This window comes from Choloepus didactylus, chromosome X (assembly GCF_015220235.1).
Source record: "Choloepus didactylus isolate mChoDid1 chromosome X, mChoDid1.pri, whole genome shotgun sequence".
Lineage (NCBI taxonomy): Eukaryota > Metazoa > Chordata > Mammalia > Pilosa > Megalonychidae > Choloepus > Choloepus didactylus.
The window spans coordinates 142941220-143013308 of NC_051334.1; the positions used below are offsets into that span (position 1 = coordinate 142941220).

General features: G+C 39.7%; 2 protein-coding genes across 3 annotated transcripts; one reads left to right on the forward strand and one right to left on the reverse strand.

Annotated features, from left to right (window-relative positions):
* The first annotated feature begins 7958 nt into the window (after positions 1–7958).
* Positions 7959–15996, forward strand: PGRMC1 (progesterone receptor membrane component 1). Its single transcript, XM_037822429.1, has 3 exons — positions 7959–8398; positions 11784–11939; positions 14684–15996. The coding sequence occupies exons 1-3, from the start codon at positions 8071–8073 to the stop codon at positions 14785–14787; spliced, it is 588 nt and encodes a 195-aa protein (XP_037678357.1). The 5' UTR covers positions 7959–8070; the 3' UTR covers positions 14788–15996.
* Positions 15997–17754: 1758 nt separating this feature from the next.
* LOC119523592 (A-kinase anchor protein 17B) lies at positions 17755–53595 on the reverse strand. Of its 2 annotated transcripts, none has more exons than XM_037822407.1 (8): positions 53239–53595; positions 52419–52493; positions 50247–50319; positions 48470–48573; positions 29496–30264; positions 25526–25656; positions 23976–24096; positions 17755–22217 (listed from the first exon to the last, which is right to left on the reverse strand). In XM_037822407.1, exons 5-8 carry the CDS (start codon positions 30246–30248, stop codon positions 20568–20570), a joined length of 2655 nt encoding a protein of 884 aa, XP_037678335.1. In that variant the 5' UTR covers positions 30249–30264; positions 48470–48573; positions 50247–50319; positions 52419–52493; positions 53239–53595; the 3' UTR covers positions 17755–20567. The 2 variants fall into 2 exon arrangements, with proteins under 2 accessions (XP_037678335.1, XP_037678334.1); XM_037822406.1 differs by having other exon boundaries at positions 23865–24096.
* Positions 53596–72089: the final 18494 nt, after the last annotated feature.

A 72089-nucleotide genomic window follows, 5' to 3' on the forward strand; every position in this document is an offset into this window, starting at 1 on the left:
TGCCTTTGAGCCAACTCTAGTTACCCAGGCCAACAATTTTCAACATTAGATTAGTACATTGTGCAATAAACCTTGGAGAAACCTCTGCCCTATATTCTCCCTGGTAATCTAATTCAACACCAGTGATTTCAACCCCTGTTATTCTCATCTTTATCTCTCCAGTCCAAACCTCTATTCTGAGCCCTAAGCCCAAATCATTACTGGAAATCTCTAGCAAATGTTCCTTATGGCAATGCTTCTTAAATATTAATGTGCACGTGAGTCATCTGGGGGTCTTGTTAAAATGACAACTTTGATTTAGTAGGTCTGGGATACTGACCAAGATTGTGCATTTCTAACAAGCTCCTAGCTGATGCCAATGCTGCTTGTCCATGAACCACACTTTGAGGTGCAACCCCCATCTGAATACAAGGTCCTTCCTACAAGTTTAGTCTTTCCCCTGAATACCTCATTTCAGTGAATGATAACACAATCCGCCCAGTCACCACAGCAAACATTCAGAGCATAAATTGGATGTAGAAGGAATGAGAGAAGTTAAAGGAGCCTGAGCCCTGTCCCACCCACCTCCTTAACATATATCCATTCCTACATCAGTGTCCTTACTATCACAACTTTGGTTTAAGCCCTCATTTTCTCCCTCCTCCAGTATCCACCCCCACCCCCCGCCCCCAGTTCATCCTCAATGCACCTACCAGCATAATACTTCTAAAAAGGCAAAGCGATCTCATGTAAAGCATGGGCTCTAGAGCCAGGCTGCCTGGGTTCAAACCCAGCTCTGCCTCTTACTAACTGTGTGACTTTGAGCAAGTTACTTAGCCTCTCTGTGTATCAGTCTCCTCATCTATAAAAAGAAGATGATAATAGAACTTAATTCATTGTGAGGAATAAATGAGGCAGCACATGTAGTTTGTTTAAGAACAGTGCTTAGTATATAGCACACAATAAATAAACGTGCTAGCTGTGATGTTAGTCATGTCATTCCTAGTTTCAGTATGGTTGGAGTATTGAGGTAAGGAGGAAGTAGAACAAGATAAAGTTGACGGTCAGGCTGAGGCCAGATCATGGAAGGTTAGTCTTAGGCTGTTTTCCCTAGGAAACAGACTCTGCAATGGAGGTTAGCATTTTGGAAGTTTATTGGGGGGTGCTCTTGGGATCTACACCTGAAAGGTAAGGCAAGAAAGCAGGATTAGGCAGAGGAAGAAGTTGGGCTGTGGTGCCTCAGCAATTCCATGGCAACTCTGAGGCTGGGATGGCCCCTCAGAGTTGTCTCCAGTTGAGGCAAGGGGGACAGGTTTTATACCCCTGTATTGACCATTCATTACATGCAGACTACCCCAAGAAGGAGGTGTGACTTTGGGCTAGGAAGCTCTCTTTAGCCCCGAAGAGCTGAAAACATGAGTGCTTTGGTCCTGAAGTGGAGGTAGGAGGTGAAATCTGGAAAGCACACCACAGCATCCAACACAGTTAAATCTTGCTAAGGACTTTTGACTTGATTTTATTGACAATGGGGAGTCTTCCCAGAATGGAGCATGCTGTTTTGTGCCTTTGTGCCTTTGCTCAGAGTGATTCCTCTAGTTCAGTGTTTCTTACCTGTATTAGAATCACCTGAGATGCTTGTTCACTTGTTGGAAGGGTAGATAACTTAATAGTGAACAGCAGAGCTCTGGAGCCAAACTGACTGTATATGAGTTCTAACATTGCCACTTACTAGCTGTGTGACAGTGGGCAAGGTCATCAACATCTCTGTGCCTAAGATTCCTCAGCTATGAAATGAGGATAATGTAACCACCTGCCTCATAGTGTTTTGTGAAGAGTACCCGAGTTAATCCACACCAAGGGTTTAGAACATTGCCTGGCATTAAATAAGTGCTCAACATGCAGATTCTCAGGCTTTACCTTAGAAGTAATGGATCAGAATCTTTAGGAGCTGATCCTAGAAAAAGACATTTTTATAAGTACACTTCCCATTCCAGATTATTCTGATGCTCACTAAAATCCAAGAACTCCTGGTTTCCCTAGAAAGATAATTTCCTTCCTTAACCACCTGGTGGACAATTTTTAAGATTCAGCTCAAATGTCACCTCTTGTAGGAAACCTCCCATCCCTCCTTTGCCCATCTCTCCCTTACCATGTACAGTCCTCGACCACAGCATCTATAACCTTGCAACTGTCTCCCCTTGATAGACAGAGAGCTCCTTCCTTGAGGAGCAGAGACTTTGCTTTGCCAGCACCCAATCCAGAGCCTAGCATGGAGCAGGAGCTCACAAAAGGTTTGTCAAATGGATGTAGATGGGCAGGCCCCTTTTGGGTCTCTTTAAAATCTCAGCACTAAGTGCTGCCTACTCTGGTCCCTGAAATTGAAAATGTGGAATCCATCTATCTCCATTACTCAAGTCATCATTGGTAGCTTTGGAATATTGTTTTTTATTCTTTAAATTTCTTAACATGTTATTGCTTCTTACAATAATAAAAGTAATTTATGTTCACTGTAAAAGAAGCAAACAAAAATCACCCATACTCTCACAATCCAGAGATAACCACTATTAACTTTTCAGTGCATTTCCTTCAGATTTTTTTCTGTGCATGTGCATTTAATAGAATGGGTGGCCATATCCAATTCAGTTCAATCCATGAATATTTATTGAGCACTTACTACATGCCAGGCACTATCTTAAGTGCAGGGGACACAGCAGTAAGGAAATTAGACAAAATGTCTGTTCTCATGTAATTTATATTAGAGTTGGAGGAGATAAACAATTTTTTTAAATGAGTAAATGATATTGTATATTAGGAAGCAGCAAATGTGATGGAGAAAAATAAAGCAGAGAAGTGGAATGGAGAGTGGGGGGTGGGGGTTATTGCAAATTTGAAAGAGGTGAGAGAATGATCCATGAGGATATCTGGGGAAGAGCATTACCAAGGCAAAGGGAATCACAAGTACAGAGGCCCTGAGTTGTAAACATGCGTGCTTGTTAGAGGGACAGCAAGGAGGCCACTGTGGCCAGAGTAGAGTGACTGGGGGAAGAATAGGTAAATGAGGTCCTAACGTCCCAAAGGGAAGGAAAGGGTGGGGTGGAGTGCGGTGGGGTAGATCCTTTTAGGGCCTTGCAGACCACTGTAAGGACTTTGGCTGTTACTTTGAGTTAGATGTGGAGCATCTTTGGATGCTTAGGTTGTTTCAGGTTTCTTGCTATCATATACCATGGTTTGCGATTTTTCTTTACCAACCTCTGTTCACATCTCTGAACGCTTCCCTAGGAAAAATTTCTAGAAGTTAAATGCCTTGTTCAGAGGCTATGAATAATTCAAGGTTTTTGTTGCATATTGCCAAGAGCTTTCTAGAAAGCCTGTACCCAATTACAATATAATTTAATTCAGCAAATACATGTTGAGGGCCTAATATGTGCCAGACACCATCCAGGGGCTTGAAACACATCAGTGAACAAAACAAAGATCCCTTGCATTCTATCAATTTCACTCTTGCCAACATTGTGTCAGAGTGTTTGTTTTGCTATACGCTTGCCAATAAATATTACCATTCTTAAAAACTCTGATTAACAAAAGAGAAAAAGAAGGTGCCAGTAATTTGAATGATGAAAAATGTCACTTCATTATTATGTTCCTTTGGATTTATTTGATTACTAGCGAGGTTGCATTATTTCCCACACATCTTCTAGCTAATCAGCCAATTGTCATATTTTTCTTTAAAAGCTCTTTAAAACATTTGAAAATAATTTAAAGGAGGGAACATTAAAAAGACTTGACATATATCATAGGAAATGAGTAGTCCTTGGGTCAAGTACATAGACTTTATGAGTTGATTTGAAGCCCATGACTACATATAATAAAGCTCTCTTGTTCTGGGGGAAGGCTTTTTAGTCAGGAGCACCCTTGTTTAGAACTGTCACACAAGATGAGGTCTTTCCACTACATATTATTTCAGACATGAGCCAGAATGGTGTGATGCTTTCCTTTATCAAACTCAAGGACCCAATGTTATCTAACCACCCAGTTTATTTAACATCAAATCTGATTTGAAAGCATTTATATTTTCAAAGAGCATCACACTTCTGATGTTTCATATTGCACAAATTGTCTACCCTCCGTGTGAAGCAGGACTCCCTTTAATCCACTACCCTTCTAAGGGGACACAGAGGTGTAGCAGTAAGGACACCGGACTGTGCTACATAAAAATTATAAATCGCCCCCAGCCCTCCACAAAAATGTTTTCCCCACTGTTAATAGTGGGCTTTAATTTGCCTTCTGTATCTTTCCATAGTTAGAAATTTCCAGCCTTAAACATACATAACTTTTTTAAAATGTCAAAGGGGTTATGTGGGTGTGGAGCTAATGGCCTGATTTTATTTTTTATTTTGTATCTCTCTGTATTAGGAAAAAGCTAATAAATCGTGTATTATTTAAAAATTTTCCCAGTTTTGTAAAACAAAATCTGTGGGGGGGGGTTGCATATGTCTTCAAGAAAATATAAACCAAATTGTACACAGTGGTTATCCCCAGGGAGCTGGACTGGTAAGAAGGAAAAAATGAGTTTCATTTTTTTACTTTATACACTTATGTATTGTTTAAGTTTGTTACAGAAAATGTGTATTACTGTTCTACATTTTTCAGAAAAGAAATAATAATCCATTTTTTTCCTGAGGCTAATAGTGACATGTGCCCATTGTGGAAAATGTAGAAAAGTACAAAGAAGAAACCAACAATCACAACAATTAACATTTTAGCATGTTTCCTTTCAAGCTTCCTTTTATGCTTTTTTTTTTTTTGATACAGTTGACTTCATACTGTATATAGGTTTGTATCCTGTTTTTCTCTCTTAGGATAAAAACATAAGCATTTTCCCATATCATGATGATATTTGTATGGCTGCACCATATGCCATTTTATGGTTTTATAACAATTCAAGTGGATTAATTAATCAGCCATTTCAGTAAAGTGGAACAGTTAGGTTGTTTCCAGGTTTTTCATATTAAAAACGATTCTCTGATGAGCAGCATAGTAATGAAATCTTTGTCTGCATTTCTAAGTATTTTCTCAGGATGGATTCCTAGAAGCATAATTACTGGGTCGAAGGGTAGATTACTGGAAGTGGGATTAATGGATATAAAATTTTTTTATGGCTAGCAAAGGGTTATACCAATTTCTCCTTCCCCGAAAACAGTGATGAAGTACTCATTACTCTCTTGCCAGCTTTGTATGTTATACTTTTTTTCTTTCATCTTTTCTACTCTGATAAGTGAAAGTGGTATCTTGATTTTTTTTTCCTTTAATTACTAGCGAGACTGAACATTTTTCATATGCTTATTCCCCATTGGCATCACCTCTTTTGTGAACTACTTGTTCCTAATTTTCCCATTTAGTGACTAGAATCTTACGGATTTTCTCATCAATTAAAATCAACTCTTAAAGAATATTAACCTGTTGTCTGTCATGTTAGCTGCAAATGAAGATATTTTTCACAGGTTTGTTGGTTTTTAAAATGTTTTGGCCATACCTGTTTTTAAGAAAAGATATATGGATTCTAACTACCGCCGAGCACCCTCAGTTTGAGCCTCAGTTTCCCCATGATTAAGATGAAGAGGTTTGACAAAAGATCTGGAAATGTCCCGGCCCGCGGGACGATCAACGGAGGCTCTGATACCTGTAAGGGAGGAATGGTATGGGACAAGAGACACGAGGAATGACAGCAAGACAGGTTTCTGATCAAGCTGCAAAATTTTATTGAAGAGGCAGGGTATATATACTCTAAGGGTGGAGGGAGTGGCTAGTAAGGACGGGTGGCGATCTAGGATTGGCTGCTGCTGTTGCTAGGGTGGAAGGCAGGTGTAGGGGGATTGGCGGTTGCTGTTGCTGGAGGTCTGGGATTGGTGGTAACTGTTGCTGGGGTGGATGGCCAATGGGCGGCTACTGTTTAGGCGCGAACTAGCTACTGCTTAGGCGGGAACTACTGTTACTTCCTTGAAGAAGGCTAATTATAGCTTAGGCTGTTCTTGCATCAGCCCTGGGGGCCATGTTGCATGTTACCGGTATCGCTGAAGGTGAATATTATATATGCTACCTTAATTGTCCCCAACATCTCCTCCCTTTGTTTTTCAAAAGGATGGAGGAAGAATGCTGATTGAGCATTCCTTTGGCATTAACCTGCTGGGGGAAATAGAGGCCTCATTCCCCAAGTTGTTTGTGGCTCTGTTTTTCTGGGGAGGGGATGTTTTGCAGAGCAAACCCCTATGCGAATGAGGCATACTTCTCAAGGAGCTCAAAACTGCCTTTGATTGTTTTGGCCCTCCTTTGAAGTGCTTTGCCTCGCACCCAGCGGTACCAATCATAGCATAAGCTAGAAGCATACTTTTGAGTTATATGCTGCTCCCGTAGGAGGGGGATTCTTACCCGTCAGGGTTGGTAGCATTCAAGCAGTCTGGATTTACACCTTGGTCAGCGAGGTGAAGCCGGTGATAATGCACTTGAATAGGCCTGCCTAGGGCAGAATCAAGTTGATCCTTACTAGCCGTTTCAGCTAATTCTAAATTTAGCTCTTTGAGAAAAAAAATGTGTGAGCAAGATTTAAAGTTTGTTTTTTGTTTTTTGTTTTTTTTTTTTGCTCATATGCCTTTAAAATGATTTAAGAAGATGACAGGGAGAGCAGGGAGAGCAGGGAGAGCAGCAGTTTGTGCCAGAAATGTTTGGCCCAGTCAGGTTTCAGAATTCTGACTTAAAACTTAAGCCAATTCTCTCCTCCAGTCTCCTGCGTGTTGGGAGGGAGAGTAAATTATGTGCCATCGAACAGAAACCTTGATGGAAAAGTACTGCTCTGGGCTGCAGATGTGTGCATGGCTTGGTTTTAATTATTTTTCCCCTCTCTCTATCCTTTCTTCCACTCCCCTCCCCCTTCCTCCCTCCCCACGCCACAATAAAGGGGATGGCCAGATTAGGACTCTGGATGGTAGAGTCAATCCTTCCTCCTTAGCGACTTCTGTGCAGCCTGTTAGCAAATCAAAGGCCGGAAGAAATATCTAGGAAGGGAAGGGGAAGAAAGCTAGGATCCTTCCAAACTCCTGCTTTCGTCTGGGCTCCAGCTCAGGGTTATTGTGACTGCCAAGGGTAGCTCGGCAGACTGCAAACAGAAAAACGTTGCCAAACAAAGAAACTTTGGCCATTACTCTGAAATGAGCAACAAGAGAACATTGCTCGCTGATGCTTTACGCAAATCAGAGTTTACAAAAGGATTTAGTTTTCCTGAGAACAGACCCAAAGTAAATCGGGCGATCTGATTCTTTCTCCCAGATATGGGGAGAGTTGTCAGACGGGCCTGTGCACCGAATTTAGCTATCCCAGGGGTGTCGCCCCACAACATCTCGGGGGAGGGTCGTCAAGGAGAACAAACTGTGGTTCCCAAGGTGAAAATTGGTAGCCTGGGTCTCTAAAGTGGAAAAAGGAGCTCGAGAAATGAGTTTCTTGTCTCCTAAAGGAGAGGTTTGCTGTCCCCCGGAGGTGGCCGGGGCATGATGAGGGGCTTCGGAATGGGAGCCGGCAGAAGCCCTTAGCAAGAGAAATGGCGTCAGTGTTTGGCTCGCATCAGGTGGGGGAGGAGGCCTCAGACAGAGCGCTGCCAAGCCAAGGCTCCCGCAGCGGGAGGGTCTGCAAGGAGCAATGAGTGGGGGAGGGGTGCCGAGGAATGATGGGTGCTGCGTGGCGGTTATAGAAGCGGGCTGAGGCTGACGTGAGGCCGACGCAGGGGCCTCGCAGGTAGAACTGAGGGGCGGGCTGCGATACGCGAAGGAGGAGCCAGGATCCGGCATGGGGAGGGGCGGGGAACAGGACCCACAGGCAACGTGGGGGGCTGAGCCGGTTGGGCGGGACTGAGCGGGGTAGGGCACCAGGGTGGCCACGCTAGAGGCGGGGCTTGGAGGCTCCGCCCCCTCCCGGCCCCGCCTCCGCCCCGGCTGGTCGTCTTTCGCCGCCTGGTGCCGCGCGCCGCTCGCTAGCTGAGAGGGAGAAGGAAGCAGCTAGATCCAGAGCCCTACCTAGCCCAGCCCAACCTTTGCTCCAGAGATCATGGCTGCCGAGGATGTGGCGGCGACGGGCGCCGACCCAAGCGAGCTGGAGAGCGGCGGGCTGCTGCACGAGATCTTCACGTCGCCGCTCAACCTGCTGCTGCTCGGCCTCTGCATCTTCCTGCTCTATAAGATCGTGCGCGGAGACCAGCCGGCGGCCGGCGGCGACAACGACGACGACGAGCCGCCCCCGCTGCCCCGCCTCAAGCGGCGCGACTTCACCCCTGCAGAGCTGCGGCGCTTCGACGGCGTCCAGGATCCGCGCATACTCATGGCGATCAACGGCAAGGTGTTCGACGTGACCAAAGGCCGCAAGTTCTACGGGCCCGGTACGGCAGCCGGCAGGGGGGACGCGAAAACAAAAGAAGGGGTCCCTGGCATGGGCCTGAGCCCAGGGGAGGAGAAGGGGAGGGCGAGCATGAGGGGAGCCGGGCGGCACCCCCGGCAGGCGAGGGAGGCTAGAGAAGCTAGGCAGGCGAGAAGCTAGGCAGGCGAGGGAGGCTAGAGAAGCTAGAGAAGTTCGGGAAAGGCCAGTGGAGGGCGCATATCCCCGAGCCGCGCCGCCTGAGCTGGGATGGGGGATGGAGGAAGACTGAGGGGCTTTAGCGGGGAGTGGGTGGGATGCGCGGTGTTGAGGGAGTTTTCAAAGGTAATGGTTTGGGAATTTTGGGAAGTGAGGGGGTGGTGTCGGGCTCGAGAAAGAAAATGAGGGTGTCTTGGGAGAGAAATGGAAGGGGGAGGGCTGAAGAGGGAAGTCCAGGCTTGGAGAAGACGCGAAGGCCGATGACGCCAGGAGTAGCCATGGTGGAATGTGGGGGTTTGAGAGAAGGAAAGTGGAGATGGGATTAGCAGCAGGTAGGAAGAAGCATTGTGCATGGTGGAGAGTGTTGTGTGTGCGCGCGGTGTGTGCGTATTTACTGTATGTGGCTTGTCGGGTATGTGTGTGCGCGTGCAGACTGTGGCATGTGTCAGGTGTGTGGCATGTGTTTGGTATGTGTGTGCGTGTGCTGTGTGTGGCAGACGGGGAAGGGCTGGATAGCGAACAGGGAGGCTCCATTGAGGAAAGTGAGCTGATTTGAGGGAGGAATAAAGGCTGGATGTGGTAGACAGTGGTAATGTAGCAAGATGATAAGGTAATGCAGTATTTAGTCTGAAGCAGGAGAGAAAGGACTAGAAGCCAAAAAAAATTGTTTTTAATGGAGGCCGGGAGAAGTGGGAGGATCCTGAGAAACAAAAGGGGTAGGGCTAGGAAGGCTGTTAAGTGTGTGGGGGGGGGGGGGTTCAGAAGCCAACCAAAAGGGAAATGAGGAAAAGATGACTGCTATGTCATTGGAGGGGGCAGGCTTGAAGGGTTCCTTAGAGATGAAGCTTTTCTGAACCCAGTTGCGCATCAGTCACCTGATGCACTTGAGGAAAAATACAGATTCCTGGCCTAACCATCATAACTGTAGAAGAGGAGTCTCTGGGTGAGGTCCAGGAATCTGCATTGTGACAATCTCTCCCAGCTGAATTTAAGAAGCAGCCAGGTTTGGAAAGTCTTGCTTTACAGACTATTTGTAGAAGAGGAAGATTTTAGCTCCTCCAACATGGACTCCTCTAAAAACAGGCAACTCGGGGTGAGTCCACATGGACAGCGTTCTCTTCCACAGTAGTCTGCAAAGAGGGAGGAGTATAGAAGGCAGCAATCCCATCATACCCCCTTCTGCCTTCTTACTTTCCAAATCCAACTAATCAAAATCAGATGTGTTAAGGTCCCCACTTAGTTTTTCCTGGTGGACAATTTAGAAATACGTAATTTCCATAGGCATGTAATTGTCAAAATAAGATGAAAACCACATCTATATTATTTGTCACCTTTAGTGGTACACCTAGAGGCATTATCAATAAACATGATCACATCAATACCCTGTTATTACTGAGCTACACGAGAAAGTAGTCAAAGTGTGGGTATCATCGTATTAGAGTTTGCAAAGTCATTGAGAGGAGTGTAGGTCTGAGCACAGAGCACAAAACGGAGTCAGGCAACAGCGGTTCTCATCCTGGTTGAGTCACTGACCGGCTGTGTGACATGGTACAAAGCTTTGTTCTCTCTGGGCCTTAGTTTTTCCTCTGACAAATTATGGGGATGCCCATTCTGAGGTCTCCCATGTCTCCATCCTGCACTATCATCCACTGACTCCATGAATATATGACAACACTGTGTGGAAATGATACTTCATGTTGTAAAGGATTCCTAAAAATTCTTCATTTGAGTGCCTACCGCCCTACACCAGGCACTGTCATAGGTGCTGGGAATATAGCAGTGAACAAAACAGACACAAACCTGTGCTCTAGTGAATATACACCGTGGCGGAGATTATGTATTCTCCACAGGCTTATACTCTTATACCTTGTTTAAATATTCTGTGAGGTTTGCAAGGTAAAGACCCATACACCCCCAATCCAGTGACCATACTTTCTGAAATGGCAAGGTCCAAACCAGTACAATTTCCCTATTTTCAAGCACTAGGTGCTACCATTTCCACTAGAGGGGTACATTTGTGGAAAATCTGTGGAATTTTTTTTAACTTCTCTAGTGGAAATGGCAGCACCTAATGATGATTAAAAACAACCATTTTTCTTTGGAATCTTAATTGCCTTTAAAAGTTTGGTCATAAAATTCATCTAATTGGTAAAAAAACGTCCTGGCGGATTCAGGTTTGAGGTTTCAGATGCCCAGGCCATATTGAAATTTGAGGCATTCTCACACTTCTCATAGTGGTTACCTACAAAGTTTTTAATGTCAAGGTTGCTACTCAATCTGCCTTTGGGGAAAACAACACATCGTTTAAAGTACACTGGATTCTTTTCACTTACTTGTGCAATATTTAAGTAAGTCTAAACATCCACTTTAAGAACCTACAGAATGATTTATTGCTGCCTTAGGCAAATGTTCAGTACAATGTCACATAGAGTAGCATTATATTGTTCAATAGAACTAATTTGGGGTATTGATTCAGATTTTTTCTCCATGAAAGTTTTAGTATTTTCACAATCTTTTCCTCAAGCCCACCAAAAACACTGAAGGAACTATCTCCTAGGTGTTATCTCTTTATTTATTGACAGTGAAGGTTAGGTAACATGTGGATAGACTTCTGAATCACTGATACTCTTATAAAGCAGTTTTCTTTTATGCCAGATGTTAATGTTTAATTGAGTCTTGCAACCAACTATCTCTATAATATGACTCATTAAAAGATACCAGAATACATTTATAAGGGAGTGTTTTCATTTACTCATGAGTACTCGTTCTCTTAAGAAACCATAGATCTCACTAGTGTAGTCCACATGCCTAGAACAGAGCCAGGCTCGAGGTTCAATGTCCTAAAGTTGACTTCTGACCCATGAACTCAGTGTTATCTTGGATTGTTCTCTGCCACCCCCACAAGATAATCATTTATGACTTTTTTATTAGCTATTTGAAAATCACAGATTGATGAAAATGTATAGCATTTTTACTTTTAGTACTGTAGAAGTTTAGTGACAACAGGTCTTTCAATGTCCACTACATAATGATGAAAGTATCAACATCAGTTAGGGTTTCAGAACTGAATTTGATATTCAGAAAGGGGGCTTTCTATGTTGATAGGTATGAAAGCCATTTTCTGTATATGAACTGCAGAAAAAGTACTGTCTAATAAATAATCGGTTTTTGGTTTGGTTTTGTTTTTAAAGAGGGACCATACGGGGTCTTTGCTGGAAGAGATGCATCGAGGGGCCTTGCCACATTTTGCCTGGATAAGGAAGCACTGAAGGACGAGTATGATGACCTGTCTGACCTCACTCCTGCCCAGCAGGAGACCCTGAGTGACTGGGACTCTCAGTTCACTTGTAAGCATTTTTTCACTTGTGCCTGGATCAAATTTCTACCGGTAATGGGGATTCACAGCAGTACAATAGTTATTATTAAGCAGTCTGAAACTTGGGAGCATTTTGATAGGCTCTTGAATCTTGGACGGATCAAGTTCATGGTTTGAAGTAATTGCAGCAGTGCTGAGTCACTTGCTATGATTGTATACCAATTTTTCACTAGTTTTCTAGGGAAACTTGGGTCTCTGCCTTTGGTTTATAAAATTTGAGAGATTTGCATAGATTCCACATTAGTATTTTGTGTTTGGTGTATAGGGGAAAGGACAGGGGCCATCTTTGCTATAGAAAGAGGGATTTTCATAAGCCCTCTCTTGAGAACTTGCTGTTTAAAAGCAGCCCACATCTCTTAAAGAATGGGAGACTTGTATTCTACAAAACAGCTTCTCTTTGAATCTACTTGAGCCTAAATATAGGCCTCATCTACAAATGATGCTTATAATCTGCCCAGCAACAATGGTGTCTGCATTTTTAAAAAAAAAGAAAAAAGGAGACACTTGTTTCATGGCTTATGCTGTGGGATGAGGTCTCTTGGGGGACGTAAGGATGGGGAGTTAAGTTCAACTTTTGCGAACTCAGGAATTGACTTCTGTCAAACCTAAGTGTATACTTATCACTTTAGCAATTTGTTTACTGCCAAGAATTAGAATAATAATTTCCCAGCCTTTATGAAACAGTATATAAACACTATGATGATTTTTTAAGGAAGACTTTTCTTTTAAAATGCATAGTTTTCTGTTTGCTATTCTTTATAATCAGTTAAAGTATTACTGGCCTTTTTGGCAAAATGCAACTATTTTCTTTTTAAATAATGCTGACTTCAGAGAGCGTTCTGGGTTGATAATTAGCCAGATGTGGCTCTACCTTTAGAGTTCAGATCTCAAGCAGACTGAGTGCAACTTTCAAGTCAAAAAGCAAGTCTTTTTACTTTAATAATATAATTCAGCTACCTAACATAGTGCCTCATTCTTTGCCTCCTAAGGATGCCTTTGTAACAATGGCTTCTTCTATATGAAACCAATTATTTGTAAATCATAATTTATACAGCTTTATTTTCTAGGACTTGCCTTCATCAATGGGAGGAAAAGTCTTTGTTTTTTTATTAAACTAAGGCTAGCCCCAGATACTGTTGTGACACCTCAGGTACATTCAGAGCCAAAGTGGATTTCCCATAAGGCAGTCTTACCAGGCGCCACCCAGCTTTTTCTGTTATTTGTCTTACACAGTCCCAAGCACCCTAGGGACCTTTATAATATGTTCAAATAGGGAAGTTCCAATTGTTCCCAATGATTATTTCACACAAAAGCAGCTCTGATTACCTGGTTAGACTGGTTGGTTACTCTTCTAATTCCTACCCACGTTCAGAAAGAGGATACTCAGTCCTCTCAGTCTCTGATTAATCCTACACTAGCCTGGCTGCAGTAATATGGTGCTTTGCTGACTCTACCCTTCTCAAGTCTTTTGCATTCTGCTTTGCATTCCTAAATCTGTTTCCTCCAATATCTCCAGTCCTCTCTTGGCTCCTTTACCCCTTCCTTTAATTGTGATTAGGGTTTTTCCCATGTTGGGGAAACAATTCTGTCTCCTGCTATTCTCTCCATCCACTGGACTATTATTATTCCTTCCCTTCACTGTCAAACAAACTTCTTAAGTTTTTGTCCCTAACCACTGCTTCATTTTCTCTCTACACTTTCCCTCCTAACTCCCTATAATGTGACTTCTATCTCCACAATGCAATTGATCTTTCTTTCTCAAAAAACTTTTGAAACTCAGGGACCTGCTTCTTGCCAACACTAACTTCACTTCTCCAGTCCTTGTCGGGCTCCTGTCATGCCTCCCCCCACCAAGTGGCTCCCTTGACACAGAACATTTCGGTCCGTGGGATCCCCAGTTTTGTAAGCACCTCATTAACTCATGTTTCCGGATTTCCTTTAAAGTATCTCATATCCTTTCCTTTCCATTCCCATGGGCACCACCTGACTACTGGCTCTTTTCCCTTCACATTAGGATTTGCATGCTAGCCTTTTGGTTGCCCTGCTTCTAATCTCTCAATGTAATCTGCTTGTGACACCACAGTTAGATCATTGTTGCTAAGATAGTTTTTACTGTGTCATTCCTTTGCTCAGAACCTTCAGTGCCCTTTGCCAGAGATAGAATAAGTCCAAGGTTGATTTTTCAGATTCTCCATAATATTTCCCCACACTATTTAGCCAATCTTAACTTCTACTACTTTCAAATGCCAACTCTACTCCTACCAACTTGATCTCTTTATTGATTCCTGGATGTAGTCAGCCCCACTTGCATGCCTTTGTGCACAGTATTTTCATTTCCTGGAAATCTCTCCCTCCCCAAATCCTACACATTTTCCAAAGCTCAGCCTAAGTTCCTGTCCTTCTTCTATGAAGTGTTCTGCAGCCCTTAATGAGCCCTTGCTCTCCTAAACACTCCTACCCATAAACAGTTCATTTGGACATAATCTTGCACTCACTGTCAGACATGGCTACCTGGTTTATGTCTCTGTCTTCTGAACAAAATTCTAATTCTCTGTTGGCAAAGACTGTATTATAAACCACCTTTGTATCCTTCAAGAAGCACAGCACATTGCTAAGTATATAGTAGGCCTCTAATAAATGCTTTTGAATGAAATGTGGTAGTAGTAGTCTATAAAGTATGAGAGTGACCATTTGTATTTTCTTCTCTGCCTCCAGTCAAGTATCATCACGTGGGCAAACTGCTGAAGGAGGGGGAGGAGCCCACTGTGTATTCAGATGAAGAAGAACCAAAAGATGAGAATGATCGGAAAAATGATTAAAGCATTCGGTGGAAGCATATCTATTTTTGTATTTTACAGGATCATTTGTAACATTCCAGTCTGTCGTTAAAACATGGTGATTTCAATATTTAGGAAAGTTTTGAACTTGCTGTAAATTTTTTAATTATTTGTAACATCACTAGTGACACTGATAAAATTAACTTCTGTCTTGGAATGTACATAATGTGTATGTGTCACAAGTCCAGAAAGTGAACTGCAGTGCTGTAACAAAAATATTAATGTTAATACTGTTTTTCTTCTATCTAATTGTTAGTACAGGCTGAATTTAAATTTGTTTTTCCTGAGACAGGTAAGACTTTGATATTTCCCACAACAGGCAAAAAATGTTAAATGTGCAAACCATTCAAGCACCAAGAAAATAGGATCAACTTTTAGTCATGATGTTCTATAAAGACAGCAATTGACTTAACTGCATGATTTCTGTTTTATCTACCTCTAAAGCAAATCTGCAGTGTTCCAGAGCTTTTGCTATTGATTCAAGAGAGCTGTCTGGAGACCAGATGAAATCTTAAAGCTGGACTCATGTGGAAGAACAATATTTACTGTGTTTCTGGAATGCTTTGTTGTCTCTCCCCTCATTTGGACATTCATACACCCTCACTAACAAGGTAATCTACAGTTAGGATTAAAATAGGATCTGAACATACAAAGGAAACACTTTAGAAAAAAATCAGCCATCTTGCCTAAACACCAAAATTTCTGAAGAAGACTGTAGTACTATCTTCCTAATTCCCATATTCATGGCAAGGCAATGATTATTCTATACATGTGAGGGAGGGCCATACAGAATAGGAACAGGTGTTTGCTCTCCTACAAGCCTTCACACACATAGACCCAAAGAATTAAGAAACCGTACACATCACTAGCAAAGTGATTTTTAAAGTATTTTCATAAGATTACAGCCATTCTTCTTTTGTTGCAAAACTATAGCCACTGCAAAAGTAGTAGTCGAGTATCTAAGTCTTCGATATTGGTCTTTTGGTTAACACTAAACTTAGCTTAAGTAGACTGTACAGTTGTATGAATTTGTAAAAGTATTACATGAACAACTAGTGAGATTTCAAACTTCTTGTAATTGTAGTTCAACAGTCATTGTATTTTCTTGTGAACCGTGTTTAATGGTTTTACCTCAAATCAGAAAACAAAATGAAGTGCTTTGGTCAGTTAATAAAATGGTTTTACCCAGTATAGTGTGATGGATTGATTTATTTTATTTTCTTAACCTTAATCTAAGGAACCAGATTCAATCATTTTACATTAGCATAACAGTTTCACTTTTGAGTGCTGAGTCCTTGTATTCCAAAAGAAACATGTAAGAGGACAAAAATTCAGAGACCTCATAACAAACCAAATACTGACTTGTCATGCTAAGAAATATTTAATTAATTTTTTGGTGACTTGTCAAATTCTGCATCCTTAAATTGGAACTTTCTAAACATTATAAAAGGCAAACCTCCACCTTGAAGTCTATAGCAATGTTACTGAGGAGTAATTTATTGAAGACATTGTTACCAAGTGCTAAGGAAGGATTTTGTTATTTTTGCTTTAATGTATTATCTGATCAGAAAAAGTATTCAGGAATCCTTATAGAAGCACTTAATTCACCTCATGTCAAAAGAAGGATATGAGAGTTGCAAATGCAGTCCAATGTATAAACACGGGCAAACTATTACTCTGTTTTGTTGTTTGGATGTTAAAATTGGCAGTTTTCTTACAAGAGATGTACAGTTTTCCATTTTCATGTTATCAAACCATACTGCATGTTTTGTTTTATTTTTTTTCTTCCCCACAAGGTTTCATTCAACAAATATTCAAGTACCTATTTTGTGCCAGGCAACCTCTTAAACGATATGCTTTGGTGAACTGGTGGGGGAGAGAAGTTGGTCCACCTTTGCAGCCTGAAATCTCATTTAGATTAGGCTTCTTCCACAAAGTTAAATGCTTGTCTGTTGCCAGGAGGAAACATCCAGAGCCTTGTTAAAACTTCATTCCCAATAGCTTTGATTCCCCTTCATTCAGAGCTGAATCAACATTGTGTGGATTACGTGTAAAGGGATATTACCATAAGCCAGGACTTTAAAAACTTGAAACGGCTAGCATGTTCATAAGCCATATTATGTAAAAGGCGCTATTCAAGAAGATGCGGGAGTGCTGGTTACTACACTACATGCCTGGGGGGCTGGGGATGAGGCAGGGGTGTCAGGTTAACATCTGTTTGCTCCCCGCTTGCTTTTATCCAACCAGGTACAGAGAAGACACTTTGTTCTCAGTACCAGCATCTGCAGTTCATGAGCCGCCATTTGCTACATGTTTTCGGTATTGCTCCATATTTGTGGTTTCTCTGCATAATTTAACATTCACTTTATCTCAGAGGGCCAAATTTATGCAAATCCTAGATCCAGAAACAAACATCAATACATTCCCTGCTGTTACAGAAAGAGCTCCTTGAACCCAACAAGGACCCTTTTAGCTCTAAAGTGCCCAGATTTTACTCTAAGGTACCGTCTGCCTTTGTGATAAAATACTTAGAGGCAGTTTGCTATACGTTTCATGTGACGACACAATTAACTCTTGTATGGTCAAAGGCTGATTAATGAGGCCACTAGCTTCTCTGGTCAGACTCATCATCCCACACTCACACTTATAATTCAATGGAGTCAATTTTGCCGCCTTTTAATAGCTCTGATAAAACATTTGCTGAAGGGAGGATAATTTTAAACCTATATATCATGATTTCAATTTATCCAAAATTAAAACGAAACCACAGTCTTCATTCCATGAGCTGTGAGTTTCCAGAGACAAGTACCATAAAGAAGAAAGTTGTATAGAAAATACTAAAACGACATTATTTTCAAAGCAAGTGTTATTGTGGATGTGTAACATTCTAATCAATATGTAAATGAACAAAGACCCAATGTTCACCATGACAATTTTATTTTTAATATGTCTGAAAATTAAATGCATATTTCTTAAACAATGAAAATTAGAAGGATCAGCAACATTAGTGCAAAGCAGCATACTACAGGTAGAAACTTTCCCCCCAAAGTGGAATTATCAGCATGTATTTAAAAGTTTATACTTTAAACAGTCTTGCAACAAATGAAAATACATTTGGTTCTTATTTTCAAAATTATCAGGTTACATGGCTTTCTACCTGAGCAAGTCAAAGAAATTGAACAAAAACATGTTGACAGACTTTTAGCTTAAAGCACTATCAGCTGCACATACAAGGAAAAACACAAAAACATCTATTTAAAAAGACAAAGTTTAAAGTTCAGGCTCTTAATAGGATATAGAAAAAAGATATGGAAAATTACTTTGTACACTGAAATAACAGTGCAACAAAGAATAAAGATTTTAATTAATAGTGTTTATAATATTTTCAGTATTATTTCATTTCTTAATGAGCCATTCAATTGAAAAGTACAGGATAAGTTGTTCTCTTCCTCATTTAAGGCCTCACAGAAAAGAGGCTTACTTAAATCTAGAATGTATTACCACAAGACGGAAATAAAAATTCAGGGTTGTACAAACAGTAAACATAAAACCAGTATTCTTACTTTCTTCTGGATCCCAGGACAGTATTTAGAAAATACAACAAAAATGTTATATAGAAATGATTTAGCACCAGTTCTATCATACAAAAAAAATTCCACTTTCACTGTATTCTGCAATTGATTTTTTATATCTGGCTACTGAGCAGCAAATTGTTTTCATGACTATAAACTGCAATGAAAAATTGAACAATTTTGACAGAAGAAATTGAGATTTTGTTTTTCAAGGTAAGCATAGCTGTTTTCCATTACAATCCCATAATGTTCTTTATTTCAGTGGCATGAAACATGAAAAAATAAGGAGGCAGGTGCTCAGTGAAGGAGAGTAATACCTAGTTACTGAAAGTAGTCTGGCAAAATACAAGCCGTTAGTAGTTTAAAAGGCTAGGCTGGAAAACTTTGAACATTAAGAGTCATTGCTAGTCCTCAGAGGAGAAAAGGCACTCGCCCCATGGAGTGATTTTTCAGATTTGACAAGCCAAATCTGGTTTCGATGGCAGTCGCTGACTTAAAAGTGGAATTGAACACAAGAGAGCCAACAAATCATTCATTGGTTATTATCTTATTAATAATAAACATGATCTATTATATTCATTTCTGAATTTTTGTAGATAGTAACACACCTCTATTAAAATGTGAATGTAAGAGATCAATGAAACAACTTGTGGCTCTTATTTCAGATAAATTAGGAGATTTTGTAGCCCTTCAGTTACCAGGTTGCTCAAGACGCTGGTTATGAGCACACATCGTGTGACATCATTCTAGGCAACCGGACTGAATGGTATCCTACCTGGCTCCACCAGCTGGTGTTTTTCTACAGAATATCAAGTTTAAGACTGTTTGAAATGAATCGTGTCATATAAAAGTCTTGCTTTCCGCTACTTCTGTGGATTAAAATTACCTTTTTCTGCTACAGGCAGTTCCTAATCTCACTGATGTGTCTTCAATTGCCAGGTCAGGAATAGCTTTGTTGGGAAAAAAAAATGCCATCTACTGCCCCTGAGGTCCTAAATCCAATATAAGGCAGAATGAATCAGCCGAGCTTTCTACAGAACATGTACCACACTGAGATGTATTTTAAGAATCTATAAAATATCTAAAGTTAAAACATATTTAGGAAGTCCAAAACCAGTAGGTAAAAAGATAAATTTCTTATGTTAAGGGTTTACAAATCCTGCTCACATACATTTTTTTCCCCAGCTAGAAAACTATGGGCTTTGCCCTTGACTCTTCCTAATTCCATGGCATTATTGAGGATTGAGGAGGCACTTGTTACTGTTTTTATAAAAGTCAATTTGGGTATATTCAGTGACTTTTTACAAACTGATGTCACCCAACCCTGAGTGAAAGGATTACATAACCTGAAATGGAATACTGTCATGTCCTCTCTTCCCAAGTGCCATTATTGGTGCCCCAGGATCTTTCAATATTTCCTTTTGTAAATCCCACTGGTTATATAACTTTAATTCTGTTGCTATTCCAGGATGAACAGATATGAGGTTCTTCAAAAAAACAACTTTGTTAATGATCTGCTATCTGTTTAAACCTCAAAGGACAGTCTGAGCCCCTTTAAGATTCTTCTTCCAAAAGGACAAAACTGAGTACTATGAACATATTAGTAAAGTACTTTTCCTTCTGGTGGGTGCTCATGAAACTCTCTAATGTCATGAAGAACTGTATTATATATTCTAGGTGTTGCCTCTCTTATCTGTAATTATTTGTAGATAAAAGTCAGTTAGGAAAGTTTGTTGCTGTACATGGTTTCTCTGACCAAATTGAAGAATGTGGAAAAAGATCCTTATTTGTCTGCTATTGTCCCTTAGAAGAGAAATGATACTAAATGATGGCATTATGACAGCTAAGGGGACTTCCATGTTAACTTGCTCCTTCGCTGGCACAATATTAAAGTTGCAGTTGAACTGTAGAAATATCTGTCCTTGGATCAAGAAGTTTTGCAAGCACATTGATTTACCAAACTTCAGAATCTGGATGTTTCGTATTTCCAAAGCTTGCCAACACACCTGCAATCATTTTGATCTATGCTTTATACTTTGGCAAGAGAAACAAGGCATTGCATTTGACCTTGCTCAAGTTTTTAAAGGTTGTTCTCTTGCTCTGTAGTTGCTAACTACATAACTATATTTGGTTTTGAATTTTCTTCTTTCAAATTATCGTGAAGAAGGGTGTTCTTGATCTAAGCGAACATCAAAACATTTGAAAATATAAAGAACTGGTATAGTTTCCAAAATAGCTTCCATCATCAATGTGCTCCTGACTGTTATGTCTGATATAATAATGATCACAATTCAGCATGATATCTTTAGAATTGCCATGTCTTTTAAATCTTCTTGCATCCTGGTTATGTTTTGACTTCCAAGGAGTCTCTCTTCTTTTGGAAAAATCTCCTAAATAGAAAGTATTCACACTTTCTGATGATGCTATTGGCACATGAGAGGGCCTATACTTCACTTTCTGGTCAAATGTACTGCCACTAAACCTCCTCCTCTTTCTTGGGTTGTCCTCTAATAGATCACTGGAACTAGATTCATGGTAGTAGCCTTCATCAAACAGGTATCTGGGGCTAGAATCCCTCATTTTACTATTGTTTCTCTCATCTCTATTGGAATTATTTTCACCCTCAAGCCATGAACTTCTCAGTTCATACTTGGGCCTCTTGCCTGGGTTCCTAAGCTTGTAGTTAGAGTATTTTTTCTCACCATCACATTTCCATTTTGAATATAAGGTCTGCTGACCTGACCTAATTACTTGATCATAATTGATGATTTCAGCAGAGTCAAGGGATCCTTTTTCTGGGGAGCTATGATATGTGGCTGCAGATTTTTCTTGCTCCTCTTTGTTTATGCTGCTAATGGTTTCACTGAAGCATTCGGAATCACTACTAATTTCCTCTAGAACATCTTTCAAATACCAAAATAAGCTGACTGATGTGGAAGGTGAGGAAACTTGGCTTTGCCTTCCAGATTCAGAGTCTTTGACATTGTGAGCATCTGAATTTTCCAACAGATGGCTCTTTCTATCAGTTGGGGAGAGCTGATCATCAGCTTCACTGGCTGTATCCTTGCAATGATTTTCAAACTCCTTAGTACATTCTTTGGTATAGTCTGCTTTTCCTCTCTCTTGTGATTTATGCTCATGATCCTGAGTACAAATCTTTGTCCAGTAATCATCTTCTTGAACCTGTTCTCTTCTTTCCAGGTTTTGCATTTGGCTCAGATTGGTTAAGTGATGCCCATGTTTTCTCAAATTGATCTGTAGTCCATTTCCCTTGGCATGGACATCCCTCTGCCAATGGCATGTGCTTGTTATATGACTTGGTTCTAGGCAGATACGGGCATACTTTGGAGCTTGATAATAGTTTAATAGGTAGTTGATAAATTCATCTGTTTCATAGATCTTCTGTTTTCTGCCACTGACTCTCTCAGGTAATCTGGAAGAATAGGATTTATTAGAACTGCGGTAGTCTTCTTTCTCAAGAGACTGACCTTGAATCGTTGTAATCTGCAAGGAATCCTGGTCAGAGACCAAACTGTGATGATTGTATCTATCACTTAATAGTTTTCCAGTTCTCTCTTTTCTAACTGAACACCTTAATTTTTTTCTCCCAAGGCACTGGGAAGATTTACGTAAGTGAGTCCCGGTTTTTTTCTTCATTTTTTGTTTTCGTTTATTGTCTGACTTGGCCACCTGATATTTTGGCATTTCTTCTTGATATTGGAGGTACTGAGTATCTAACTCTTCTTTCTCCAGAGTTTCCAATGTGTTCCCCAGAGCAAGATCTTTCTCTGCTTCAGGGTCTACAACATCTACCGTGTGTGGATTAAATTGTGCGGATTCCTTCAAAGAAAAAGGTTAAAAATCTCACATGAAAAACTAAACAGATTTTAAAATTTCCAAAACAGTCGGGCTCCCCCAGCATTGTTCTGAAGAGATTGCTAATGACATCTGGGATAGATCAAATTACGAACAATATTGCACTGAAGAAATAGGAGGCAAAAAATATAATGGCTTAATCTAGTATGCTCTGCTTTTACCAGGTGTGTGCCCATCCTTATGCTAGATGGTATCAGGCTTTACATGGTCTTCAAAGTACCTAACCCTTTTTTCATTTGTTCAAATATTTATTAAAGCCTACTATTCTAGGTATTGTGCTAGGGGCTAAGGATATGAAGAAGAATAAGAAATTATCTCTAGCCCTTCCAGAAAATTCTAATATAAGAAAAGACTGAAGGGTGAATGTATGTTATATCAGATAGGGTTGTCTAAAAGAGTCAACTGGCTTGAAAGATAATCTATCTTTCTGTTTTTTATTCTAGTCTCTCATTATGCATTGCAGTTGAGGGGGCTCTCTGAGCAACCCCCCTCCCACCCTGGTCCACCTCAGTGAGAATTAAGACAGTAAGTATTAAATGTAGCCATGACAGTGGCTCTGTTTATGGTGCTATCTGCCCTATATAATTTCAGGGCAGGTGAAAGGTGCTGCCCACAGGCTCTGCCCTGACACGTGAAACAAATCAGAGCACAATACATACACATTACCTGGGGTTAGAACCTGGGGACTACGTAATAGATGAAAGAAACTAATGGTGATAAGCATTAGGCACCATACACAATTTAAAGAGATGATTTTTTTTTTATAAAGAGTCACCCTTGGCAGTCATTAAAGTCAACTAAAAGAGATCCAGCTATCCTTATGATAAATGTAAATATGAGATTTTTCTGATCCCAATTTCACTGAGTTTAGCTGCCCACACTAAAGAGAAAAAGGCCCATACTACAAATATACATGAGATTAACTATATAATACTAATGCCATTCACTCTTCATATTTAAAGACCCTGAATATGAACTTTTAAATTAACACTTTGGGAGCTTTTCTGACTGAATCCGGGACATCCGTGGAGTCTGGCTATCTGTAGGAGCTTGCTAAGTGGAAGAAACATCTTTCAAAAAATGAAATTCGCCAAACCAAACAACTGCTCTGTAATATGAGAAATTCCTTATCAGATAATTTAAGACTAGGCTAATATGAGCTTGCTAAACAAAGGTATCCGCTCAAGGTTTTCCCTTCTCATCCAAAGCTATTGCAGATGAATGCACGAGTAAAGTGAATGGCAGACTACATACCTAACACTCATGCCATCTATTTCTTAACCCTGGTATTTTCTGTCACCTCCATTAGGATCTTAGAAAAGTAAATACACTAGCCAAGTTAATCTGGGTAATACCATCTTGAAGTTTCGAAACACAAAGTATGTGTGCTGGATGGCAGGAGTGAGACACAACTCCTTTGCAGAATCTGGTTACCTTTTGTACATCCAAAATGGGGTTTTTAGAGAGCAGCCTATTTAGAACAAGCCCCACTGAATGCAATGGGTCTTCCATGGAACCTATTTTAAATAGGCCATTGCTTAAATGCACAGGTTGTGTCTCAGCAAACTTGTTATCTACCAAAACTTAAGAACAATTGGGAAATAGCCTTACTGCAATTTTCCTCAGGAGTACCCGTAGCAACCGGAGGGCCTCAACCCGCCTCTGAGCCAGCAGGTACTTCCTCTCCTCCCACTCCTCTGAAGAGTCGGGTTCCTGAGGCACCTCAGCTTTGGCTTTATCCTTCTGCTTCCTCCGCCGCTGTCTGTCCCTTTCCTTCAGAGCTCGCTTCCTTACTCTGGCCTTCTTCCTCCTTTCCTGGGCTTTCCTCTCATCTTTTCTTTTTCTGGAGAACGATTAAGATTAAACCATTCAGAAGGTATTTAGTAGGCATTTGACCTCCTCTTCCCTCCTGCTATCCCCAGGACCAGGCCTAGATAATTTATGTTTAACAAAAAAAAAAACATTAAACAATTTATAACAGGCCCATGACACATAATCAGAATTGGGCAAAGAGAAGTGTGTAAAGGAGACCTTATGCAGAAATAGAGTATCAAAAAAAAAAAAAAAGGTGGCCACAGAATTCAAAGGAAGGGGCCTCTAGCCCTCACTTTTCAAACCATAAGCACAGACCACTGGATCCAGCTTTCACAGTGACAGTTTCATTCTTCTTCAGATCAAAACCTTCTGTGGGTTGGTTTCACGTAGGCAAATAAAGGTAAGTCCAGGCACTCAAAATCTTAAGGGCAAGAACTGGTCCTTGGCACATATTACTTAACACAGCATACTATCATAAAAACCTACTGTCCTAGAAGAATATGGGCCTTTTTTTACTGCTGTTTTCTGAAAATTAAAACTGCTTTGATTAGGCCCTTATAGGAACATGGGGAGGGGCAAAGAAGGGACAATTACCTGGTCAGGACTTAAACCAAAAGCTGGAGGATTATCTAAGCTGCATGTTTAGCCTGGAATTGGGGTGAGGTGGGAGGAAATAGTTATCTCAACTGGGTTAAGCTCTGGTTAAGTTTCACAGATGTGAGCTCAAGTAATTCCTATCACTCTACCAGCTGAAAGAGTAAGGAGCACATAGAAGGGTACTCTTTATCTCCTTCTTGGAATGACTACAATTTACAATGAAGACTGGAGAACAGACGTGCACAGATAAGAGCCAGGAAGTAAAATTGGTTTTCAGAGCCCTGTAGTTCTGGCCCATTTGAACATTCTTGGCAAACCTTTGGCAATCCAATAGCCCCTGTAAGGTTCAAGTCCCCAAATGATAAACAAGAATAAGTTCAAAGAAATAAAATGGAGATCCCTTAAATTCACAGAAAGACCTTAGGCAAACAATAAAAATGGTGCCCTCAAACCCATGCCTTCTTGCTTATGGGTTAGTTTGATTATTGAACATTTTATGGAAGGAAATCTTTTCCAGAACTAAATTTTTAAACATTTGGTAGGCTGGAGTTTTCCCTGTAAAAGTTACTGGCCTTTTTTGTTTATAATTTCTTCCCAGGCATCTTCATCTGTCTAGTTCTCATTACTTATTCTCCCTGACGAATACATTTTTAAGCTCTCTTTTTTACAACTATTTTCTCATTTTGGTTTTGTAAAAGCACAACTGAAACACTGTAGTCTTCAATGGAGATTTCCAATCTGGGCCAATTCCTGCTCCTCTTCAATGTTATATCAAGTCTAGCCATTCATCTAAAGGGATAAATTCATTAAAAAACAAAAACAAAAATGAAAAATCTCTCCATCAAAGTTGATCTCCTCACCTTTCAGCCTCTTCCTCTTCTCTCTTCTTTTCTTTTTTCCTTTCTTCCTCCAGCTCTTGTAATTTTAGCCTTTCCTGATTTCTCTTTCTTATAGCTCCTTCACTGAAGTGTTTGGTTGTATCAAACATAACCTGCCCCAAAACAATTCAAAATTTCACTAGAAAAATTTACCAGTTGACTAGGTATGTCCCAAGTCAGAGAGATAAAATGAAGATGGTACATGTCAATTCAAAATCAAATGAATTAAAAATGTCTTCTCTAGACAGTTGTATAAAAATGTAGCTTATGAGGGGTGACAATGGGATTGGGAAAGCCATAAGGACCACACTCCACTTTGTCTAGTTTATGGATGGATGAGTAGAAAAATAGGGGAAGGAAACAAACAGACAAAGGTACCCAGTGTTCTTTTTTACTTCAATTGCTCTTTTTCACTCTAATTATTATTCTTGTTATTCTTGTGTGTGTGCTAATGAAGGTGTCAGGGATTGATTTGGGTGATGAATGTACAACTATGTAATGGTACTGTGAACAATCGAAAGTACGATTTGTTTTGTATGACTGCGTGGTATATGAATATATCTCAATAAAATGAAGATTTAAAAAAAAAAAAAAAAAAAAAAAAGACATAATGCTGAGCAAAATAAGCCAGGCACAAAAAGAGAGATATTGTATGTTACCACTAATGTGAATTCTGTGAAAAATGTACAATGTTTTTTACTGTAGAATGTAGGGGACCTAGAGATACCAATTAGTGGAGGGGGAATGATAATCTAATAAGAACAGATAAACTATGGAGGGTAATCTCAATGTTATGGGAATGCTCAGGAATGATTATGGTTTGTAAACTTTCTTGGATATAGTAAGATCATGTTGGAAGCAATAGAGTTATTTTAGGTTTTTTTTTTCTCTTATTCCTTTGTTTTCTTAGGGGTTGTTAATTTTCTTGGGGTATGGTAGGAACATGTTGGAAGCAATGTAGTTATTTTAGATTATTTGTTTTTCTTACTCCTCTGTTTGGACATGGTTTATTAATTTTCTTGGGGTATGGTAGGAACATATTGGAAGCAAAGTAGTTATTTTAGGTTATTTGTTTTCCTTAATCCATTGCTTTGTTTGAAATGTTGTGGGGTTTTTTTGGTTGTTGTTTGCCTGTTTGTTTTTAATTTTTTGATAAACAAAGTTAAAAAATTGAAAAAAAATCAGTAGAAAAATGGGAGTAAAAACTAAATGACAAATAGGGTGGGATGGGGGGATGGTTTGGGTATTCTCTTTTCACTTTTATTTTTTATTCTTATTCTGATTCTTTCTGATGTAAGGAAAATGTTCAGAAATAGATTGTGGTGATGAACGCATAACTATATGATCATACTGTGAACAGTTGATTGTATACCATGGATGACTGTATGGTTTATGAATATATTTCAATAAAACTGAATTAAAAAAAAAAAAATGTCTTCTCTGCATCCAAGTACCTATATTGTTCTGCTGCTTCTCAGTCACCTGCCAAACAGTACCCATGGGCTCCAGGATTTTCTTTGGCAGAACTCTTGAGGAGCTCAATTTACATATAGTCATAGTGCTGTTACAGGCTCTGGCTCTGAGAGATGTGAGTACATTACCTTGGTTTCTTATAACATCAACTGAGTTAATGTATTTTTTAAACCAACAGAGACAAATATAGTCATAAAGTGGGGGACATGTGGGGGACGAGGATGGGAGTACCAAAATACAAAAAGAGTGACCAAATAAGATACAAGATTTGACTAGCGTGATTATTAAATTACTTTTCAAATCTCAAAATAAAGTGAAAGATTGGGATATTCACATAGATTTGCTTAAAAAATAAAAAGAAGTAGCTATTTAACATGCATGGGAATGATAAACAACAAATTCATGATCATCGTTACCTTTGAGGAAGGTGAATGTGACTGAGGATGAGCTTATGGGTGAGGGAGGGTCTCCCACCCTACTGGTAAGGTTTTATTTTTTAAGCTGGGCCATGGTATCAGTATGGAAATTATTCTATCTTTTGTCTGACTGACAAAAGCTCATAATTTAAAAATATATATTTTAGCATAATTCGTTTTACACATAATACATACACACATGGAAACACACACACACTCATACACTGGAAGCTACTTAAGCTAGAAGTCCAAATTCATACTAAAGACTGATTTAGAGGGAAAAGAGGGTTTAGCTGCATCTTTTCTACTGCTGGATTAAGACTTCAAGATGGAGATGGCCAAAGCATTCAGACATAAATGAAGTGACATGACTGGATAGACAGGTTGATTTTGAAAGTAAAGGATCCAAGTTTGTTGGGCTTATGTTTTAGTAATTTATCTGACAGACATCCTGAAAACATGAGTTGTGACCTCAAGAGTAAAGAAGGAGTAAACTACTCTCCTTGTGGTTTCAAACTACGTGTATCCCTCCCTTTCAGCAACTTGTCAAATATAATGAGCATAGGAGATCATTCCATAGGGAGCATGAAGGATCCTTTAATATCCTCAAGAAGTTTCAGGGAAATATTTAACAGGTGGAGTAACAAGGGCTATAAGAGACAGTTTTACCCATTTTCTGGTTCTCCCTCCCTGGCTAGATTAGGACCTTTATCCACATATGAGACAGATTATGTTGCTGGTAATACTATCCACTTTCCAAAGGCAACAAATTAGTGCTGGTATTTTTCTCACTTCAACCACATTTGTAGAACACTTACTCTGGGTAGGGTCCAGTCCTAGGTGTTGTGGGAAATACAGACATATTCCTTTCCTTCAAGTTGCTTATAATACAGGAGGGAAGTTAATTCATGCATATCAATAGCTATAATACAGTGGAGAATGTTAAGAGTGATAAAGGATAAGTAAGGACAAATTGCTTGGGGAATGCAGAGATCTGAAGGGGCAGCTTTTCATGAAGCTAGTGGCCTTGGAGGATGGACAGGATTTCAACACCTGGAAATTTGTGTAGTACGGAGATTCCAGGGGAAGAAATATCAGGTGTAAAGAAAGACACAGATAAGAGAAAGCCTGGGAAGTATTTGGAGACCAGTGAGTAATTCCACTTAACTGGGGCCTAAAGTGTGGGAAAGGGAGGTTGGGAGGAGAAACTTCTACAGGTAGTTTGAGGTCAGATTGTGGAGGGCCGTAAATGCTCTGCTAAGGAGTTTTGACTTTACTCTATAAGCAATCTTCCCAGCAGTACTATTTTCCCCAAAAAAGTGTTTCCCTTTTCTTAGTTCTTGAAATCTGTCTTTCAAAAAATGTCTTCTCCTATCTACCAAGCCATACTCCAGGTGTCAAAATCTGAAACCTGTGTGTCCAATGCTTTAACAAGAAAAGTTCTAAATGAGGAAACCCAAGCTACATTAACCAAGAGCCACACTTCAGAAACAGAAAACATAAGAGCTCAAGATGGTTATTAATATCTTGCTAGTTCTTATGCAGTAAATAAAGATCATTCATATATCCACATTATTCATGGGTGTTGGAACAGAATGGAAAGAATGATTTCAAGTTTATTGCATGACCTCTGACCCTAAAAAGAGTCACATGGGCCATGACCCCAAGAGTAAAGAGGGAGTAAACTGCTCTCCTTGTTTCAAACTGTGCATATCTGTTGCTCTCAGAAATTCATCTAATATAATAAGCACAGGAGACAGTTATATAGGGGCCATGAAGAATCCTTTAATGCCCTCAAGAAGTTGGGGCAGAGGCCCAGATTATGACAACCATAACTTAAAAACCATAGCTGGCAGCATGCCTGATAGTAGAAGAATGAGAATTCAAAGCAGGGTTTTTTTCTTCCTAAACATCCACTTATTGATGGCAACACAAATCCTTCCATTAGCTATTAATCAGAGCCTAGTGTGAGCCAAAGAAATTTATTCTAAATGCTTCCTTCCAGATTTTACTCAGAACAACCTGAACAGTAGAAAATAAAAGCAACTCTGGCCACTTCTTACCTTAATGTTACATGCCAGAGCTTTCCCATCATCTCCTTTAAGCATCAGCTTCTTTCCTCGAAGGGACTCCATGGCTTTTACAAAGTCAGTTGACTCTTGGTACTGTATAAAGGCCTCGAAGGTCTGCAAGCCAAAGCTAAAGCCCCCAAGGCTCCCACCAGTCATCACTTCTCTGTAGGGGTCAAGCATAGGGATATCCACATTCTTGATCTTCCCAAAACTTTCAAAGACCACCCGAAGTATCTCTTCACATGGCTTCTCCCCACTGGAACCTTTAGGTGCAAACCATTTACAGGGCAAGCCTTCAAAATATATGGAATCTGGGCTCTTATCATGATCCTGCTCTTCAGCCCCATCACTCCATGAGGCCTCCTTTTCCTTGGGAAAATGTTCCCACTCTCCCTGGGCATCTGTGGCCACTACTTTTAAGTCTGTTTTCAAACCGTTTAGCTTGATGATCTTCCCATGTAACTTTGCCTTCAGGATCTGAACCAAACTTTGGGTTTCAGCCTCACCCTCAAATCGGATGAAGTCCTTAGTACTCTTAGAGAGCCGAACTGTGGTGAACTGATCAGGGCAAATCAGGCTCTTCAGCTGGTCCAGAACTTCCCAGTTGGAGAAGGGCCTCACAGGTTCTGTACTCTCTGGGAGCAATACATTGATCATCAATTTTGCTATGGGCTTGAGGTAGAGGTGCTGAGCTGCACACAGCTCTGTTGCCTCAGAGTTATCATATACCACTGTGACAGTCATGGTGGCCTTGGGATTCCTTAGAGGGTAAAAGAGAAAAATATGATGCAGATGGAGGAAAACACAGATTTGGATCTTGAAATGGCATTAGCATTGCTGGGCCTTGCTGTCAAAATTGATAAGAGAAAAGTATCCTAGAGGTAAAATTAAAATATCTTCCATTTGCTTGATGTGTTTTAGAGTTTCCAAGAGTATCTATAAACTCTGCCTCAGTTTCCCAACCATAAAATAGAATAACAGGATTTGGGGGAAGATAAAATGAGCAAGTACATGTGAAATCCTTAGAACAGTGCCTGACATACAAGAAGTTCTCATTAAACATAACCTATGAATATTATTATTAGTGGTAACAGTATTATTTCATGAAGCAACCTGTGTGTAGGTATTTTCATCTTGCTTGACAGTTGGGGAAATTCAGATACATTTCCCCTTGCTGTACAGTTGGAAAAATTGTTCATACATTGAGACACTGAGATTCCAAATCTCCAATCATTTGTACAACAGATCTAATCTGTAAATTCCCACAAAAACCTGCTGGGAGTGGTACAGAAACAGGGCAAGAGTAAAATATATGTTGCACATTCATGAACATGCACCCAACTGGTAGTTCTAACCCATGCACCTGATTTATGCCACTTCCTTTGTTCAGGTTGGTTTCCAAGTCTTACATGAATTTCTCTACTCTTTTACTTCCAATGTATTGACTTTAACTAAATTGGACTCTAAGTTCAAGAGAGGAGGAGACAGTCTTTCCTATTGAGTGACAAAGCAAGTCTGCCCTCTACTTTGAAACTGGAAAAACCCGATCCAAAAACATGAGTACTTGCTGGCACTCTGTATTAACATAACAAACTCTTTTAAGCTATCCCAAGGTGAATAAGATCACTAATGCTGGGAAATAGGGATATCTACTACTATTTCCTTACTTCAAATAGTACTTCCCACAGAAGGATGTTGTTTTTTTCCTAAATGTGGATTTACTCAGAGTTTGTAATACCTGAGTTGCCAATTATTATCAACTTCAGGGAGATTTATGCGCAAACACATATAGCTAGGTGATGGAAATTCTAACACGAAATTTACTACTACTTCAAAAGTACAGAATTCTTTAATAACTGCCCCTGAAGGATAAGACAAGTTAACATACGTTTAGAAGACAAGGGTTGTATAGATAGATTTTAAAAAGGTCGTCAAAATTAGTATTTACATAAATAAGAGCCAACACTAAGTTCCTTTAGGGGGGAAATAAATTTGATATTAAATAAAGATATACTGAACCACCAAGTTTATTTACTGTCAATAGGTATTTATTTATACAACCTAACTTAAGGCAACAGCTTTTAAAAAACATTCCAGAAAGAAATACACCCAAAATAGAGTTAGCAACTTCAAGTAATCAGGTTGTCAAACTCTCCCTTTATTCCAGTGATACCGCCTTTGTTTCAAACATTTTAGAATGCTTGGATTGATTTCAAAGCCTGGGATCAATTATTTTAAACAGCCTTAACTGAAGTCAATTTCTAAATTCTTTCTCATTGATTTGATATTTAGAAATCATAAAACATTATTTAGACTCAGGAATGTTGAATAAAATGGATGACTATAAAAAACGAACTGATATCCTTAATTAGCTTATAACCCTCTTTCAAAGAAAATTCTAAGAGAGGCTTTACTTATTTTTAAAATTAGTTGGCACATCATTGGGATGGGTATAGAGTTTTGAAAGATGACAACTTTGAAGGACAGCATTCACTCAAATGTTGTGGCAGAATGATGGCAAAACTGACCGTGATCCTCCACCCCTCCCTCTATCCACAACCTTTGCAATGTGACTTTGAGCTATTCCTATCAAGAAATAGTCTACTTTTCCCCAGCCCTTAAATATGGGCTGACCTCTTGACTTGTTTTGGCCAATAGAATGTGGCAGATGTAACAGTGTGACAGCTTTAAGCCTAGTTCTCAAGTGGCCTTCCCTTTCTTTGAACCCTCCTACACCATGAGAACAAACCTGGGCTTGCTAGCTGGAGGAGAAGAGGCCACATAAAGAAGAGCCTATTTATCACAGATGAGCCATCCTAGGCCAGTTAACCCAAGGCAACCCACCAACTGACCACTGACACATGAGCTAGCCCAGCCAAGACCAGGAGAAGCCAGCTGACCTACAGACTTACAGGTCTATAAGTCTGTAGACCTATATATTTGTATATAGCCCTGCTGACCTCTAGACTTATAAGAAATAACAAACGGTTGTTGTTTAAGCCATTAAGTTTTGGGATGGTCTGTATATAGCAATAGCTAACTAATATGAACATTTAGATTTTAATTAGTTTCAAGATATACAGTTCCAGTCAATAGTTTTTTTTACAAAAATAAAGTTGTAAAAACAAATTCCTTAGAGAATTTGTGAAATAAAGAAAAAACAGGCACCTTCATATCTTACTAGAGATAATGTAAACTAGCTGCATCTTTTTTCCAAAATAATCTGGCAAAGCAAACCAAGAATCATAGAAAAAAAGTTCATCCCCTTTGATACAGTAATCTGCTCCAGAAACTTTTTAAGATTAAATATTTGCCTCATATCCTTCACAAACAACTGACATTTTTTGGTGATTTTTACTCAATAAAATGAGTTTCTATATTTTAGCCATATTTCTCTGCTTTCTTAAACTGTCAAATTCGGAGAGAAATGAGTAAAACACAAATATTTTATAGTATTTGATGAATTGTATTTTTGACATTAAAAAAAAAGAAACCTGGCTATCACTTCCATCTCACACTGAAGCAAAAACAAGCAATAAATTCTAAAATAGGGGTCACAACTTAGATGACTACAGTGGACAGCAAGATTGTATCAGTGAGCAGATAATACTATGCAGAGACTGGGGAACTGTACAATACATAATCAGTCTAAATGGGTGGTTGCTACTCAGCTCCAGCTGCCATGGTGAAAGGAGGGCCTAGGGTGGCCAGATACCACTATTATTCAAAAGAAACCAGAAATCTAGGTCTTACATGAAATCTGAATTTAATGTTGATAATCAATTCAAAAAAATTTTCACACACACTAAAAAAACCTGGCCACCTTTAAAATCCCTACAACTCAAATTCCTGTTTCCTAACAACAAAAATATCAACAGAGACATTTCTTCTTTTCATAACTTCCTCAGTTGTTTATAGGCTTTAGATCTTAAAATCAAATGTTTATGAATATTTAATCTGAAAATACTCTCCCAGAATAGAGAGATAATTTTCAAATCTTATTTTTAGAAATTAGTGGGGGAAGCTTCTGTGGAAGATGGCATAGTAGGGAGCTCCAGGACTCATTCCTCCCCAAAACAGCTAGTAAGCAGGCAGAAACTATCTGAAACAATTGTTCTGGGGCTTTTGAGGACAGAAGAACACTATATGGCAACCAGGGAAATACAGAAGGAAACGTTAAGAAACTGTGGTAAAGAACTGTGAATAACTCTGCAGTGGCTGCTGGCACCCATCCCCCACTCTTGAGGCAGGCTGCCTTGGGGTCTACTCCCTGGCTAACTGCTGCAAACAGAAAGAGACATTAAAATCCTTTTCCCCAGAAATGGGGGGAGGTGCTGGTGGGGCATGGCCAAACACTGATCATGGCTTTTGTTTAGCAGATTCTAAATTTGGTACACTAATCAAAGATGTTCAAACAAATCTAAATCAATTCAAGAAGATGAAGGAAAATATGGCTGAAGAGATAAAGTATATTAAAATAACATGGGGTGAGCATGAAGAAGAATTTGAAAGTATAAAAAGAAACATAATAGAAATTATTGGATTGAAAGTCACAATAGAAGAGATTAAAATACACAGGAGAGATAACAGCATCAGATATGAACAGGCAGAAGAAAGAATCAGTGAACCTGAAGACAAGACAATCGAAATCTTACAGACAGAAGAACAGAGAAAAAAAATGGAAAAAAATCAGCAGGGTCTCAGGGATTTAACTGGCATCAAGAAGCATGCAAATAAATGTGTCATGGATGTCCCAGAAGGAGAAGAGAAGGGAAAAGGGGCAGGAAGACTATTTGAGGAAACAATGGCCATAAATTTCCCAACTCTTATGAAACACACACACACATACATAAATATATATCCAAGAAGCACAACATACTCCAAACAGAATAAATCCTAAGAGACCTACTCTGAGAAACATACTAATCAGAATGTCAAATGTCAAAGATAAAGATAAAGAGAGAATTTTGAAAGCAGTAAGAGAGAAGCAATTCATCACATACAAGGGATGCTCAATAAGACAAAGTGTTGATTCCTCAGGAGAAACCATGGAGTCAAGAAGGCAGTGGTATGATATATTTAGGGTGCTAAAAGAGAAAAACTGCCAACCAAGAATTCTTCACCCAGCAAAACTGCCCTTCAAAAATGAAAGGGAGGGGACTTCTGGGAAGATGGCAAAATAGTATATGCAGAACTCACTCCTCCACCATAAAACAATGAGAGAACAGGCAGAAAACTGACCAAAGCAGCAATTCCAGAGTCTGGGTAACCACAGAAGGACCTCTGCATTATATAAGGAAGACCTGGATGGAAAAGCAGAGAAACCATGACTGAGAAATTAGGGTGTATGTACTCAAACACGAGCACCCCTAAAATCCCTTGCAGCACAATGGCTGAATCAGACAAATGAAAAGCAGCACACCCATACTTCAGAGAGGGAGAGGAGGCATTCCTCTCAGTCCCACAACCTAGTGTTCCTGTGTGAGAACTTGAGTCAGTAGACTCATTTTATCTACCTACAGAGACCCTGCTGCAGTGCCAGTACCCACCCCTCATCCCTGATGCAGGCTTCTGTGGGCACCTGGACTTGGGGGAGTCTGGGAAGCCCTCATCTCAGGAGGGGAGGGGGACACAGAGCAGAGCTGAACTGACAATTGGCCAGCAAGAGGGACACTCTGGGTCCTGCTGCCTCAATCCTTTCTATACAGGGGCTCAGGGTGCTCACAACATTCATGAGCAGAGAGATGGGGTTGAAGCAGCTGCACTGCAATGCAAAGCACCCTCCCTCCACCCCCAAGGCAGTCTTGCTGGTCGGCGAAAAGCAGAGCACTCCTGGACCAGCTGCTGGCTGGTGAAGTTGAACCTCTCAGTCCCACAGCCTGGAGTATTTCCACACAGGAGTCTGGGAATCACCAGACCCATCGTACCTATAAGCCAGAGTCCTTGCCATGGTGCACAGTGCCCATCCCCACCCCAGGAGTCGGAGGCTTCCAGCACACCTGGGGGTCTGCAGCCTTGACTGGTTTGTTGTCTGGTCACAGTCAGGGACAGGCAGGGTTGTGGTGAAAGGTGGTCCAAGAGCGCCATCTGCTGGGAAGACTGGGAAAGTGCAGTCTGACAAGCTGCTTCTCTGCCCAGCCTCAAACAGACTTCTGAAAAGAGCTGTAACCCCTGAGTTAAGCCCTGGCCTTGCTTTGGCTGGGAATTATTGACAAACCAAGTGCCAAAGGGGACCTTCAATGCAAACCCAAGCAAAACCAAAATTATTAGAAGAGTGAGGGAAACCAACTTTCAAAATAACTTTATCAAGCTAATCAAATGCCAATAAACCAGCAAATAATCACAAACCACATGAAGAAGCAAGAATATATGGCCAAGCCAAATGATCAAATTAAAAAGCCAATGACATGGAATTTGGAACAATTAATCAAGGATGTTCAAACAAATCTCCTAAATAACTTCAATGAGTTGGCTAAAGAGATAAAGAATATCAAAAAGACACTAGAAGAGCATAAAGAAGAATTTGAAAGAATAAATAGAAAAACAGCAGATCTTACAGAAATGAAAGACACTGTAGATCAAATTAAAAATACACTAGAGACATGCAACAACAGATATGAGGAGGCAGAAGAAAAAATAAGTGAACTAGAGTACAACACAATTGAATGCAAATGAACAAAAGAACAAATGGTGAAAAAAAAACTGAACTGAAGCTCAGGGAAATGACGGACAATATGAAGTGCACGAATATAAGAATAACTGGTGTCCCAGAAGGAGGAGAGAAGAGTAAAGGGGTAGGAAGAATATTTGAGACATAGTTGGGGAAAAATTCCCAATGCCTGTAAATGACATACATATGCAAATCAAAGAAGCCCAATAAACTACAAATAGAATAAATCCAAATAAACCAACTCCAAGATATATACTAATCAGACAGTCAAATGCTGAAGAGAAGGAGAAAGTCCTGAAAGCAGCAAGAGAAAAGCAATTCACCACATACAAGGGACACCACATAAGAGTAGGTACTGACTACTCAGTAGCACCACAGAGGCGAGAAGCCAGTGGTATGACATATTTAAGATTCTGAAAGGGAAAAATTGCCAGCCAAGAATTATTTATCCAGGAAAGCTCTCCTTCAAAATTGAGGGAGAATTTAAAATTTTCACAGACAAACAAGTGCTGAGAGAATTTGTTAATAAGAGACATGCCATACAAGAAATACTAAAGGGAGTTTTGTCAGCTTAAAAAAAAAAGACAGGATAGAAACACTTGGAGGAGAGTATAGAAATGGTGATTAACAGTAAGGACAACTAAAAGGATAAAAAGAGAGAAAAATATTATATGTGACAAATACAAGCCAAGGGATAAAATGGTTGAAGTAAGGACAGCTTTTATAGTAATAATATTGAATGTTAATGAATTAAACTCCCCAATAAAAACACACAGATTGGAAGAATGGATAAAAATGCATGATCCATCTATATGCTGTTTACAAGAGACTCATGTTACACCCAAAGATACAAATAGGTTGTAAGCGAAAGGATGGAAAAAGATGTTCCACACAAGCAATAAGCAAAAAAAAAAAAAAAAAAAAAAAAAAAAAAAAAAAAGCCAGAGCAGCTATATTAAGAGAGATGAAACAGACTTTAAATGCAAGAATGTTATAAGAGACAAGTAAGTCACTACATATTAATAAAAGTGGTAATTTGCCAAGAAGAAATAGCAAATGTTTATGCACCCAATCAAGGAGCTCCAAAGCTCCAAAGTACATGAGGCAAACACTGGCAAAACTGAAGGGAGCAGTAGACATTTCTACATTAAAATCAGCGACTTCAAAAATGAAGGGTAGGGTGGCATAGAGAGGAGTGGAAGCTAGTTTGTCCCCTGGAACAACTAATAAACAGCCAGGAACAACAAGAAAATAATCTGGAATAACTGCAGGGGGACAAATGTGACCATCCACTCATCATACACCAACCTGAATTGGGAGGAATGCCCGAAATCACAGCATAAAATCTGTAAGTAAAAACCACGGATCTGATCCAGGAGCCCCCTCCCCCCACGGCTGGAACTGCAAAGCCTTGAGGTGCTAGAGAGCAGCACTCTCTGAGCAAGCAAATATAGCTCAGCTGAGCGCCAACTGGGGTTTTAATTAGCACACACTCAATACAAGCTACGAATCCCCAACAAGCAGACAGAGGCTTTTGACGACTGACCTTGGAGAGCTAGAGGACCTCTCTGGGAGGGAAGGGAAGTGCAGAGAGCTGGGTGCTTTCTCTAGCTGATGGGTGAAACTGAGTGGGGCCAAACTGACCCTGAAAGGGGTCTTTCTGTCCCTTTCTCAGCTCAGTAGAGACAGCCTCAGCCATTTTCAATTCCCAGCGCTCTGACCCAGACAAGGGTGGAGATACCAGAGTAAGAGTCTATTCAAATGCTAATGACCTCTCCCCAGGGATCTATCTTCCCTAAGAGAAAAGAGGCAGTGCCAAACTCTACTACCCACCTTCCATTCATAACCAGACCCCAGAGCCTGGGGGAAAACAGCAACAGGCCACACCTCCTTACACCAGTTGGCTGACAGGCGTCACCTGCTGAGCAGAAAAGCACAGTGACTTGAGGCCTCACAGGTTGCATCATTCTTCTAAGACACCCTCAGGGAGACCTGAAACTATTGCCTCTTTCCAAGACCTGAGCCCCTTCTGGTCTGGGAAAACCTGATTGGGGTAACCAAGGAAATCAGATGCCTAGACAACAGAAAATGACAACTTACATTAAGAAAAATGAAGTTATGGCCCAGTCAAAGGAACAAACTTACACTTCAGTTGAGATACAGGAATTTAAACAACTAGTGCTGGATTAATTCAAAAAGTTTAGGGAAGATATGGCAAAAGAGATGAAGCATATAATGAAAACACTGGACGTACATAAGGTAGAAATTGAAAGTTCAAAAAACAACTGACAGAAGCTATGGAAATGAAAGGCACAGCACACGAGATGAAGAACACAATGGAGACATACAACAGCAGATCTCAAGAGGCAGAGGAAAACACTCAGAAGGTGGAGAACAAGGCACCTGAAAGCCTACACACAAAAGAACAGATAGAGAAAAGAATGGAAAAATATGAACAACGTCTCCGGGAACTTAAGGACAAAGTGAAATGCAGGAATGTACATGTCATGGGTGTCCCAGAAGGAGAAGAGAAGGGAAAAGGGGCAGAAGCAATAATAGAGGAAAAAATCAATGAAAATTTCCCATCTCTTATGAACGACATAAAATTTACAGATCCAAGAAGCGCAGCATACCCCAAACAGAATAGATCCAAATAGGCCTACGCCAAGACACTTAATAATCCGATTATCAAACATCAAAGATAAAAAGAGAATCCTGAAAGCAGCAAGAGAAAAGCAATCCATCACATACAAAGGAAGCTTGTTAAGACTGTGCAGATTTCTCAATAGAAACTGTGGAGGCAAGAAAGAAGTGGGGTGATATATTTAAGATACTGAAAGAGAAAAACCACCAACCAAGAATCCTATATCCGGCAAAACTGTCCTTCAAATATGAGGGAGAGTTAAAATATTCTCTGACAAACAAAGAATGACAGAGTTTGTGAACAAGATATGTGCTCTACAGGGAATACTAAAGGAAGCACTGCAGACAGAAAGGAAAAGACAGAAGTGAGAGGTTTGGAACACAATTTTGGGAGATAGTAGCACAGCAATGTAAGTACACTGAACAAAGATGACTGTGAGTATGGTTGAAAGAGGAAGGTTAAGAGCATGTGGGACACCAGAAGGAAAGAGGAAAAATAAAGACTGGGACTGTATAACTCAGTGAAACCTAGGGTGCTCAATGATTGTGATAAAAGGTACAAATATGTTTTACATGAGGTATAACAAATGAATGTCAACATTGCAAGGTGTTAAAAATAGGGTGGGATTGGGGGGAAAATAAAATCAATACAAACTAGAGACTACAGTTAACAGAAACATTGTATTATGCTTCCTTTAATGTAACAAAGGCAATATACCAAAGCTAAATGCCTATAAGAGGGGGACATAGGGGTAGGGTATGGGACTCTTGGCATTGGTGATGTTGTCTGACTCTTTATTCTACTTAGTTTAATGCTATCTTTCCTTTTGTTGCTTCCTAGCTGTCATGTTTTTTGTTTTTGTTTTTGTTTTTTCCTTTTTTTCCTCTCTTTTCTTTTTTTCTTTTTCTCCTGTCTCTCCACATTCTTTGATTCTTCCTCCTTCTTTGTGGAAGAAATGGAGATGTCCTTATACAGATAGTGGTGACGGTGGCGAATAAATAAATATGTCACTATACAGGGAACCATAGATTGTTTATTTAGGATGGAATGTATGGTGTGTGAACAAAACCGTCTTAAAAAAATGAGTTGATGAAGAAACCTTCAGGGCACTATATTGAGTGAAATAAGGCAGACACGTAAGGACAAATATTGCATGGTCTCACTGATATGAACTCATTATAATATGTAAACTCATAGACATGAAATGTAAGTTATCAGGATATAGAATAAGGCTAAAGAATGGGGAGCAGTTGCTTATTATGAGCAGAATGTTCAACTAGGGTGAACTTAAACGTTTGGAAATGGACAGGGGTGATGGTAGCATTGTGAGAATAACTAACAGTGCTGAAAGGTGTGTGAACGTGGTGGAAAGGGGAAGCTCAGAGTCACGCATGTCACCAGAAGGAAAGTTGGAGGTTAAAAGATGGGAATGTATAAAACAGTGAATCTTGTGGTGGACAATGTCCGTGATTAACTAATTAAATATTAGAAATCTCTCTCATGAACTAGAACAAATGTATGACACTATAACTACAAGTTAATAATAGAGGGGCATATAGGAAAAAAAATATATACCTATTGCAAACTATATACTACAGTTAGTAGTATTTTAACATTCTTTCATCAACAGTAACAAATGTACTATACCAATACTATGAATCAATAATGGAGGGGGGGTTAGGGGTATCAGAGGATTTGAGCTTCCTTTTTTTTGCGTGTCTTTATTTCTTTTCTGGAGTAATGAAAATGTTCTAAAAATTGAAAAAAAATAACTGGTGATGGATGCATGAAGGATGTATGATGGTACCATGGGCAAGTGATTGTACACTTTGGATCTTTGGATAATTGTATGGTATGTGAACAATCCCAATTAAAAAAGGAAAAAATGATGGGGAGTTTAAAATATTCACAGATGAACAGAAACTGAGAGAGGGTGTCAACAAGAGATCTTCCCTATAAGAAATACTAAAGGGAGTTCTGCAGGCTGAAAGGACTAGACAGGAGAGAGAGGATTGGAGCAGAGTGTAGAAATGAAGATTATCAGTAAGGGTAACTAAAGGGGTAAAAAGAGAGATAAAAACAAGATATGACATATAAAAACCAAAGGATAAAATGGTTGAAGTAAATACTGCCTTTACAGTAATAACACTGAATGTTAGTGGATTAAACACCCCAATCAAAAGACACAGATTGGCAGAATTGATTTAAAAAAATATGATCCAACTGTATGCTGTCTACATGAGACATATCTTAGAACGAAAGACACAAATAGGTTAAAAATGAAAGGTCAGAAAAAGAAATTCCATGCAAAGAGTAAGCAAAGAAAAGCTGGGGTAGCTATATTAATATTGGACAAAATAAACTTTAAATGCAAAACTGTTATAAGAGACAAAGAAGGACACTAGATATTAATGAAAGGGGCAATCCACCAAGAAGAAATAACAACCATAAATTTTTATGCACCTAATCAAAGTGCCCCAAAATACATGAGGTAAATACTGGCATAACTGAAGGGAGAAATAGACATTTCTACAATAATAGTTGGAGACTTCAATACACCACTATCATCAATAGATGGAACATCTATATAGAGGATCACTAAGAAAACAGAAAAGTTGAATAATATGATAAATGAACTGGACCTAACAGACATATACAGAACATTGCACCCAAAACAGCAGGATATACATTTTTCTCAAGTGTGCAGGGATCATTCTCCAGGATAGAATGCATGCTGGGTCACAAAACAAGTCTCAATAAATTTAAAAAGATTGAAATTATACAAAGCCCTTTCTCTGACCACAATGGAATGAAGCTGGAAATCAATAAAAGGTAGAAAACTGTAAAAATAACAAATACATGGAAGCTAAACAACACACTCTTAACCAATCTGTGGGTCAAAGAAGTAATAGCAAGAGAAATCAGTAAATAAAATGAAAAGGAGATCACAACATATCAAAACTTATGGAATACATCAAAGTTAGTGCTGAGAGGGAAATTTATAGCCCTAATGCCTACATTAAAAAGGAAGAAAAATCTCGGTATGTACCTGGAAGATCTGAAAGCAGTGACACGAACAGATATCTGCACACCAATGTTCATAGCAGCATTATTCACAATTGCCAAGAGATGGAAACAACCCAAATGTCCTTCAACAGATTAGTGGATAAATAAAATGTGGTATATACACACGATGGAATACCATGAGGCAGTAAGAAGGAACGATGTTGTGAAACATGACAACATGGATGAACCTTGAAGACATAATGCTGAGCGAAATAAGCCAGGCAGAAAAAGAGAAATATTATATGCTACCACTAATGTGAACATTGAAAAATGTAAAACAAATGGTTTATAATGTACAATGTAGGGGAACTAGTGATAGAGGGCAATTAAGGAAGGGAGAATGATAACCCAATAAGAACAGATAAGCTATCTTGGGTAAATTTAATGTTCTGGGAATGCCCAGGAATGACTATGGTCTGTTAATTTCTTATGGGTATGGTAGGAACAAGTTCACAGAAATGTTGCTATATTAGGTTATTTTCTTGGGGTAGAGTAGGAACATGCTGGAAGTAAAGTAGTTATCTTAGGTTAGTTGTCTTTTTCTTACTCCCTTGTTATGGTTTGTTTGAAATGTTCTTTTTTAAATTGTATGTTTTTTTATTATTTTTTTATATAGTTGATTAAAAAAAGTTAATTTAAAAAAATGAAAAAAATATGCAAAGCCCCCTTGAGGAGCTGGTGGAGAATGCAGGGGTATTGGGCTTCCCCACCTCGATGGTTGCTGATGTGCTCACAGACATACAGGACTGGTGGTCTGATGGGCTGAGCCCTCTATCACGGGACTTGCCCTTGGGAAGACTGTTACTGCAAAGGAGAGGCTATGCCTCCCTATAATTGTGTCTAAGAGCCTCCTCCCGAATACCTCTTTGTTGCTCAGATGTGGCCCTCTCTCTCTAGCTAAGCCAACTTGGCAGGGGAAATCACTGCCCTCCCCCCTATGTGGGATCTGACACCCAGAGGAGTGAATCTCCGTGGCAACATGGAATAAGACTCCCGAAAAGGAATCTAGACCCAGCATCATGGGATGGAGAGCATCTTCCTGACCAAAAGGGGGATGTGAAAGGAAATGAAATAAGCTTCAGTGGCAGAGAGATTCCAAAAGGAGCCGAGAGGTCACTCTGGTGGGTACTCTTACTCACAATATAGACATCCCTTTTTAGGTTCTAATGAATTGGAATAGCTAGCAGTAAATACCTGAAACTATCAAACTACAACTCAGAACCCATTAATCTTGAAGATGATTGTATAAAAATGTAGCTTATGAGGGGTGACAATGTGAGTGGGAAAGACATATGGACCACACTCCCCTTTGTCTAGTTTATGGATGGATGAGTAGAAAAATGGGGGAGGGGAAAAAACAAACAAACAAACAAACAAAAAAGGCACCCAATGTTCTTTTTTACTTTAATTGCTCTTTTTCACTTTAATTTTTATTCTTATTATTTGTGTGTGTGTGGTAATGAAAATGTCAAAAATTAATTTTGGTGATGAATGCACAACTATATAATGGTACTGTAAACAATTGAATGTATGCTTTGTTTTACATGACTGCATGGTACGTGAATATATCTCAATAAAATGAATTTAAAAAAAAAAGGAAGAAAAAGCTAAAATCAGAGACCTAACTGCATATTTGGAGGAACAAGAAAAAGAACAGCAAATTAATCCCAAAGCAAGCAGAAGGAAAGAAATAACGAAGATTAGAGCAGAAATAAATGAAATCAAGAATAAAAAACAATATAATATTAACAAAACCAAAAATTGGTTCTTTGAAAAGTTCAATAAAATTGACAAACCCTTATCTAGACTGACAACGAAAAAAAAAAGAGAAAAGATGCAAATAAATTTAATCAGAAATGAGAAGGGGCATTACTATTGATACCACAGAAATAAAAAGGATCACAAGAAGATACTATGAACAACTATATGCTACCAAATTACACAACTTAGATGGAATGTACAAATTTCTAGAAACATACGAACAACCTATGCTGGCTCTACAAGAAATAGAAGACCTCAACGGAACTCTTACAAGCAAAGAGATTGTATCATTTATCAAAATCACCCCAACAAAGAAAAGCCCAGGAACAGATGGCTTCATAGGTGAATTCTTCCAATCATTCCAAGAAGAATTAACACCAATCCTGTTCAAACTCTTCCAAAACATTGAACAGGAGGGAACACTACCTAACTCATTCTATGAGGACAACATCACCCTCATACCCAAGCCAGATAAAGATACTACACATAAAGAAAATTACAGACCAATTTCTATAATGAATACAGATGCACACTATTTCAAGGTGTTAATACTAGGGTGGCACATTCCCATGAGCAATGAATGAGTGTTCCTATTTCTCCATATCCTCTCCAACACTTGTGGTTTTCTGTTTTTTTTTAAAATAGTGGCCATGCTAGTAAGTGTGAAATGATATCTCATTGTGGTTTTGATTCGCATTTCCCTAATAGCAGTGATGTTGAGCATCATTTCATGTACTTTTTAGCAATTTGTATCTTCTCTTTGGAAAACTGTCTATTCAAGTCTTTTGCCCACTTTTTTTGTGCTCCCAAAACCCCTAGTGAGTACAGACCAGAACCAGACACTCAGGTGGTAGTGGTAGGCTACTTTGGACAAAGTTGGGGGGTTTGTGGCTTACTGGACACAGCTAAAAGGGAACAGGACTCCCTAGAGTAATGAAAATGTTCTAAAATTGATTGTGATGATGAATGCACAACTCAGTGATTATACTAAAAGTCATTTTAGATTATACACTTTGGATGGATTCGATGGTATGTGACTATAACTCAATAAAACTGCTTTAAATAAATTAAAGGTAAAAATATATATATAACGACCTAGTTTGTACCAACTAGTAGGCTTTTTACAAATGCCATGTTCTCAGTGATAGAGCAATGTCATTAGCGACTTTTGTCAGATCAGTAAAAATTAAACCGGCAGAGGGCATGGCACATAGGTACACAATTATTAATTCCCTTTGTGATGCTTCTTCTTTATAGGAGACCTCAAGCCAAAAAAATGAAGAATGGGGATGGGGGAGGGGCAGGAAGAAGAGAAGAATAGGGAGAGAAACAGTGAGACAGAGAAAGAGAAAGGAAGAAAGTGGTAAATCAGTGCCTACTAACATGGAAGGATGCTCGTGACACTTTTGTGAGGAAAAAGTAAAAAGCAAGTTGCAGAACAATAATGTGCAATATGATCCTTTTTTAAAAAAGGTAACATAATAAGGTAATAAAAGTAATATAAACACACACACACATCTCCACATATAAAGTCTGGAAAGAGGTACATCAAATTGTTAACAGTGTCTGCCCTTGGAAATGAATTGGGAATGTAGGAGACAAATGGACTTTCCACTTTTACTTTGCACATGTTTTATTGCTTCAATTTTAAATGTTTAGAAGTATGTGTTATTTTATATTAACATTTTTAATTTAAATGATAACAAACTATCAAAAGGAAGCAATGCACAACTGCTGACAGTTACAACATTAAAACAATGGCAACTCTCCACCTCCACCACACAAAGACACCTCTCTATCTGCCATCACTGCAAATGCCTAACCTGAATCCATAATCAAAGTTTGTATGGATCATTACTGAAGCCTGGGAGATTAGAACAGGACTTTGAATAACAAATGAGTGCCTGGCAACTTTAATGCTAGCTATCCCATAGGTTACAGAATTTATCATTTTTTTAAAAAGTGCTTTATTGACATATAATTGACAGACAATAAACTACACGTTTGAAGTGTACATTTTAATGTGCTGACATACGTACACACCCATGAAACCATCACCACAATCAAGATAGTGAACATATCCATCATATCCAAAAGTTTCCTCCTGCCCCTTTGTAAACCCTACTCTCCCCCCCCTTCCAAGAAACCACTGATCTGGCTGCAGAACTTTCAAATCATCACTGATTTACTTCACGACATACAAAAACAGTCAGATGTTTATGGAAAATATTCACAGCTACATCTAATACTCAACTTTAACAGGTAACTTTCCTCCTAGCTAACCCAGAATACTTTCTCAACTCTAAGCTCAAATGTACCAATCCTTGGATCTACTCTGCTCTTGAAAATGGGTCTTAAAAAGGTTTGTGTTTTCCCCCTCCACACAATCCCTATTTTTAACTAAACCAAATAAACATATTTAAAACTATAACCTCAGAACAGTTAGAATCATTGAAATCAAGTTATTGGGCTATTAAGTTAAAAATTGATTTTTTAGAACAACCTAATTTGCCCTCTAATTCCCTTTTAGTAAGCCTGTACTTCAATTGGCAGTAATGGTAAAATTAATTAACAACTCCCTCATCATTTTCCCCAATCACTGTCAGATGCATAGATTAGTTTCTTCAACAAAAGTTTGTTAAGAGCCTAGTATAAACCAAGCCTGCATGGCAAGGAATGCCATGATTATGACCTCCATAACTTATCAAAAATCGAATTTTAACAAATATTTTAAACTATTCCCATGTTCTATTATGCTTCACCACAACCACACCCCCCAACTTTCTTTTAGTCTTGTGATTAAAAGCAACACTGCTCAGATGACTTATTCTTTAACACCTATACAGAAGCAAATGAGAGCCCCTCTAACCTTAAAAAATATTCAATATTTACACAGTGCGCATACCAGCTGTATCTTGTGCACATAACTTTATTAAAGCATTCCACTCAGTATGTTCCCAACACCTAAGCATTTCTAAGAGTAGATTTTTAGAGAAAATGGCTTTTTTCTCTAGTCATCTTCCTTGCTTCTTACCTAGTAGCAAAGCTGGCCAAATAAGAGTAGAATCAGAGAAAAGAGAAAACGAAATGGGCCTGAGAGGTTCTCAGAAGCCTAAAACAGTTCTTTTTACCTGTGGTGAAAACTCCATAAATTGTACACTGTCTGCATCACCCCAATAATTTCTCTCACTTCTAAAGAAGATACCAGGGAGATTCATCTGAATCAGAAACATAACTTTAAAAGCATTTGAGTCATAAGCAAAGTATCCATCCCCTCATTCTTTCTCACTCTTCTTGCACTCATGAATATTTGCTTTTAGAGTGCTAGCAAGGCCATTTGAATGAGGCAAACTTTTTAATAACAGTGGAAAAAACAGGACCATCTGCACAATTCAACATCCTCTTTCAAAGTAGTTCTTTAGCTGCCTTTATTTTTTCTTTGAACCTTAATTTTGAAAGCACATACGATGTATAAAATTATACCAATATCTTTATGGAAGTCAGCAGGGCAGCCAAATTTTACTTGGGTCAAATCAACCAAAGCAATTTATAATTTTCTGGCTAGTAAAAAAATCCCAGTAAGTCTTAACCAAATAGAAATATCCCCCAGCTCTTCACTCAAGATGGCATGGATGAATGTTCATGTGTTCTGACACATCATTAACCCAAACAACATTTTTAAAACTGAAACTGACCATATGCTCTGATGTTGAATAATTTAAAAATCACATCATTAAAATACGCAGCACTGAGTGTTGCAGTAGTAGGAATATAGCCAATAAATGACACTCCAAACAACAAAATTACCAAATTAAGATGGTTTGAAAGGACTTCTTGGGGGGCCCTGAGGACTTTCTGGGCAGAAAGGGGCTTTTGGAGATCCATAGCCATTTAGCAATGATAAATTTGTGACAATGAAATTTCACAGTCCTATTGCAAGAGAACCTCTTCTACACTGGCTCAAAGAAAATCTACTCTAAGGTAGAATTTAGCATGAGGGAATATTGATCTTGAAATGAAGAAAACCAGATTCATGTTAGTTCATCCCTTTGGACAACTTTATTTATTTATTTTCTTTTCCCTATGTTAAAAGAGCATACTGATGTTTCCTTTACGTGACAATGTTTGTGAAAGCAAAATGTTTTGAATGTTTCTGAGTCTAATAGAAAATAAATTAACCCACAAAGAAAGGTTTGTGTTAGACCTTTCTGTGCAAATGCATTTACATAACTCTGTACTTTCGTGTGTACAGGAGCCATTCCACGACGAGGCGGGAGGGAGCTATTTTTAAAAATATGCACAGAGCAGTCAGCAGACCCGTCTGACCAGTCTTTTGGTCTTTTGCCTCTTCTTCAGCACCAGGAACATTTTTTTGTTGTAAAACACCTCTCTCCAGACACTTCCAGCCCGAACTAAACCAGGTATGTGGCTATATACCTTGGATTAATTTACCATAAATGCACTAAAGTAGACTCATTGCTTTCTCTTCTTCACATTTAAATAAACAAGTTATCAGAGACTTAAAGGAATGTGGCCGAGTATCTTCTGTACTTTTGCCTCACTCAGATAATCAGAGTATTCTTTGTGGGAAATACATTTCATGAAGTTACTTGCATTGTGCTTCTCAGTTTGATCTTCACGATCTGAAAATTACCAGCAGAATTCTTGCCCACCAGTCGCCCCCTACAGGGGAAAAGCAACCCTCCCATGGGGCCATTTCTAAAGAGTTCTGTGAGCAGCAGTATTTCCCAATTTTTTTGAACTTCCAAGGTAAACTTATTTGAACATAAGTTTAGCAGAATACAATATGATATTACCCAATACCTTATGCTGATAATGAGATCAAGGGAGGAAAGGCTGGAGAACCCACAATTCAAGTGAACTCTTCATAGTGGACCACTGTGATGTGGCCTCCTCACCAGGGAATACTGCCAAACAGAAAGAGGTACAAAGTCAAAAGCAGACAAAATTACTTCAAAAAAAAAAGACAACTGCAAAGTTAAAATTTTCAGCATGAACAGCATGTGAGCTTGACTTCATTTTACTTATGTACAATCATGATCTGGTTTTGCACCTGTTTTAATAACAATCCCAGATATTGATATGGTCAACACATTTCTCATTTTTCATGGCTAGAGAGAATTTTGCTGTGTTACTATACACTTGGTTAGCAATTCTCCCCCCTTGGGCATTTAAGTTTTCCAAATTTTCTTTTGAAAAACCTCTACTCTTTCCAAAACAGTACTACTAAGATTATACCACTACTCTGAGAAAGAGCACTATGATGAAAATCTTTGTATAAATCTCATAAAAAATTATTTCCTCAAAGTATATTACCAATCCAGAGGGTAGGAATAGTGTATATGGCTCACTACATATTGTTGAATTGTTCTCCTGGGAGATTAAGTCAATTTATCAAGCCATCAACACTATTAACATGTCTGATCCCCTTGCAACCTGGCTCATATTGAATCTTTATCATTTTCATTTCTGCTACCTTTATTGGTATATAATGGCAACTTAAAGTGGCTTTAATTTGCTGTTTAATTTTTATGTAGACTGAACCTCCAGCCAACCCTTACTGCCTATGCAACATCTCAGTTGAATGTTTCATTGACATCTCAACCTAACAAGTAGAAAAGAACTCTAATTTCCATCCCCACTCCATCTTCTCTCCATCTCAAACCCCAGTGTTTCCCATCTCCCTAAATGGAGCCACCCTCAACCCAGGTGCTTAGGCTCAAAACCTAGGAGTTTTCCCCCCTTTCCCCTTAGATTCAATCCTTTGGCAAGTCCTTTTGACTCCAGCTTTAGAACACATTCCAAATCCATCCATGTTTACTGCCCTCACACTGGTCCAAGCCACCCTCATCTCTACAGAGCAGCCAAAGTAATTTTTATAAAACCCTCCAGTGGCTTCCCATCATGCTTTGAATAAAATCCTCAAAATATGACCCTGACTTCCCTCTTTCATCTCATCTTGTACCCCTCTCCCCACTGCCCTTGCTCTCTCCATTCCAGTTACACTACCCTAGTTCCTGTTCCTCAAGTACATCGGGTTTGCTCTTGCCTCAGGGCCTTTGCACTTGTCCCTTTGACTGGAGTGCTCTGCTCCCCGCCCCCCCCCCCCCCCCCCCCGGTTTTCTCATGGCTAGCTCCTTATCATTTTTTATATTTGGCTTAAATGTCACCTCCTTAGAGAAGCCTTTAGTGAACACTATCTAAAGTAGCACTGCTCCTACCACTGCCACTTTTCAGCAGATCACCCTGTTTTATTTTCTCTGTAACACAGAAATGATCCTGGGTATTTGTTAACCTGTTTACTACCTCCCCCCACAGGTCTGTAAGTTCCATGAAGGCAGGAACTGCATCTGTCTGGTTCACCATTTTATCTTCAATGCCTAGAACAGTGCCTGTCACATGGTAGGAACTTAACAATACTAAATCTTACCTAAAACAGAGAATTTGTTCAACTACATTTAAAATACTAATAGACTAAAGACCAATAGTGAAATTATGCTGCAGATTTGCTTATGCTTTCACACTCCTAGAGCTATTAACATTAATCAGTGAACACCGAGATTAATTCAAGTGTACCTACCAAGCACCTACTCCATTTAAGACACTTGGGGGGGAGGGGGCTACAGTGAAGAGTTGCTTGCAAAGAACTGAGTCTGGAAATAAAAAGAATTAAAGACAATTAACTGGAATCTGAGGAAGAAAAGGGTGAATGCTATTAAGAGGGGTATAGGATACTTTGGGCCACAGATAAATGATTATGGTTTTAATTTTCTTTCACATGGAGTGTTAGAATACCTAGGAATATGTTTCAATTGTTATCAAATGTGCAGTGCTGTTTCCTTCATCTCAGTGCTCCCCAGGGGTTCAGGAGATTCACAAACAAGAGTTAATATGCTGACAACTGGGCAAGGTTCTCAAGAAAGTGTGAGACAAAGAAAGGTTCAGGACCCAGATTACGCCAAGTGATTTGTGAATGCTTTTGTTATGCTTTTCCTTGCTCAAAAATTCTCATCATCTCCCTATTTCTTACTGCAGCAATTCACAAATTCCCTTCAAGGCCCTCCAAAATATGATCCTACCCCACCTCACCTGTCTTAATTTTCCATCAAGCCCCATGTACATCCTCCATTCCAGCTGGGCCAGTCTTCCTTAAGTTCCTTCAAACATGTTGACCCCCTCAGCCAAATACCCTCTCTCCCCATTTATATCCTACCCATGCTTCAAGGCCTTGCTCACATCCCAACTCTTTTATGAAACTTTCTCTGTGACAGTAAAGAGCAAAATGCTTTTGAGCTCTAGGTCTGGTGTCCAACAGATCCGAATTCAAGTCCCAACTGTGCCATTTGCCAGCTGGGTGATGACCTTGGCCTTGTTACCTAACCTCTCTGAGCTTCAGAAGATGATAATTGTGCCTGCCTTACAGGATTTTTAAGGGATTAAATGAAATAATACAGGTAAAGTATTTTACTCTCATTAGGTACTCAAATAACATGAGCTCTTATTATTATTATGACCACTCAATTTCCCCCAATCTTCCTCTTCTTCTGTAAGTGCTCTAGCCCATACACTGTCTCTTCTGTGCAAAGCACCACTGGATTTCATGCTGTCCATGTTTGTTCTGACTGTGTCCCAGATATTAGTCTGCCCCAGACTCCAGCTTGGCTTTAAAGCTTCTTAAGGTGACAGGAGCATGTTGAATACAACATAGAACCCATATGTTGTATTTACATTGAATCAGAGCATTGCACAACTAATATCACCCTGGCTCTGAAACAATTTAGAAAAAGTCCCTCTCTCCAGCAAAGGTAGGAACACATGCTAGGAAGATAAAAATTCAGCCAGTCTCATTGGCAGAGAGCTGCCTCAAAGTTTGAAACAAGTCTTCCTCTCTCTCTCTCTCTCTCTCTCTCTCTCTCTCTCTCTCTCTCTCTCTCTCTCTCTCTCTCTCTCTCTCTCTCTCTCCCTCTCACACACACACACACACACACACACACCAATCCACACCACCACCACTACCATCATCACCTCCATATTTCCTAACCTCTACACCTCACCTTTCCTTCTGAAGCTGGAGATGATAATATGAAGCCAGTTAAAGGCCACTCTTCAAATGAGTATATGATGCGGATAAACAGGCCACACCGCTGGGACGGTCTTTGGGACTAAATGGAAAGCCTGTGACAAGTCACAGGAGCCTACATGGCCTCTGCAAGCCCTTTCTCCCCTAATGTTACTCCATTTCAAGTCAGCCCCATACATACTCTGATTTGTGTGACAGTTGGGATCCCTCCCTTGGGCACCAGTGCCAGCAGGCTTTTTCCACTTGTCACTTTTCTCTGTGCTTAACAAGAGTCTTAGGCAAAAATACCTTCACGGAGGTTACTCCATGCCTGACGGATTCCCCTCCCTCCACCCCCTCCCCTAGAAAACAGGGTAAGAAAAATGTGACTACTGGAATGCTACCATCTTTTAAAAGCAAACAAGCAAACAAACAAAAAACCAGAGCCTGAGATATCCCAACTATTTTATCCCAAAGAGTGTTTTTCTCAGCATGAAGACAGAGCCCCCTACCAATGGGTGCTACACAAGCTTACACTATTTCAACAGCAAGACTTTCCAAAGTTAGATCAGAGGCAGGCAGGAAAACATAGAGCAAAATGAGCATGATCTTTGAGAACCTTATTCGCAATCTCCAGACACAGAGAAAATAAAAAGGCCCAAAGGTTAGCCAATCCCCCGTGCTGGAACCCACCGTTCCGATACAAGTCACCGGTTGGAGTCAGCAGCATTCAAAAGTTCTCCGGTAGAGGTGGGCGCAGGTCATGGGCTTTAAATAAAATCACAAAAAGCAAGACATCAAATGTAAATAAGGCGCGGGTCCCAAGGACCAAAACTAAGCGACCGTTTCACCTACAGCGTGAGCCTCTCCAACTAGGTTCTTCCCCTCGCCCCGCTGCCCACCAACCCGCACTCAGGATCCCGCACCCCGCACCCCTGTTCTCCGGGTCAGATCGGAAAAGGTCTTATTCCAGCCGCGCTGGAAACCAGGGAAGTTCTGCCTCAAGCCGAGGCTCTTGACAAGTCCTGGGTCACCGGGCTGGGGGTGTGGGTGAACGGGGGCGGCATTGCCCTGCTAATGATTAATTGGATGAGCACAGCCAGAGCAGTGGGGAAACGGAGCGCCCGGCCGTTGGCGGGCGGATCGAGAGGGAGAGGGTACCTCCAGTTCCCATTAACGGAATGTCACTGCCAGCGTACCCCAAGGGAATGCCCCCAGTGACCTCGGCCAGGAATAGAGGCCAGAGCGCCCCCTAGTGCGGCGCCAGGGCCGAAGGAGGAACGGCAGTGGCGGGGGTGAAGGGAAAAAGCGTAGGCGCATCTCTGGAAAACCTGACTGCTGGGGAAGGCGGGGCGACACGGCTCTCCTGCTCATTCCCTCCCCAGTGCCCACCGGGGGTCCGGCTGGCCCTATCTGCGAAGCACCCACAGCTCCCGTAGGCCAGGGCAACCAACCGGCAGAGACGCAGCGGGACGTGGCTGCCTTCTCTACGGGGAAAGCCGAGGGCATTTACCGAGAGCCCAAGGAGCAGTTGCGTCTCCACTGCCGGCTCTGCTAGGGCTGCGCCACCACCACCGCCGCCGCCGCCCTCTCCTCCTCCTCCCTTCAACCGCCGCAGTCGCAACCGTCAACACTCTGCGTCGCTCCCTGTGAATGTTGCCCGCGAGGCCAGCTGTTGAACGGCTCGCTTTGAGCGCGCGGGGCGCAGAAGCGTTCCTGCCGCATCCAAGTCGCGACGCAGGCGCGCGCCCCGTTGCCAACGCCCCGCGCGCCCCTCGCCCCGCCACGGCCCTAGCGAGCTTGCCGCCGCTGCCTCCGGATTCCGGCTCCCGCTTTGGGCTCGCCTGCCTGCCCTCGCGCCCGCTCCCCACGGTGGGCTCTCGCCAAGGCAACTGCCTCCCCTCTCGGGCTCCGCCCTCCTCGCTGCCATCCCTCAACTTGCCCTCAGGACCAATGGCAACAATAGACTAGTCCCGCCCCTTAGATTTCCCCAGGGCCAATCGCCTTCTCCTGAGGAGCCATTCAAGTAACCCCGCCCCTCTCGTGCGGCAAAGCAGCAGCGAAAGTTTTTCCGGGTTCTGCGGTTGCTCCTAAAGATTTCAAGCCTTTGCCCCAGGCTTTCCCCCCGAACCTACCCCCTCCCCAACGAAATTATGATTTAGAGGCTGCAACTTACCTGGTCTGCCAACCCCCACCTGACCTATTTCCTTTGGATAAACGGGTATAATAAAGCTAACGAGAGAGGTACTGTTGTCACCCTCATCCCTGAGACCAGACTCGCTTGGCCAGAATTTACTCATCGCAGGGTCAACAAGTACCTCGAAGGTCATCGACTGACTCCATCCTCTCACTGGTTATTTCAGTCCCATGTACAGGGTCCTTGCCGGCATAGCGACAATTTCCAGCGACGGGGACTCACTAGTTTCGCGGACTGCAGCTTGGGTCTCTGCCTCCTAGCTTGAGGCTGAATGAAAACCGCCCCCTGGTAACTTCTGCCCCCTCGAGAACTATTTGAAGACAACTCTTTCTGGCCCCACTTTTCCCCTAGGCTCTGTTCCTCCGAAGAACTGGGTTCAAGGCCCTTCCTCTCTGAATTTACACCAATTTCTTTATATCTTTTGAAAGTTGAAGGCGGGAGCTGAATCTTACCCCCACCCCATCCCGTTCCCCCTCTCAGACCATTCTGCACAGAGCAGACCAGGACGGTCAACGTCCCTTGTCTAGATAGTAGACTTTTCTACTCGAGCTCCCTAATGTGGCATTTGTGTTCTTGACTGCAGTATCACGCAGCAGGCTCATATTAGATTTATTGTCAACTCAACCCCGCGATATTTCTCACTGCTACTGCTATCACAGGGCCCTGGTTTCTACTTGATAAGCTCATCATTTTGTTTTCTTTCTTTTTTATTTTCTTTTTCTTTGCTAATTCCACTCTCTTCTACCAAGATCACCTTGCTATTTGCTAATAACTATTTGCTACTTGCTGTCCTAAATCTCTCTCTATCTCTGCTTGTTATCACTGCCTTTGCACAGGCCTTCATCCTCTTTGCTCTACACTGCCAGAGCCTCCTAACTGATCACCTTGACTCTCCCAGCTGGCCTCCCATTTTACACCAGAAACCAGAGTTATCTTTAAAACAAACAATCATTTCACCACACCCCAAAAACTTCAAAATCAACTCCCACTCCCATTGTTTCAGGATAAGATCCAACACTCATGGAGTAGGGCAAAATTGGTGGATCTAGGTATGTGGGTGTGTATGTGGTGGGGGGGATGCATTATTTTTGCAACTGTCCTGTAAGTTTGAGATTATTTCAAAATAAAAAGTTTAAGGAAAAAACAAAACCACGTCATAGCATATAAAGCCCTTGGTCTGGCTTCACCTGCTCAGCCTCTTGTACTAGCTGTTCCACCTCCACCACAGAATATTTTATACTTCAAGTAAATGGAACTTTCTGATGTTTCTCAAAAGCCTTTTACACAAAGTCTGGAATAACCTTCTCCCTACCCTCCTAAGCCTGACCTACAACACACTGATGTATCTTATGGCACTGGGGGTATAAAATATGTGCAAGATTTGATCCGTTGTTGAGGTGCTCCAGAGTGAGGTGTGATAATCCCATGTTTCCAGTCATACTGCCACACAGATATCAAGGCAGCTGTTCCGGTTTGCTAATGCTGCCATTAAGCAAAATGCCAGAAATGGATTGGCTTTTATAAAAGGGGTTTATTTGGTTACACAATTACAGTCTTAAGGCCATCAAATGTCCAAGGTAAGGCATCAACAATTGGGTACCTTCACTGGAGGATGGCCATTGGTGTCCAGAAAACCTCTGTTAGCTGGGAAGGCACATGGTTGGTGTCTGCTTGCTCCCAGGTTGCATTTCAAAATGGCATTTTCCAAAATGTTGCTCTTGGGGCGCTTTGTCCTCTCTTAGCTGCAGCTCCTCTTCAAAATGTCACTCTCAGTTGCTCTGAGGTCCTTCTGTTTGTGAATTCCTTTATAGGACTCCAGTGATCCAATTAACACCCACCCTGAGTGGGCGGGGTAACACCTCCATGGAAATTGTCCAATCAAACGTTTCACTTACAGTTGATTGAGTCACATCTCCATGGAAATACTCAAAGAATTCAAATCTAATCAACACTAATATGTCTGCCCACACAAGATTGCATTAAAGAATATGGCTTTTTCTCGGGGACATGATATATACAAACCAGCACAGCAGCTAATTGGAATAACTGGTTTGGACTTCAGATTCCTCCTCGTAACTGAAGGTGTGAGGAAAACTGAGACTGGAATTTTCTCCTTTGCCGAGTATCATTAAAGAATATTCAAACCCATTCTAATAAGGTTGGCTGTTTGAAGCCCAGAGGCTGTGGTCATTTTCCTTCCTGGTTAACTTTTGAAAAAAAGAAAACTCAATTTGTTAAAGTGTTCTCTGTGTGTGTGTGTATGTGAGTATGCGCTTATGTGTGCGTGTCGGGTACTTTTCCCCTTTTCTTTTCCTTTTTAAGATCAGGATAGCAGTTTATAATATAACTTAGGTGTTAATGTTTCTGGGCCTGATGAGGAAGCGCCTGGACAGGACTTTATGTTGTAAAAATGAATCAACTGGAATCACACAGTCACAGAACTTCAGCATTAAAAGTGACTTTTAAGTTAATTTAGTCAAACCCCACCCTACATGCTTGAACTACTGTGTGGGCAGTTTTTCAGGTTCTTTACAAAGTTCTCAGCTCCCTGCCCTCTGAAAGCAGGCTTTGTTCTCCCTGTTAAAATATATGGCTCTACAGGGCCAACTTCACCACTTCTGGAGTAATTTGAGGGGTTCCCAGAATGCTCCTCTGCCCATTTTTTCCCTCTAGGGATAGAAGTCTTCTTGGAACTCCTCTTTTGAAATGCAATTACCATGTGGAAGAGCCAAATATTAACATTTATTAGTTATTAACACCTAGCATAAGGAAAGCAGCATGGGATAATGGCAAAACAAAATTTTAAGACACCTGTACCAAATTATAGTTTTCAAAGTGTTTTCACATGGGAGTGGTAGGAGTTCATATTCACTCCTCATAGTTACCTGAATAGATATCTTGATTTTCATTTTACAGGGGAGGAAACTAAGACTCATCTAGGTTAAGTCATTCCTCAGTGTATTTGAATTCTAGCTCTGCAATTAACCTCAAGCAAGTGACCGTGCCACTCTAGGCTTCAGTTTCCCCATCAATAAAATCAGATGAGATGCTCTCCAAGGTTCCTTTCCCATGTGGCTGGCACTCCTGCTAGCTGTCAGGGCACTGAGAGGCTGGGCATTTTAATGGTGGCAGGAAATAATTCTGGCACTGGAGGTCTTTCTGGAAAGGATCATCTCTGGTGGAATGCCAAAGCAGACATCATGAGAGCAGTGAATACTAGAAGGAGGATAATTAGAGAAAGGATAGAAAAGAAGTCCTGGGCCCCAAACTCATTTATTTCCTAGGTCTATAATACAACCACTTCAATTCAAATTTTAAACTAAAACATCCAACTTGTTTGCTGTAATGATTAAAGAGTCTGCTATGCAAACCTTAATTAAAGTCTGCTTTGGCAAACTATTTGATCATATCCAGCTAATGATATCCACAATAAATTCCATGAAGAAATCTATTGTGTGTGTCTCCTGCCTATCCTTGTAGCAAAGAAGACGGTTAAGAAATTATAGCCCAAGGAAGTCATTTGTAAGGAAAACCAACAGGTGAATGCATGCATTCTAATAATTTATGCAGGTCCAGAGGTGACATATTCCCTGTCCCCCTCTCATTTACTGAGAGTACTGGAGGAGTACTAAGACCCAGCGAATCTAATGCCTATCTATTTGCTTAATCTTACTGAGAAAATATAGGCTTTATGCCTAATATAAAAGGAATTTAAGAGGCCAGGTGAGAAGTGGTGATCTTCAAACTGGTTGCACAAGAAACTGAAAGCTAATTCCCTAGAAGATAAGCCTACTTAATAGTCTGTTCTTTTCTGGAGTGATCAAAAACATGTTTAATTACAGTAGGATCAGTTTTGGCTTATAGACATCTAATCAGTGTTTCAGTAAGTGGCCATAAAGTCAGAATAAATAACACTAACCTACTTCACCGAGTGTTTATAAGGATTAACTGATTATAAAAGGATTCAGGAGATTCATAAAACATTGACCTAGGAATCAGGAGACCTAGATTTTAGTCCAGAATCTAGTCCAGTAGCTGTGTGGCCTTGAGTGATTCATTTAACTTCTCTGGAGCTCAGTTTCTCCATCTGTAAAATGAGGGGGAATTAGGCTAGATAACCTCTAAATTATACCTTGGGTCTGACATTCTAATACTCTAGGACTCACCACATTATATTCTTTTTTCTTAATAGCTTAAAGCTGCAATAATCTACTTTTGGTTTTTCTAAAATTGGATTTCTGAAAATGTTTCCAGAAGGTCCACTGTTCCCCAGACACAGTCACTTAGGCATGCTGACCCTAACAACTGTCCAAATATGAATAGAGCAGAATGCAATAAAGATACAGAAAGAAGGAAAGAAAATGGAATCTAAACTTTCATATTCAGGAACAAGTAAATGGAAGCCATTTCTTGGTAATTGCAAACCCATATTTTCTTCTTCCCATCTTTTTTTGCATGCTTTTCTTTTCCACAGATTTTATTACTCCACCTCTTCTTTAAAATGAATCTGGGGTCCCCATTACCAGCTTTTAAACACAATGAATATTTATAAGAGGACTTGAAAAGAGATTCTTTGAAAGGAAAATGGCAATCTATGAAGAGGAAGAAAATCAGGATACAAAATTATGTATATATAATATAATCCCAACTAAATTAAAGAAGAGTGCATGTAGTAGAGACTAGATGGATATATACTAAAAGGTCTCTGGCTGGTAGGATTATGGGTGAGATTTTCCCTTTCATTTTAGCTTTTATTTAATAATTAATGAGTGTGTATTATGTTTGTAATCAGAATATGCATGTGTGTGTATATATACACACACATACACACATATTGTCTTTAGCAAAAGGAAGAGGAGTGACTCCTTTTTACAGACAGCATATGGTAGTGGTTAAAGTTAAAGGATTTGGAGTCAGATTGCCTGAGTTTGGCTCAAAGATTTACCATCACACATGGCCTAATTAGTTAACCTCTCTGAGCCTCAGTTTCCCATTTGTAAAATGATGATAATGATAAAGGACCTACCTCATAGAGTCACTGCCCGAATTAAACGAGCTACTCCATGTAAGTGCTTAAAATAATGTGTGGCACATCGCAAGCATTCAATTAATATTAGCCATTATTTAAAATTTTAAACATTTGTTGTAAATGTATATGTACATGCAAAAAGAAATCAAACAGTACAGAAGACTTTAAAACGAAAAGTAGAAATAGTTCTCCCCTCTTCGACTACCAGTTTAACCCCTGGAAGTAACCCCTGTTAACAGCTTCTTATGTATATATGTAAGGGCAAACACAAACAGGTCCTCTTTAAAATGCACACGTATGTGCATGCACACACAGAATCATAGGAGACACAGCTTTCTACACCTTGATTTTTCACTTAATTATCTCTGTTGGAAATTAGCAGAATATTTAGAGTTATTCCTTATTTTTAACAGCTACATAGCATTTCACAGTGTGGAAAATACCCAATGGATGGACACTGTTTGATCTTGGTCTTTCACTATTTCAAACAATACTGCAACGAATATGCATGTATATGCACCTTTGTATAGACTTCAGATACTTTTTAGCAGAATAATTGCTAGGACAAAGAATATGCTCATTTTTTTGTAACTTTTTATTATAAAAGAATTTCAGACTTAGAGAAAAGTGACAAAAAAGCCCATTTCTTTCACCCAGTTTCCCCAATTGTTAACATTTTTGTCAATTTGCCCCTCAATATATGCACATATTACTTTTTTCCTGAACCACTTAAGAGTAAATTTTAGCTAAGATATTCCTTTACCCCTAAATGCTTTGGCATGTATTTCTCAAAACAAAAAAACAATTTCTCTTACATAAACACAGTGCAAATATTAAATCAGGAAATTAACATTGTTAGCATGCTATTATCTAATCTATAGGCTTTATTTGTAATTCTCTAATTGTACAAATAATGTTGTTGATACCAAAGAGAAAAAAAACCTTTTTTTGGTCCAGGATGAAAATCAGGATCACACATTCCATTTATTATTTCTATCTAGCCTCCTTTAATCTGAGACAGTTCCTCAGACTGTCTTTGCCTTTCGTGACCTTGACATTCTTTTCAATATTTTCAATATTGTTTATTTAAAGCAATCACAAAACTTAGAGAAAAGTTGAAAGTGCAGGACAGAATTCTGGTTTTTCCCCTTTAACCATTTTGAGAGTAAGTTGCCAACTGGAGGACCTATCACCCCTGAATAATTTAGAGTGTATTTTCCACAAACAGGGATTTTTTTTATGTAACTGTGAATCAACCATCAAAATCAGAAAATTAGCATTTGTAGATCCATATGCAATTCTTAGGCCCCATTGAAGTTACACCAGTTGTGTTAGTTTGAAGAGCTATGTACCCCAGAAAAGATCATGTTCTTTTAATCCATTCCTGTGAGTGTAGACCTACTGTGGGTGAGACCTTTCGATTGGCTTATTTCAATTGTGATGTGACCCATCCCATTCAAGGTGGGTATTAATCCTCTTACTGGAGTCCTTCATAAGAGGAAAAAAGACAGAAAAATCCCTGGAGAAGCTGAGAGAGGATACACAGTAAAGAGAGAAGGAGCCACTGAGGCCAGAAGCTGAAAGCAACAAAACCAGGAGAGAAGGGAGAGACCAGCAGATGCTGCCATGTGCCTTCCCATGTGACAAAGGTGTCCCAGATGCCAGCAGCCTGTCTTCAGAGTCCAGATATCACCCTTTTGATGCCTTGAGTTGGACATTTTCATGGCCTAGTAAGTGTAAATTGTGAGTTAATAAATCCCCATTGTAAAAGCCAACCCATTTCTGGTATATTGCATTTTGGTATCTTTAGCAAACCATAACACTAGTTGTCCCAATAAGGTCTATTACAGCAAAAGAATCTGGTTCATTTGTCATGTCTTTCTCGTCTCTTTCGGTCCAGACTATTTCCTCGATCTTTCATTGACTTTCATGACCTTGGCACTTTTGAAAGCTACAGGCCAGTTATTTTGAAGACAGTCTCTCAAGTTGGATTTGTCTGATGTTTCCTCATGATTAGGTTCAGGTTATGCGACTTTGGCAGGACTATCACAGAAGTGACACTGTGCTCTAATTGCATTCTGTCAGGTGGAGCATGATTTCAATGTGTCCCATTACTTTGATCACTTGATTAAGTTGGTATGTACCAGCCTTCTCCACTGTGAAGTTACTCTTTGTAACCTATAAATATTATGTGGGAAAGTGCTTTGAAACTATAAATATTCCATTCTTCATCAGATTTTCAATGTGTTCATTTATTTGTTTATATCAGCATAAACTTATGGTTTCCTATTTTATTCAATAGGTTACAATCCATTACTATCATTATTTACTTTGATGCTTAGAATGTCCTAGATTTGGCCAGTGGGAGCCCCTTCAAGCTGGTTTCTCTGTCTCTTTCTCAGGTCCCCATCATTCTTTGAGCACTTCCTTACTTTCTGGCACAAGATATTCCAGGCTTATCTTGTATTTACTCTGGAATCAGCCATTTCTTCAAGGAGACCTGGTTCTTTTTAGTGGAAAATGGTATTTCAAAGCAAAACCTGGGCACTAGGTGTAAATAATTTTATTGGTGTGTTGCTGCTCCCAAACCCTCTCACAGACCTCACTTATACAGTTTTACTCACACATGCACACACACACACACACTGTTATATCTATTTTTCTAACTATCTAATCTATCAAACTATGAGTTCACTCTAATATATCCAATCCAACACCATGAGGTTCATTCTAGTTTTCTCTTTCTGTACTTATAATAATTTTTGACAATGAGAAAAGTAGCTTTCATTATTCTTAATATATCTACTAATTTTATCAATCACTCTGTATACAATTGTGCCAGGAAGCTTCTAAAATGGCCCCTGCCTCCTGGAATTCATGCTCTTGTAAAATCACCTCCCCCTGAATGTGAGCTGGACCTAGTGAATCAATTCTAATAATAACATATGGCAAAAGTTATGGGATGTCACTTCCAAGCTTAGATTACAAGAAGACTGGCTTATGTTTAATTCATTCTCTCTGAGCGCTCCCTCTCTCTCTCTCTCTCTCTCTCTCTCTCTCTCTCTCTCTCTCTCTGTCTCACACACACACACACACCCACACACACACATTTGCTCAGAGGGAAGCCTGCTGCTATGTTGTGACCTGCCTTTATGGAAAAGCCCATGTGGCAAGGAGCTGAGAAAGGCTCCTGGCCAATGGCCATTTAAGAACTGATGCTCTCAGTAAACAGCAGAAGCACTACTGGCCAGGATTGAAAAGACAGAAATGGGACAAACTGAAGGAAGAATTACTCTAAGGGCAGAGCCATGGATGCTGAGATCTATGCCAAGAGGGCAGGGACAAGACCCTGATGGGCCCAGAAGACAGAACATCAACCCACACAGGATTATTATCAGGTCTTAAAAGCTAGTGGAATTTGCCCTACTGGATTTTGGACTTGCTTGTGAACTGTGGTCCCTATTTCCCTCCCAGTTTCTCCCTTTTGGAATGGGAATATCTATCCCATGCCTGTCCCACTATTGTATTTTGAAAGCAATAACTTGTTTTCTGGTTTCACAGGTTCACAGCGGAGAGAAATTTTGCCCCAGGATGGACCATTTTCCAAGTCTCCCCCATAATTGATTTAGATGAGATTTTGGACTTAGAGTTGATACTGGAGTGGTTTAAGACTTTGGGGGCTGTTGGGATGAGGTAAATGTATTTTATATGTGGGAAGGACATGAATTTGGAGGATGGGGTGGAGGGTGGACTGTTGTGGGTTGAATTGTGTCTCCCAAAAAGATATATTGAAGTCCTAACTCCTGGTACCAGTGAATGTGACCTTATTTGGAAATAGGGTCATTGCAGATGGAATTAAAGTTACAATGGGGTCATATTGGAGTAGAGTGGGCCCTTAATCCAATATGACTGGTATTCTTATAAGGAAGGTAGAAGAGACACAGAGAGAAGAAGGCGATGTGACAATGGAGGCAGAGATTGAAGTGTTATAGCTGCAAGACAAGGAATGCCAAGATGACCAAAAAACCATCAGAAGTTGGGTGAGAAGCAAGGAAGTATTCTCCTCTACAGATTTCAGAGGAAGCTTGACCTTGCTGACACCTTTATTTTGGACTTCTAGCTTCCAGAACTGTAAGAAAATAAATTTCTGTTCTTTTTTAGCTTCCAAGTTTGTGGTAATTTGTTACAACAGCCCTAGGAAACTAACAAAAGAACTGCAAAGGTGAAAAAAGAAGGTATTTCTTTACAAAGACTAGCAGTATGGTTTCCAACAGTTTGTGACATTTAAACTGTAGACCTACAAGAACCTTTTCAAAAAGGTCTGGTTACCTTGCCCTCTGTTAAGTTCTATATTAATATCTATCTGAGAAATGGTCATTCCTTTCTCAGCCCATCTTGCAGCTTTAGGGTTGCAATTTGTGCAAATAATGGTATTTATCTGGAGCTCTAACTATTCTGGTTTTATATCTCTGTTCCCTGGGGTAATACTTATTAACATTTATAAGGCGCTTTATGAAACTCTGTTAACACAGTTATTCCTTACAACAGCATTAAGAATTTGATCTTTCTGCCCCTATTTAACAAATGAGGAAAAACTGAACCACTAAGAGTGTGAGTTACCCCAGTCACGCAGCTAGTCAGTGATCAAACAGGCTGGAACTCAAGTCTTCTGACTCCAACTCCTGAAATCTTTTTACTCTATTTTACTACCTCCCTAAGTTTTTCTCCTTCAAGGAAGTATTCTTGAAGGTTTGAGTTCCTCTTCCAAACTGGAGCCTGAATATGTATAAATTTATATGCTGGACCAAATCAGCTCTTTGAAGTGATTTGTACTTAAATGTCCCTGAAACTCTTTATTTTATCAGTAAAATACGATTCTTAAAAGTATCTTGGGGACATTGAGATTTTCATCTTGCTGAAAAAGAAACAAAAATAAATTGAAATATTAGGCAAAAAAAGAAATTCAAAACCTTCACCACTAATAGTTCTCAACTATGTTGAGAACTAGTTTTGCTGTTCAGTGGTGAACTTTATTTAAGAAGATAAACCAGATGCCACTAAAACAAATTATGTGTCCTTTAACGTGGATGGGTTAAATAAGTTGCAGTACAAAGAAATACCATGTACACATTAAAAAAGAATGAGGCAGATCAATGTGCGTTGATAAGGAGCAATTTCCAAAATATATTAAGTGAAAAGAAAACACAGATACAAAACAGTATGAATAGTAGCCTACCATTTGTGACATTTGTATATGCATAGAATAATAGAATCTCTCTGGAGGGATACACAAGAAATTAAAATAGTGGCAGTTTCTGGGGAAGGCAAATGGGTGACCAGGGTAGGAAGGAGACTGACTTTTCACTGTCTATCCCTTTGTACCTTTTGAATTTTTCCCATGTGCCTGCATTGCCTGTTAAAATATTTTTGGTTGTATAGAGCTTAACAATTTTTAGAGCATTTTCACATATGTGACTTTATTTAATATACATGCCACCCAAGGTAGCATTACACCTTTCTCATAGAGACCTTCAGACTGATTCTAAGTTTCAACTTACTATTCAGCTTCCCCTCTCCACTCCCCACACACTCCAGCCACACCTTAGAAAAGATTGATGTATACTTTTCCTCTCTCCCTGCCAGCAGGGCCTCCAGCTCCACTCTCTCACTCCCTTCTAATTAATGTAACTAGGCATTGTGTTTCATAATTACAGGGCTTGTCAGTGATATCAATAGTTGCTTCCCTTGTGACAATGACATTTTAGCTCCATCAATCTCCCCAGAGCCCAGCAGCTTCTCTGAGCCAACAAAACTCCCAAGATTATTACCATGTCCCTTTGCTCTCATTCATTTTCATAAATGTAAGTAAATGAGCAGATTTTGAATTCACATGATTTCATATACCTTACTTATGATTATTTAGAAGTAAAATGGCAAATGTATTTTAATGGCTATATCAAGGTATAATTTACATACCACAAAATTCCCCATTGTAAGTGCACAGTTCTATGATTTGCAGTAAATATAGAGATAGTTGCAACCTCAAATGTATAGTTTTTTGTGATAATCTTAAAAATCTAACTAAAAACTCAATTTCTCTCTTCTGACCTCAACTCCCAAATCCATCCCCTACCGTATTCCTTAATGAAAGACTTCTAATTCTATTATTTCCTTAGAACCCAAGCATGTCAGAATTAGATGTACTCCTAGAAATTAACTAGAGATGGGGAAACAGATCCAGGTAGTGCACTTGACTTGCCCAAAGTCACATAACAGGTTAATTGCACAGTCAGGACTAACATACGGGACTCTTTTTCCAAGCCCAACAAACTTCCCATTAGAGCATAGAGCCTCTTCTCTAAAGCATTGCAAAATGTCTTGAAAATCATTAAATCAGCCCCCATCAATCAGTTTGCACAGCTAAATCTGAAGATCTGATGAGGGAGGAAGGGCTTGGGTTGAGGGTGGATCTAGAGAACAGGTAGGAAATACAAACTCTTTCCCCTCACGTTTCTTCTGGGGGAATTGTTTCCTTAGTATTTAGTACAAATAACCAAGTAGATGGATTCTTTTCTGTCCAGAGAAGGGCCCTATGGCTACCAGTCAATAGTATCTATTGTCATTATTATTACTGTTCTTATTGCATTTTCTCCAGCATATGTTAGCAAGATGTGAAGGTGGCATGAAACAGGAGCAGATGCATCCACACAGGCACTGCTTCCTGCTTTTGCCAAAAATTGCTCTAAAATTAGCCCTTAATCCCCATGGATTTGAGCCAGGGAAAGCAATTTAGTTTCACATCTTGTTTTTCTAGCAATCAGCCTGTAACAATTAAACAACTGGTGATAGAAAAGAAACACACTTTATATTTTTGCGTGAAGAAAACTGAAAATGTTCCCTGCCACCAACTATAGTGGCAATTAGTGTTTTGAGATGCTGAAGATGGCAATCTGAACTTAATGAGAAAACCCTAAAACGTTCAGATGAACATGGAATCACTGTCAACAATTTTCACATTTTTATTAGAAATCACATTTCCCCCTTTAAAAATCATATCTTTTCCCCAATAATTCCCTTTCCAAGAATGTATCCTAGGGAAAAGCAGAGATTTATGTACAAAGAGGTTCATTACAATTATTATGTATGTGTGAAACATCGGAAATAATTAGAAGCAATGGGGGGAAAGTGTTTCCTAGGGCTGCTATAACAAAGTGCCACAAACTGGGTGGTTTAAACAACAGAAATTTATTCTCTCACATTTCTGGATGCTAGAAGTCCAAACTCAAGGTGTCAGGAGGGCCCTGCTCCCTCTGAAGTCTCCTTCCTTGTCTCTTCTTAGCTTTTTGTGGCCCCAGGCATTCCTTGGCTTGTGGTGGTGTAACTTCAATCTCTGCCTCCATCTTCACATGGTCATCTTCTCCCTGTGGGTCTCTGCTCCACATGGCCTTCTTCCCTACTTGTCTGTGTGTCTGTGTCTCTTCTCCTCTTATAAGGACACCAGTCATATGGGATTAGGGCCCACCCTACTCATCTTAACTTGATTGCATCTGCAATGTGACCTTATTTCCAGTAAGAAATTGGATGAGAGAAGAGGTATTGGGGAGCTGGATTGTGGGGAAAATGTATAACTCATTTATCCAACAAATATTTATTAGCATTAACTATGGGACAGGCACTGTTTAAGTCACTGGAGGTTTCATCAGTGAATACAGCCAACAGAAATCCCTGCCCTTGTGGAATTTACATTGGGGGAAAGAGTGAGGCAAACAATAAACAAATAATTAACATATATAACGTGGGGTGGTAAACAGTGCTATAGAGAAAAATAAAGCAAGGGAGAAGGATGGGGGTCTTGGAGAAGGCATTGCAATTTTAGAAATGGTGGCTGAAATGGACTCATTGAGAAGGAAACATTTGAGTAAAGATCTGAAAGAGATGAAAGAGGGTCCATGTGGATATCTGGAAGAAAAGCATTTTAGCTGAGGGGACAGTAAAGTACAAAAGACCTTAGGTGAAAGCATTTCTGTCTTGTTCAAGGAGAAGCAAGGAAGCTAGTGTGCCCAGGAGTGAGGGAGGTGTGGGAGAGTAGTCGATGTCAAGGTCAGAGAGAGTACTTGGACCCAGATTGTGTAGAGGCTTGTGGGGCATATCTTTACTTTAGCCTCAGAATAAGATGGGGAGCTATTGGAGGAGTATAAGTATGAGAGTATAAGGAGTTTAAGAAGAGGAGTGACATAATCCAAAGGATGTTTTAAGAGGATCACTGTGGCTGTTGTGTGGAAAATTAATTGAAGGGAGGCAAGGATGGAAGCCGGAAGACCAAATGGGAGCTAATACAATGAATAAGGAGAAAGATATTGGTGATTTAGATCAGTGAAGGTGATGAGAAGTGGTTAGAGTTAATATATGTTCCAGGTAGAATTAACAAGATTTGCTGATTAGATGTGGCATGTAAGAGAAGGGTAACCTCAAGGTTTTGCATTAGAAAATGAAAGATTGGATTTTTATTTTCCGAGCTAAGGAAGACTGAGAGAAATTTTAATTATTTGTATGTGCATGCTAGGGATGGGGGAGACCAAGGGCATGGTGTTGGACACGCCAAGTGTGAGATGCCTATTTCATAACTGCATTAGTTTTGTGTTGTTGCATAACAAATTACCACAAACTTAGCAACTTGAAACAACACACATTTATTATCTTTCAGTTTCCCTGAGTCAGGAGTCTGGGCATGGCTTACCTGGTTCCACTGCTGAGTATGTCACAAGACTGCAATCAAGATGCCTAGGGTCTCATCTGGAGCGCAAAGTCTTCTTCCAAGCTAACATGGTTATTGACAGAATTTATTTCCTTGCAGCTGTAGAAGCCAACAATATCTCTGACCTCTAGACCTCCTTTTAAAGAGCTCTCTTGATTAGGTTAAGCTCACCCAGGGTATTCTTCCATTTGATTAACTCAAAGTTAATTTCTAATTAAGGACCTTAGTTACACTGCAAATAATTCTTCACCTTTGCCGTATAATGTAAACTAATCAATGGAGTGGTATCCATCATACTCACAGGTCCTACCACACTAAGGGGAAGGGGATTATACAGGGCCTGTATACCAGGGGACAGAAATCACAGGGTCTGTATGCTACAACATCCAAAAAGAGATATTGATTAGACAGTTGGATATATGAGTCTGGAGTTCAGGGCAGAGGTGTGGGTTGGAGATGTACATTTTCATGTCATCAACACATAGCTGATATTTAAAGCTATGAGATTGAATGGGGCCTCCAAAGGAGTGAATACTGATAGAAAAGAGGTCTGAGATTTAGTGTCTGTAGAGCTCCAGTGTTGGAAGTTGGGGAGATGAAGAGGAAACAGTGGAGACTGAGAAGGCACAGCCAGTGAGGCAAGAGGAAAACCAAGAGAGTGTGGTGTCCTGGAAGCCAAGTGAAGGTGTTTCAAGGAAAGAGTTATCAACTATGTCAAATGCTTCTTATAGGTCATGTAAGGGAATGACTTAGTATTGTCCATTGAATTTATCAGTATGAAGGCAGCCTTGATTTAGGTGGAGTGCTTGAGGTGATAGCCTGATTGGAGTCAGTTCAAGAGAGAAAGAGTGAAATTGAAGACAGCCCATATAGACAATTCTTTCAAGGAACCTGGCTGTAGACAGGAGCCTACCTGGTAAATTAGCTAGAGGGGCAATGGGATCAATAGAATTTTTTTGTGACGAAAGAAATAACATCATGTTTAAATGCTGATGGGAATTTCCAGTAGAGACAGAAATTTTAATCATTTGTATGTGTGTGTGTTGGGGGAAGAGGGTAATTGTTGGAGCTTCATACTCCACTTGGAATTTCAGAGGGAGCAAAGTCAACTTCTTCAGTGCAGTCCCAGGCAAACTAGACAGATGAGAGTAGAGAATCTAACATCTCTTCAGATTTCAAAGGCTAGCTGAGGGGAGAAACATGGTTGTCCCTGATGGTCAGCAAGGGGATGGAGGGTCCATAAAGGCTGAGGCTGCCTGGTAATTCCCAACTTCCATGTGCAGTCCACTCATTTAATGTTTGGTGTTAGTATTTTTTCAGCACTTATGCCTCGTAAGACAACTCTGGGAAGAGCAACAATTCTGGGTAATTGCTTGGTCATATGATAATTGCATGTTTAGTTTTTTAAGATCATGCCATACTCTTCTCCAGAGTGGTTTCTCCATTTTATATTGCCAACAGCAGTATATGAGTGATCCAGTTTCTCCACACACATCTTTGCTACCATTTTGTTTAATTTTTTTTATTTTAGCTCTTCTGATAGGTGTGTAGTGATATCTCATTGTGGTTTTAATTTGCCTTTCCCTAATGCTGTTGAACATCTTTTCCTTGCATATTTTCCATCTGTTTATCCTTGTTCATGAAATGCCTCTTCATGTCCTTTGCTCATTTCTTAATTGGATTGATATTTTTTGTACTAAGTCTCAAGAACTCTTTATGTATTCTAGATACTATCTTTTGTCGAATATGTGGTTTGCAAGTATTTTCTCACAGGCGGCAACTTGTCTTTTCATCCTCTGAAGTGGGTATTTCATGGAGCAAAAGTTGTTAATTTCAATGAAGTCCAATTTATCAATGTTTCCTTTTATAGATTGTGCTTTTGGTGTCAAGTCTAAGAATGCTTTGCCTACTCCTAGGTTCCAACGATTTTTGATGCTTTTTTCTAAAAGTTTCATAGTTTTACATTTCACACTTAAGTTCATGATCAATTTTCAGTTAATTTTTGTATAAGACAGATGTCCAATTGTTCCAGCACCATTTGTTGAAAAGGTTATCCTTCCTCCATTGGACTGCTTTTCCACCTTTGTCAAAAATCAGTTGGGCATGACTATCTGGGCCTATTTCTGTTTATAAAATGAATTGGGGAGTTCTTTCTCCTATTTTCTGAAAGAGTTTGGTACAATTGGTATAAATTATTATTTACACATTTAATATAATTCTCCAATGAAACCATCTGAGTCTGGAAATTTCTTTTTTGGAGGTTTTTAAATTACAAATTCAATTTCATTAAGTTATAGGGCTATTCAAATAACCTAGTTCACATTGGGTGAATTGTGGTAGTTCATGTTTTTCAAGGAATTGTACCATTCCATCTAAGTTGTTGGATTTACATAGATAGAGTTGGTTCTTTTATTCTCTTATTATCCTTTTGATGCCTGCAAGATCGGTAGTGATATCTATTGTTCCATTCTTGATATTGATAATTTATGTCTTCTTGCTTTTTTTTTTCAGTCTTTATTAGAGGTTTGTAGCTTTTTTGTTTCCTTGCTTTTCTCTATTGTTTTTCTGTTTTTTATTTCATTGATTTCTGTCCTTATTATTGTTTTCTTCCTTCTGTTTGCTTGAGGTTTATTTAGTTCTTGTTTTCCTAGATTTTTGAGGTGGGAGCTTAGATTATTGAGTTGAGTCTTTTCCTCTTTTCTAATGTATGTATTTAGTGCTATAAATTTTCTTCTTAGCACTGCTTTAACTATGTTCCACAAATTTTAATGTTGTATTTTCATTTTTATTCAATTCAATGTATTTTTTATTTCCCTTGAGACTTTCTATTTGATGATCTATGAATTATTTTGAATGTGTTGCTTATTCTCCAAGTGTTTGGAGATTTTCCCATTATCTTTTGCTTAGTGAATTGTATTTTGATTCCATTGTGATCAGAGAACACAATTCTTTTTAAATTTGTTATGGCTTGTTTTATGGCTCAATATATTGTCTATCTTGGTATATGTTCCATGGAAAAACTTGAAAAGAATGTATATTCTGCTGTTGTTGGGTATAGTGTTCCATAAGTATTGATTAGCTTTTGTTGTTTGATAGTGGCATTGAGTTCTATATACCCTTACTGATTTTCTGTCTAGCTGTACTGTCAATTGTTGAGAAAGAGTTGTTGAAGTTCAACTATATAGTTCTTGAAGTCCAACCATAATAGTGGATATATCTATTTATCCTTTCATTCTATCAGTTTTTGCTTCACATATGTTGCAGCTTGGCTGTTTAGTGCATACACAATTAGGATTGCTATGTCTTTCTGGTGGATGACCCTTTTAACATTATATAATGCTCCTCTCTATCACTGGTAAATTTTCATTGCTCTGAATTCTATTTTAGCTGATATTAATATAGCCACACCTGCCTTTTTTATTAATATTTGCATGATATATCTTTCTCTATGCCTTTTATTTTTAATCTGCCTTATCATTATATTTGAAGTGAGTTTCTTGTAGACAGCATATAGGTGGGTCATGTTTTTTAATCTGCTGTGTCAATCTCTGTCTCTTAATTGTTGCATTTAGAGCATTTACACTTAATATAATTAATGATATGTTAGAACTTGAGTCTGCCATTTTATTTATTTTTTTGTTTTCTGTTTGTTCTCCCTGTTTTACATATCCCTGTTTTCTTTATACTGTCTTCCTGTGGGTTATTTGAATATTTTTTAGAAATCCCTTTTGATTTATCTATAGTATTTTTAAGTATATCTCTTTGTATAGCTTTTCCAGCTGTTGCTCTAGGTATTCCGTTATATATGCATAACTTATTGCAGTTTATTGGTGTGCCAGTTTGGATATATTATGCCCCCACCAAAAAAGCCATGATCTTTTAACCCAATCTTGTTGGGTGGAAACTTTTGATTGTTTCTGTGGAGACGTGACTCACCCATCTGTAGGTATACCTTTGATTAGATTATTTCCATGGAGGTGTTACCCCACCCATTCAGTGTGGTCTTAATTAAATCACTGGAATCCTATAAGAGCTGACAGACAGAAGGAGCTCAGGGCTGCAGCTGAGAGAGGCTTTTGGAGAGATGCTTGGGGGCTACTACTTTGGAGATGCTAGCCCAGAGTTTGCTCCAGAGAAGCTAAGAGAGACAAGCCCAGAGACATTATGGAAAATGCCATTTTGAAGCAGAACTCTGGAGCTGACAGCAGTCACGTGCCTTTCCAGCAAACAGAGGTTTTCTGGACAACATTGGCCATTCTTCAGTGAAGGTATCTTCTTGTTGATGCCTTAATGTAGACACTTTTGTGGCCTTAGAACTGTAAATTTGTAACCTAATAAACCCTCTTTATAAAAGCCAATCCATTTCTGGAATTTTGCATAATG

Excerpts from the sequence above, each read along its gene's own strand:
- PGRMC1 (XM_037822429.1), top strand. The coding sequence starts at position 8,071 with ATGGCTGCCGAGGATGTGGCGGCGACGGGCGCCGACCCAAGCGAGCTG. Across the intron at positions 8,399-11,783 it reads CCGCAAGTTCTACGGGCCCG|AGGGACCATACGGGGTCTTT; the intron begins GTACGGCAGCCG and ends TTGTTTTTAAAG. Across the intron at positions 11,940-14,683 it reads CTGGGACTCTCAGTTCACTT|TCAAGTATCATCACGTGGGC; the intron begins GTAAGCATTTTT and ends CTCTGCCTCCAG.
- LOC119523592 (XM_037822406.1), bottom strand. The coding sequence starts at position 30,248 with ATGACTGTCACAGTGGTATATGATAACTCTGAGGCAACAGAGCTGTGT. Across the intron at positions 25,657-29,495 it reads CTCTGGCATGTAACATTAAG|GTTATGTTTGATACAACCAA; the intron begins GTAAGAAGTGGC and ends GTTTTGGGGCAG. Across the intron at positions 24,097-25,525 it reads GAAGAGGAAGAGGCTGAAAG|AAAAAGAAAAGATGAGAGGA; the intron begins GTGAGGAGATCA and ends ATCGTTCTCCAG.